The sequence below is a fragment of the Lates calcarifer genome, linkage group LG19 (genome assembly GCF_001640805.2).
Source record: "Lates calcarifer isolate ASB-BC8 linkage group LG19, TLL_Latcal_v3, whole genome shotgun sequence".
Taxonomy (NCBI): domain Eukaryota; kingdom Metazoa; phylum Chordata; class Actinopteri; family Centropomidae; genus Lates; species Lates calcarifer.
In genome coordinates, this window is record NC_066851.1 from 7,185,198 (window position 1) to 7,257,286 (window position 72,089).

The 72,089-nt window shown below is 42.2% G+C and overlaps 2 protein-coding genes, 1 long non-coding RNA gene, 1 other non-coding gene and 1 pseudogene across 10 annotated transcripts; 1 reads left to right on the plus strand and 4 right to left on the minus strand.

Annotated features, from left to right (window-relative positions):
- Positions 1–2,344: 2,344 nt before the first annotated feature.
- On the minus strand, positions 2,345–8,552 carry LOC108898018 (protein tyrosine phosphatase type IVA 2). 7 transcript variants are annotated; one of them, XM_018697853.2, is made up of 8 exons: positions 8,449–8,552; positions 7,469–7,604; positions 7,251–7,378; positions 6,163–6,879; positions 5,969–6,061; positions 5,236–5,366; positions 4,179–4,253; positions 2,345–4,017 (listed from the first exon to the last, which is right to left on the minus strand). In XM_018697853.2, exons 4-8 carry the CDS (start codon positions 6,256–6,258, stop codon positions 3,906–3,908), a joined length of 507 nt encoding a protein of 168 aa, XP_018553369.1. In that variant the 5' UTR covers positions 6,259–6,879; positions 7,251–7,378; positions 7,469–7,604; positions 8,449–8,552; the 3' UTR covers positions 2,345–3,905. The 7 variants fall into 7 exon arrangements, with proteins under 7 accessions (XP_018553369.1, XP_018553377.1, XP_018553371.1 ...); XM_018697861.2 differs by having other exon boundaries at positions 7,159–7,378; XM_018697855.2 differs by having other exon boundaries at positions 7,469–7,607.
- Positions 8,553–10,145: 1,593 nt separating this feature from the next.
- Positions 10,146–17,551, plus strand: LOC108898027 (gap junction beta-4 protein-like; annotated as a pseudogene).
- A 775-nt stretch (positions 17,552–18,326) lies between these two features.
- Positions 18,327–18,408, minus strand: trnas-gcu (transfer RNA serine (anticodon GCU)). Its single transcript has one exon. It is a non-coding gene; the product is annotated as a tRNA-Ser (tRNA).
- Positions 18,409–19,500: 1,092 nt separating this feature from the next.
- marcksl1a (MARCKS-like 1a) lies at positions 19,501–22,453 on the minus strand. Its single transcript, XM_018697849.2, has 2 exons — positions 22,133–22,453; positions 19,501–20,880 (listed from the first exon to the last, which is right to left on the minus strand). The coding sequence occupies exons 1-2, from the start codon at positions 22,214–22,216 to the stop codon at positions 20,338–20,340; spliced, it is 627 nt and encodes a 208-aa protein (XP_018553365.1). The 5' UTR covers positions 22,217–22,453; the 3' UTR covers positions 19,501–20,337.
- A 14,474-nt stretch (positions 22,454–36,927) lies between these two features.
- LOC108897950 (uncharacterized) lies at positions 36,928–43,170 on the minus strand. The gene is made up of 3 exons (XR_001963369.2): positions 40,289–43,170; positions 39,885–39,997; positions 36,928–37,030 (listed from the first exon to the last, which is right to left on the minus strand). It is a non-coding gene; the product is annotated as an uncharacterized LOC108897950 (long non-coding RNA).
- Positions 43,171–72,089: the final 28,919 nt, after the last annotated feature.

Here is a 72,089-nt window from a genome sequence, read left to right on the forward strand (position 1 = left end):
ATGCAGCACTGTAGCTGAAAGGTTTGCAATGATATTTACATAATGTTGGAAAATGTATTATGAAATTACTGTCATGCTTTACATAACAGAATAGCTGTCTAACAAGATGTCAGATGCATGTATGCTCATTCATTTTTTGGGGGGTTACATCCTCCATCTGTACAAGTGTAAAGAAGGAAATAGATAGCACTGATTTTTGACTCCTATAGGACACTGAAAAAAAAAAAAAACACACACACACACACACACACACACACACACACACACATACACACACACACAGAGGTCAGCAAGCTTAGAGATGTTCAGCTGTCATAAATTCAGCAGATTATCACAGAGCTGTCCTCAGCTGCCAAGGACGCTGTAGGCCTGTGTGTGTGTATGTGTGTGTGTCCTCAATGTTGTGATCACTTATTTTAGTCACATTAAACAAACCATAAAAATCAGAAAACATTACAGTACAGGAGTAACTTTGCAGTCATTTGCTTAATATTTGTGTGATTCTCTGTCCTGGAGGACTCTATGAGGTAAGACGTATTACTGTTATGTGCTGAGCCCTGTAAAATTAAACAGACTGAGTCACCAGAAAAAAATAATGATAAAGTTGTTTTTACATTTTAATTGTTGGGCAAATTACTTGAAAAATAAGTGCTCAGTCTGACAGGAGAGCAATGCCCTCTGCTGTCCACAGGGGCAAACAACACACTGGATGAGAGTAGAGACTTCTGTACTGACTCTTTATACTCACAGTTTAATTCTATAAATATGCAGATCTTTATAGTGTAAAGTTGTTGTTTTGTTTTGTTTTGTTTTGTTTTTTTTTTTACCTTAATTTGAAGTCTGGCATTACAGTTAGTGATGTGATAACTATGAAGTGTTGCTAATAATTTTATTTCTTCTTAAGTGATTTAATGTTGTCTTGAAAACATGCATCAAGATGTAATGTAGTTAGTTAATTGCCAATACTTTGTGAGTGCATGTAAGCATGAAATGGTGATGAAAAACGTGTTAAATGAAATTCCTCAGTGTTCCAACTAACAGTTCATTATTGATTAATCTATCAACTTGTTTTGTTTATTAGAGGTGCTACATGTAAGGGTTTTTTTGCTATCACTTCACAGCAGACGTTAGCATTAACAGCTGTTTACTTACCAAAACCTTCGGCCATTGTTAGGTTTACAAGACGAGGTTAGAGTATGTCTTCTGGGCAGTGCTTCTTCTTCATCCTCTCATGCAGGGCTGAGGGCAGACTGGATGCTACAGTGACTCACTATCACAAAGTGGTACTGCAAGATAGGATGGAGCTAGCTGGTTAGCATGCTAACCTCAGTGGAAGAAAAGAAGTGATACAAATAGAAACAAAACAAGTGCTAACATTGGCATTGCTTTCCATTACTGGAGACAGTTCTTGGCAAGTAGAGGAGTGAAGTTTGATACTGAACTTGGCAACATTTCCTCTAGACTGGTGAAGAGAGGCAGGACATGGGGAGAGAGAGTAGGGGAGTGACATTCAGTGAAGGTCCAGCCAGATCGGGAGTTGAACTGGAGACTTACTGCTTGGCATACTAAGCCCACGTGGCATGCACCCTAACCATCTGGCCATCGTTCTTATTCTAACCAACCAACAGAACCCTAAATTACTCTGTTTACAACGATAGAACCCAAAGAAGGGCAGTAAATCCTCTCATAAATAAAGCTGCAACCAGAAAATAATTTCTGGAAACTGGCTATCCGATTAATCAACTAATAGTTGTAGCTCGACAACTCTGAGATGCATTACAAATTGGGTCTAAAACCTAGTTCAGGGACATTTATTGTATTTAGTCACGGTGGCTCTTTTGTTCAAGGTTAGTTCCTGTGCGTGTGTGTTGTCAGGTCAGTCAATAAAACCAATCAACCTTCAATCATCCTTTGGTGATGCTGTGATTCCACTCTGACAGCCACATTCACACAGCATTACCACAGCCAGAGGCAATCTCTCACTGTCCTTCACACACTTCACTGAGGTCGGGGTCAGGCTCAGCCTCACGTTGGGCAGCTGCCATGTTAGAGCTACAGCCCTACATACTGTCCAATCACTGTGAGCTGGGAACATGTAACATGGTTTCCACTGATATAAAGGCCCCAGCTTTTCATTATTAGCAGTTTGATTATGTATTTGGTATAGAACTGATCAGTATTAACAGTGGTTATCTTACTGAAACAATCCTGGGAATTAGATGGATTTCATGCACATGAAGATGAAACTGTGAAGTATGACAACTCCTTGTTTTCTAAACTCACAATACAAACACAGAAAACTAGAGTGTGAACGATTTTAAAAACAGATCCAAAAAAGCAAATGTTACAGTACTAAACACTTTAATTTTCCAAGTGGACTAATAGATTTTTTTCCCAGCAGACGGACATTTCACAAAGAAACACAGTGGAATCAATCAATAAATAACAAGTACAAATAGATCAGAGGTACAAGGGAAAAGAAAAGAAAACCTATAGAAAAATAATAACATCACAAAGACCAACAGCATCTTACAAACACAGCAGCTGACCAGACAGCTAGGTAGGTACAGAACGGCCATTAAGTGTTCAGTGGCGGACATGTTTGCTCCACAGTCGTGTTCCGTGGATATTGTAATAAGAATAAGGAAAAGTATTTGGAAGATTGTCCTGTTTGTGTTACTACCTCCTACCATCTTTAACAGTACGTGCTCATGTGTTTGCATGGAGCTTACTATCATTCACAGTAAGTTCTGGACTGTTATCACGCAGATTACCACTCAATATAATCTAGCAGGACGACTAATACCACATGGTGCGTGCTACTACTCCATCGTACACTATGTTGCACATCATCCAACACTGTGTATTACTGAATTGGAAGCATGAAGCATTGCAGCCTACTATTAAGGATAGATGACTTATTTTGTTCTTAAAGTCTAACAACTGATAGGACAATCTACCAAAACCTTTAAATGTTCCTTTATAAATACATTCACCAACTGATCTTTAACATGTCGGCCCTGTTGCCCAGGTGACATTATGAATAACAGTGTAAAACACTTACAGCCAACATGAGTTTGTTCCAGAGAAGCAGACTGTGCACCTATGACTCGGACTCGGGACATACACTGAGTAGGTAGATTGTAGTGTTGATTAATACAGCATATCTCACATTTGCATCAAACTGAGGACACTTTTTTTATCTTTTAATCTTCTCAGTCACATTTCTTAATGTTTTTTAACCTGTCTGAGTTGTTTATTATCTGCACTGCATTCTGGCTGCAGGATGTTGATTTGGTCAGGGAATAAAGAGGAATAAATAAATCAGTCTGGACCTACTGTGCAGACTGAAGTGCAATAAACCAGCAAGCCTCCCAGAGCACATACTGCTAACTATTTATTCAGCATTTGCAGTGTTGTTGCTTACCAAGCTTTTGTTTTAATAATGCCTGAACAAATCTGTTAACATCAGCAGCACTTCCTGTAGCTGCACCTGTGATAGTGAATTGAGCCAGTGACCTTTGTGATAAATGCTTTTAATTTCTAAAGTCAAACAAGCTTGAATTAACAGTGACAGTTAAATGTGAATTCTGTTTCACTGTGGGGTTTGTGTAGTTTTGCTACATATTAAGGTGAGGTTACAGACCAAAGAACAGAAATAAAAACCTTTAACTTTTTTAGGCTCATTTTTGATGTAAAATCAGAAGCTGCCTGACTTTGCTGACTTTACTTTTTAGAATTTGCAGTGAGGTCCTTGAATTACTGGAATTATACAAATTGCTTTGAATCAAATTCATGGATTAATGTTATATTAATTTACCAAGACACGTCAACTTTCAATTTAACATCAAAAGATGAAAGTCTCCTGTGAAGTTGCAGTGAGGATGTGTGGGGGTTATAGATTCCTACTGTATACAGCAGCTCTGTCCATTGGCATCTTTGGAGCGCAGACACAGTTTAGGTTTGTAGCTTTCAAGGTAAAGCAGTTGCTTGGAGTTGAACGCTCCACGACGCTTCCTGTCAGCATGAAAGAGAATAATGAACAGGGTTTATAAAAAGAGTGACAGCTGTGTGAGCAATTACAGGGACGGTACTGAATATGATGCATGAAAAGACAGAGCAGTGGTTAACACAGTCGAGTAAAATGGAGCACAGTGAAATCAGAGCTTAGTACTTACAGTCTTATGAAGTGCACCGCATCCTCATATTCCATCCCACACTCAATTAGAGCCAGGGCCACCAACACAGGAGCTCTGAGGACACACAAAGGCAAAACTGTATAACCATCTGTTTGGGTACAGAAAAACAGTCCTATGGGCCTGTAGCTCTGTATAAATCACACACTAACACAGTATATCCACTCAGTTTGTGCTCCATCTTTTGCCTCTAGCGTTCCTCTTTATACCCTTTTATATTCATAGCTACCCCTGTAGCTACGGATCAAAGTGACATGACTGACTGTATATTATTACTACAACTGACAATACAGCAACTTAAACTACAGCCCAGTAAACAACTACAGTGCTACACTTTATATTTACTGTGAAAGTCAGTAAGACAGTTCTAGTGAGTAAATAAACAATGTCCCTGTTGTTCCCTCCCTCATCACTGTAGTTCTCACCACTCCTAGAAAACATACGCATGCAGTCTATCTATTGCTAGTTTGCCACAAAGCTAACTAATGCCATGGCCTGTTGGTGAAAGACAGCTGATAAGCAGTTAACATATAGCAACATATTAATTCCACCTAGATGACGTAATGGTAAATATAATTGCATGTGATTTTCACCAAAGATATCATACCACTAGTTTGTCTACAGAGTTTAAAGATGAGACACTGCTGTTAACACTAACCCTGTAAGCTAATGACTGACCATCACATTTCATAACAGGTGGCTGGAAGTGGTAATATCAGAGGGATTATTAGACCAACGAAAAAAGCACTAGAAACTGACAGAAAAGGCTGATTCAGACACTCCCCGTGTCCCACTCAATAACAACACATGTGGCATCCTTATCAAGAATATCTGCATTTAATATCAGCAAATATACAGTTATCAGATATTTTAAACCCTCCAATATCCACGTCAAAGTCCACATCAGCTTTAAAAATCCTGTATCATTCAAGCTCTAGAACGTAAAGCAAAAACTGACTTGGGTTGACGTTGGTTAATCTTGTTTATCTTCCCTTCAATGAGTATCATTTAATAAATTCTGTGTTTGGTGCATACTAACCGTCCTAGTCCAGCAACACAGTGCACAGCCACACAACAGCCAGGCTCATCTCTAAACTTTGTCTGCAGCAGGTTCAGCCAATCATCAACCACCTGGTCAGGGGGGGCCGATCCATCATCAAATGGCCAATCCTGGAAGGAAAACAGAGTCTGTATTTATCTTCCTCTTTTTGTTGCAAACGCCTCACCCTTTGTGGTTTTATGGTATGGAAATTTAATGTCCATAGAGCACCTTAAAGATGTTTTTGTATCTCAGGACAGTTAAGGCACTCCATATATGGAGAATGGTGTAGAGGTGTTTGCACTGTTTCCACTTGGTCTTTGTTCAGTTACTATGGCTTAAAATTCTTGTGCCAATAACCTTGAAAAAACATCAGCTGATGGCCCGCTGTGCCTACTGCTGCTAGTTTTTATTAGAAATGCAATGGATGGTAGAATTTTTAATGTGCTCTGTAAATCTAATTTACAAAAGACTAAAATTTATAAAGACATTTGGTTATCCTCAATGTCATTCATATTTGACTGACCCACGGATAAGGACACTATTATATTGCTGGATTTAGGTCCTGCTTTTATTTAGACATTTGTGTTGTAAGTAGGCTTAATCCTTTAATGACAGAGATTCCATCCAAGGTCTTAGTTGTGTGAGTCACTCACATATCCTAATTTTCATTACTTAAATCAGAAAAAATCTGATGTTCCAGTGGAAGTCAGGTACACATGTCGTCACTTACCAGAACTTGTATGCCCTCTTGTTCCACCGGTGCCTTGTCATATGTAGCAGCACACACTCTCACCAGGGTGTTAACTCCATACGCCTTCAGATCCTATCAAAACACAGAATGGTTAAGTCATGCTGTCACTATTGTTTCACCTGTAAACATATGAAAATAAATAAAGGAAAAAAATGTGATTAAAAATGCGTTACCTCTATAAACCTTCCCAGTTGTGCGTTAGTGGGGTTGTGCGTGATGAGGAATCTCAGACAGTCATAGGAGATCTCTACTGGAGCCGGTCGGTTCATTTTTAGACCCACAAAGGTTTGTCAATGAAGAGTTTTAGACCAGAAAAGTACTGTGCTTTAGAAAAATGGACTAACAGAGAAGTCTTCAAGGGGAAAAAAGTAAAACTCCTTTTGACTATTAAAAAAGCAAAAATTAAAAAGAAGTTATCTAAACTAAAATGTGACTTATGGGCAATGAATGTAAATATCCTACTCCTTTGGCGACAAAAAGTAGTCTGAATATAAAACAACAACAAAAAAAATACAAATTACTCAGGAAAGAAATGAGGATGAAAATAATCCTTAACTCTTATTGGCAATGAAGGAAAAACTAAAATTGGCTTAAAACATAAATTTAAATCTGGCAGGTTGGGATTAAGAAGACTGGAGAGAAGACACCCAAAGTCCAGGAGGGAAAAAAATGAAGACAGATAAAGATCTATCCTTCCTTCCTTTCAAATCTTTTAGCCCATTCAGAGAAGGCTTGTATGAGTCAGAGCAGAGGAGGAAAGGAAAAACAGGAAAGGAGAAGAGCAGAGAGGAAGCTCCCGGGCTAAAACCAAAGCCTCCCCTACTCCCCAGGACAGGTGACAGACTGGTTGGCTTGTCTTCATATGGGTTGAACAGGATGGCAGGAAGGACCTGTGAGAGAGACACACAGACAGCCAATGATTTTTACAAGGCTTTAAGTCAAACTAAAGTATCCTTCCATACCAGTTTTTGCTTATTATTTTAATGTGGATGTGATATTTTTGTCTACCGATCTCAATAACATGTTTTACCTGTGATTCTAATGTGAATAAAATGTATCACCTAATAACTCAACTCCTTTTCTTTTACAGGGAAACACTGGTTGACATAAATGACTAACTATATATGGATACTTTAATCAGCATTTATATCACCACTGATTCACTGTACCTCTACTCTCTGCTGTCCATGGACTGTAAGGTGATAAACAGAGAACTTTCCCATACACCACCAGAGACACCACCAGCCTTTGTGCTACACACCTGTGTGTGTGTGAATGGCAGTGCTTGCGCCTAGCTGGTGTCTCCTGTTCACTTGTCCACAATAAGCAGCAGGTGCTGGGCTTGGCAAAACTCCCCTCCAAGCCTCGCAAACGCCATACATGTGCAGCCTGAGAGAGACAGAGTTGTAAATTCCGACTGTGACGTTTAGTTGCTAATTGTATCAACAGGTGGGACAGAGTCTGCTGATCGATACTCACTGTGATGAGAGCTGAGGAGATAGTTCATTGAGCGGACACAGGAAAATGTGACGGCTCCGGGATGTAGACACACCATTGATGATGATGCTGCTTTTCTGGGTCCTGGCTGACAACGGCCCGCTAGCTTGCTGCTAACCTGCTGCGTAGAAGAAAACATGTTAACACTGATCAGCCACCTGAGATTAGTAGCTCCCTACATCACCTGTTAGTGAGAAAATTATGAGAAATTTTCCTAACATCACCCTCACAGTATAAACGTGAGCAACTAATGTGTTGCCATCCCGTGTAAATAATCTATCTCTGAATACCGGCGCTCTACCTGATGTTTTTCATGGGGTTAGGTGTGACCTGTGACATTGTGAAAATAATACACCGTTCCAAAGCTACGGTGTCCAGTTAGCTTAAATGTACTACTGACCATAGACCTGAATTTGCACCTGCGATTTGCCGACAGTGATTAATTCACACTTAACGGTACAGCACAACGTAGCCACAAATTGTTAGAAGCTCAGTATTTAGCTAGCCACCCATTTAAAACCTGTACAGCCGTAACTGTGTTCACAAACAATCCGCTTGACTGTTAACGTTAGCCAGAGCGATGTTCTAACGTTAAATGACCGAGCAGCTAGCTTAACGTTACTGGTAGCTGATTTTCAAAGGCACATACTGTAAATAAAAAATACGACATTCCCAGTTAAAGACAAAATGCTGGCGCAGAATTTAAAAACTAGCTACCTCACCAAGAGAAATCAGCATCGCCTTCTGTCATAAGAGGCTCCGCCAGCCAGGTCATGAAAAACCAGGTCAACAACCATGTTCCCAGAATAAACCCGAGCTAACACTTCCAGGCTACAGCGCTCGCCGATTTTCAACAACAGCAGAATGACAGCGAGCACGGCGGGCTGTTCAACAATGGTGGCATTAGTTACACAACTGGACTACGTCGTTGTCAAACATACATAATCAACACAGTTACTCACAAAACGTAGTAGTTTCACGAAAGATCCAGACGCTTCTAATGAAAGAAAAGAGTCTGCAGAGACATGTTGAACAGAAATATCATGGTACCCACAATAAACATCGCAGCTTCCGGCGGCAAGCCTTTCAAAAATAAAACACGAATATACACCATAATACCTCATCGCTGTTGTTTTTTTTTATGACCCTTTTAATTTGTAGACCAATACTGCATACTTCCGGTATAATTCAGTCTTCTTCTTGCAAGTTTGACAAAATATTTTTTAAAACTATATATTCAAGCATGCAGGTGAAACTTGAATTGAAAAAATATAACTTTGCAAGCAATATTGATTTAATGTACGATATTATAACGCTGTAGGCAGGCAGACTGTGGCTGATGTTCAAGTCACTGCTGCCATCTACTGTTTCTCACAACAAAGTATATCAGTTTGGTGATGCTGTGTTATGGATGTTTTTTGTTTGTTTGTTTGTTTGTTTTTAGTTTATTTGTGGCATTCCATGAAAAAACAAACAATACAAAACAGATTGAATTGAACATTTTCTACCATGTTTTAAAGCCATAAATGTAGCTTCACCTGTACACATTGATGTAAAGTTACACTTTCTCAAATGTTCTTATTTATTACACATGTATATAATCTTAAATTTATTCTATGCTCATACTCATACAATTTCTGAGCATTTTTGTGCTGTGGCCTCCCTCAGCAGGACAGTGCTGGGGCATCTCAAATGTCTCAAGGAACATAATAAAGAGCCCAAGGTGTTGACCTGGCCTCCAAACTCCCCAGATCTCAATGTGATCCAGCATCTGTGGGATGCACCAGAACAAGCCAGACCCGTGGAGGCCTCATCCTGCAACCTACAGCACCCTAAGGATACACTTGTCAATGTCCCTGTGCCACAGGATGCCCTCATAGCACTCATGTCCATGCTTCAATTAGTCAGAGCAATTTTGGCAGCAGGAGGAGGACCTACACAATATTAGGAAGGACCCACAGATGCTGGATCAGATCAGTCGTTAGGGTGGGGGGGTGGGGTGTGGGGAGGGGGCACAACAGTGTTTAGGTGGGTGGCATCTAGATCAATGCCAGGACACAAGGTTTTCCAGCAGAACATTGTATTGTTATTCACTTCACCTGTCAGTGGTTTAATGTTGTGGCTGATTGGTGTTTACAGCTTGTGAATACTTTTAATGAATTTTGTCTAAATTATGAGGCATTCACTCTGCATGGTCTTGTATATATTTTGACTTAATACATATTACAGCATTTATTGATTATTATTATTCTATGCAGCTATTCTATTCCAGATTTTTAAAAAAGATACTGAAACTGCTTAATATATTTCATGTATTCAAATTGGATTAAATTCAGGTAAATCCAATCTGAATCAGTCTGCCATGTGATTTTTGTCTACAGTGTCTTATATGTATTTTATCTCACTTTTTACATTTTTACATTTTACTAAAGCTGTTCTTTGTTGTTTTGTTTTGTTCAGCCCTGTGAAATCAGGCTGTAATAACCTTTGACTTGAACTCACTGCTCACTGTAAAAACACATTTACATTACTCCCCAACACAAAGGGTGTGGCATTTCTCTCTTTCCTCTTTTACTCTCTCTCTCTCTCTCTCTCTCTCTCTCTCTCTCACACACACACACACACACACACACACAGGCATGCTGGTTGGCAAGGATGGATGTCTTGTCTCCTTGCTCAATAAAGCGATATGTGGCTTTTTCTTTACCTATTTATAAGGTGTTAGGTGACATGGCTCGCAGGGAGTGGAGCCTCCATTTCCTGCAAACTGACAGGACAGGACATGTAAAGTGTGTTCATGTGTGCGTGTGTGCCTGTGATGACGTAGCAGCTGCTGAATCTGGTTTGGCAGGATTTCTGAGGAAAGGGGGCGAGAGAGCAGAGACAGACACAGAGAAAGAGGAAGGAGCGGAATTCTTCAAACTTCTCTTTCCCCTCACTACTTTTAACTTCACTGTTGACCACTTCTCTACTCCTGTTGGTGTCTACTTACTTTGTATTGGTGTTTGAACAAAGTTTCAGCACAGGGTAAGTTTCTTCTTCTTTGATTGTCATACATTTTACTGTATCACATGTTTAAAGCCAGGACTGAGGGGTAAACAAAAGACTGTAGCCAGTGGTGTGTTTAAATGGTACACAAACTTAGTTACAGTGTTTTTTTTTTCTTATTTAACTCTAAAACAAGATGGATACAAGTCGTTATCCACCAACAAAGAGGGAAACCATTAAGTTAATTACAGCCTTAAAAAAAGACAAAATGGGAGTGGGAGTAACTTTTCCTTTTCCTTTTGACTAAGACACAAACAAAAAGAAAAAAAGAGAGTGGAAAGATATTGAGCAATCGCTATAAAGAGACAATTCCAGAAAAATGTGGCGATTGTATAAACTATAGATTGCGCACACAGGCTGAGGCGTGGTGGAGTGAAGCATACTAACACTCAAATTTTCCACATTGCTCTCGATTGTACATGGAGTATCCTATTGGTTCCTTAAATTTAACTGATTGTAGTTCAGATTGGTGGCAGTTGACTCTATGATTAATACATATAGTTTAATGCCCATTCACAGGTAACTGTCACCAGTATTTTGAAACACTTACTGGATTAAAAAAAAAAAAATTACAAATATTACTGTTGAATATGACAAGATCTTATTACAATCAACCCAGGGTAGTGTGTGGTCAAAGCAGCCATTACATGACAGAACAAGCCTCATAGGAGCTAAAAACCTGTTTTATTCTGCCTTTATCAAAGAGAAAAAATTAATCAGCATTGGAGTTTCAAGTGTTAACACAGAAAAGTCCTCAGTGCTGAACCATTCTGAAATCTAAATATTTTACTCTTTTCTAAACAGTGAGTGATCCTCCACTGCACCAGAAACCATAGGCTACAGGCCTGAGGATGGTATTACACATCCCATATGGATTTAATTTTATTTGTTTTCCAGGAACATAGAAGGAAACCAGAGTAGTTATAACTTCTGCTATATACATATGTTACAAAAAAAGAAATTCCTTCTTTTTTTCCCTCAGAAACCCCACCCTCACATAACTTCCATCGCTTAATTACTGCTTGCTGTTGAGCTTGCACTGTGTACATTCTTGTATTAGAGGTTTCTGTCAACATACAGAGAAGTTAAACTTGGTTAAAGCTTTACTGGCTGACATTTTCTGCTCATACTGTGAGTACAGCTTTGACATTTGACAACAGCAAAAGGGAACATACACTCTGTGTGGTGAAATACTGTATTAGATACACAGAGTTTTCATGATTTTGTGTTTTACGCCAACTGAGGTGAAAATTTGTTTTTACTGTCAGTCACATGTTGCTATGGAAACCATGATAGTTCAACAGAAAACTGTACACATTTGTGTACTTTGGATTTTGTTTGCAAGGAAAGATACATTTGTTTAACACACATAAACACACAACCCAGTATCTAGGCAACATAAACTCTGAAACCACACACATGCCATGTTTGTGATTAAAGTTGTATTTATACTGGATTGCTGATATTAGGCTTTTTCATTCATGAACCTCATTACCTTTGCACACGTAAGTCCACTAGTGTCTCCACTGTGTTCATTCAGCAGACAAGCAGAGCGACAAAAAACACAGCACTGGTTACTGATGATACAGCCATGCAGCTGTGTGTACAGAACTAACAGCGTGCGTGCTGGTGCATAACAACAAATAAAGTCTGATTGATTATAACAGTTCACAGGTGTAGCTAAGCTAAGCTTTAACGGTCGGCGTGTGTAATCAGTGCTTGATCCTAACTATCCACCCTCATTACAATAAACTGCACATTCACAATGATGAAGTGTAAACATCAAAGATGTGTGCATGTGTACACATTCAAGAGCCAGCTACAATAAAGATTTGTATTTATTGATACAATTATATGGCCATTATCATCAGCAGTTATTTTATGTAATTGCTAATGATTCCTCAAGCTGAACATGAAAACTCATTACCAGCTTAATTCTGAGACAAGGTCTTGGGGACTTTGCTGAGGCACACACATGGTAGGGTCGGAATTAGGAGTCAACAGCATGAACCCATGAACCCAACCTGTCAAGAGTCATGAATCCAGCCTGGTGATGGTGGTGTAATGGTGTGGGGAATGTTTCCTTGGCACATTTTGTGTCCATTAATACCAGTCAGTCATTGTTTGAATGCCACAGCCTATCTGAGTATTGTTGCAGACCACGTGCATTCCTTTACAGGCACAATCCACACATCATCTGATGGCTATTTCCCACATGATAATGCACCATGTCACAAAGCAAAAGTCGTCTCAAACTGGTTTCATGAACATGATAATGGTTCTTCAGTGGAACACCTTTGGGAGGTGGTAGAACAGGAGATTAGCAGCTTTAATGTGCAGCAGACAAATCTGCAGAAATGTAAACATGGACTGGGATCTCAAAGAATCTCTTGTGCAGTCCATACCACAAAGAACTGATGTTTTGAAAGCAAAGGCTGGTGTTCCTATTAAGGTGCTCAATGAGTGCACCACTACCACGTTGAGGGGTAATAAACTAATGATGAATAAACTAAAAATGTTAAAGAAACTTACACACTGTAGTTTAAAAGAAGTAGTTCAGTTCCCTGGAAAATACACTTATCGGCTTTCTTACAAAGATTGATACTACTCTTTTTTCTGTACAAAGAAAATACATCCAGCAGCCTGTTAGCTCAGCTTAGCTTAAAGACTGGGAATGTGGAAGCTGTTTCTGTTCTTTCTGTTTCTGCCTAAAACTTCAGTGTAAGAATGACAGTTTGCTGATAGAAACAAAACAGCTAAATATGTAGCTGCTAGCACCAGCTACATATTTAGCTAAAGCGCTTGGCAAGAAAGAGAATAAACATGTAGCCAAAAATGTTGCACTATTCTTTCATTTTCCTTCATGGGTAAAAACTGAATCTAAATTTACCAGTTACATAAACGTAAAAATGCTGGTTGGTTGAGATAATTTCTTAGTAGCACTACCTCGTCTATATTTTCATATGTCAGTATCAAATAGACAGATGGTACATTTTGATTTATCCATTAGTTCCAGCAGCCAGCTGATAAATACATTCATTTTCCATCCTGAGCATAACATGGCTTCATCTTCTCTGGCCTGTGTACATCTTGTTAAGGCTACTGAAACATGGTCTTTCATTAGTGGGGAGCCTGATAATATTAATAATCCTGAAAAGCAGTCAGCAAAAGTCAGCAGGCTTTCAATTCAATTTATTGTGTTTACTGCATAAATACAACCAAGAAACAACCTCAGATATGACACGAAACAATGTTCTTAAATGTCAACTTTCCCTCCTGGGAGATTTGTAATTTAGTTGGTATGAACAATTTCATACAAGCCCATACAGGCTCTGCGTCAAACTCACCAGTTTAGGGTGCAGCTGGTGTCTCTGGCATAACTATTCATACTGATATGTGTTGGATTTGACCAGGTGTGGCTAATCCTTAACCGTAGAAAGTCTAAATCTGACCTTCTTCTAATGAAGAGCAAAGAAGTTTAAAAGCAATGTCTAAGGAAATAACACCTAGAATTCAGCTAAGATCTATTTGTGTCTTGTCATAAGGACGTGGAAACAAGTTTCAACAAGCGTCTTTCTTCCTCTCTTTTACAGGGTGCACTTGTGTGTATCACCTGGGCCAGTGCAGCAGCAGAGATGAACTGGTCAGGGCTGGAGAGTCTGTTGAGTGGAGTCAATAAATACTCCACTGCATTTGGGAGGATCTGGCTGTCTATGGTGTTTGTGTTCCGTGTGCTGGTGTTTGTGGTCGCAGCGCAGAGAGTTTGGGGCGATGAGAGCAAAGACTTTGTGTGTAATACCCGGCAGGTAAGACGGAGAACAATACTTTATTTTCTGTGCTAGAACATCTATTCTTTTGCTGTCTTTCAGTGCACTGGATGGATGAGTTTCCCTCTGAAAGGCAACTCATGAACATCATACTAATTTGAATGATGAAGTCAGATACAACTGAGCTACAAATCTCTGGAGACTGAAGGATGTTGCTATTAACTAGACAGAAAGGGTCTAATGAAAGGTGCTATTGAGATGCATTATGGGAAGTGTAGTGTTTTTCAAGCCTGACCCACACTAGAGACTACAAGTAAGGCTCTCTGGGGCTCTGCTGAACCAATTTTGACCTTTCTATTGTAACTCGATCTCTTGCGAGTTCCTAAACTTAATGAAGGTAGTGCTAAATCACTAGAGTGGGTTGGTTTTAAGTAGCATAAGTATTTTTTTCTTATTCTGTTAGCTGCAGATTCAGACTAACACAACACAGATCTTCATCCACTGTCAAGTCCTCCAGCTGTCTGGCTAAACTGGTTCACTTTTGCACAGTCTTGTGTGGAAAGAAATGTGTCATTGAATTTACCTATTTTTTATTAAGATTGATCCCCTCAAATTGGCTGCAGGTAAAGTAGGTGTATTATTACTTTCTACTACAATATAGAGGTATTTAAGTTATAATTCATAATTTTGACCTCATATCTCACTCTGACAGCATAGTGGTACTTTTGTTTCGTGTTGATCATCTCATGGCAGGTATATTACCTATAGTATAAAATAAATGTATTGTCAAAGTCAAGTCAAGTCAAATTTTATTTATATAGTGCCAATTCACAACAGAAGTTATCTTGAGGCACTGTACGTATAGAGCCTTTATCTTATAAAATTTACAGAGAGAGACTCAACAGATCCCACCATGAGCAAGCACTAGGCGACTGTGGCAAGGAAAAACTTCCTTTTAAGAGGCAGAAACCTCGAGCAGAACCGGACTCAGGGTGGGCGGCCATCTGCCTCGACCGGTTGGGTTTAGACAGAAAGAGAGGGGGGTGGGGGAATGGGGTAGGAGAAAGACAACCTTGCAAATACACAGACTAAGTCAAAATGTAAATAGTAGTAGTAGTAGTAATAATAATGATAATAATAATAATAATTATTATTATTATTACAGCTAAAGGAATAATAATGACAAACAATGGTATTAATAGCACTAACACTATCAATAACACTAGTAAATGTTTAATTATTGTCGCATCATGGGTTGAGCTGGATCATGGGAGCAGCAGGAGACTCTCCAGCTCTGGAGGCAGACACCTGCAGTAAGAGACAGTAGCAGAGAGAGAGAGAGAAGCACAGCCTGGGCAGTAATGTGCTTGAGGGAAGAACACACAGTTAAAGTGATGCAACGATATTAAGACAGTTAATAGTAATCTCGTCGGCAGGACATCATGGACAACATTTACTAACTATTAATCTTAACTGATGCATTGAGACTGACCCAACCCGCCGAGGGAAAAATGGTATCCTGAAATAGGAACCAGAATAATGTGCTAGTTAAAAGTTAAGGCATAAAGATGAGTTTTTAGTTTGGATTTAAAGGCCTCAACTGAGTCTAGTATTGCCTCTTTTTTGTCATGACATTACAGTCATAATAGAAAAAGTAATTGCAGTATGTTAACAATATTTTCCTCTATTTTACTTTGTTTCCAGCCTGGTTGTACCAATGTCTGCTATGACCACATCTTCCCCATCTCCCATATCCGTCTGTGGGCACTGCAGCTCATCTTCGTCACCTGTCCGTCTCTGATGGTGATGGCTCATGTTAAACTCCGTGAGGGAAAGGACAAGAAATACGTGGAGCTGCATAACGGCTCTCACCTGTACGCCAACCCAGGGAAAAAGAGAGGAGGCCTGTGGTGGACTTATCTCCTGAGTCTGGTCTTCAAAGCCGGATTCGACACATCATTTCTCTATATTTTGTACAGGATATACCATGGATATGACCTGCCCAGGTGATGCTTTTATCTTGTTAGTTTTCAAATGAAAACATGGTGTTCTATGCTGGCTATGACTTACTTTACTCTTTTCTTTTAGGTTGTCCAAGTGTTCACTGGACCCATGCCCCAACACCGTCGACTGCTTCATCAGTCGCCCGACTGAGAAAAAGATCTTCATGTTGTTCATGGTCAGTATCCAGTGCACTGTGCATCTTCATGTGTATCTGCGAGATGATTTATCTCATTGGCAAGCGCATCAGCAAGTTGTTCAGGGTCCGACACGAGAACCAGAGACTCATGTTTGCCGAGCAACATGAGCTCACCAACATAGCCCCACCGAGGTCCCAGTATCGGAGGACTGATCCGAACGCTGGGGAGTCAGCTGAGTTTAAATAGGAGCGAGAAGGTCAGAGAGGGCGCTGCCACTACAACACTGTAGGACACAGTGGTCCCTAAGCCATGGATCTGCTTCTGATGGGTGACCACTGGTTACCCAATAAAACTATTAAACCAAAAGACTGACATAAGGGTCAATCCTGTGCACCGTGCTCCTGTGATCCAGCTGAACATGAAACATTTGTGATTCTCCATTAGAAGAATTGCTAACAGGGGCTGGTCGCTGGTAGGACACAGTTAAAGAAGAGGTTTCATCTTCAGATCATCTTCTGGCTGACTATACAAAGAGAGACATCCAGGAGCTGGCTGGATGTTGATGATTGATGAGCCGGATGTTGTGTTTTTAGGACACTGTTGATTGACTCATCAATATGTCATGTATTGTAAATTACAGCACTTCAACACTGTTAATAGCTGACTGCAAAAATGATAGCCTCCAGTGCTGTGTACATTCATATTTCTCCAACTACAAAGACCATGATGCCACCAGGAATTTGATGAGCTGAACTGCTGAATTATCCACCAAGGTTGAACTCTTTCTGCCAAGAAAGCTGGTCAAACTCTACACTTGGAGCTTTGTAGGCTGCAGATTCTTGTGACTAAAGAATGGACTTCATAGCAGCAGAGATATGTTGAGTGGATTACTGATTCTCACAACTGCTGTATCTGATAGCCAGCTGACTCCTCAGTGTGTGTGTGTGTGTGTGTGTGTGTGTGTGTGTCCTGTTAAGGGTGCTCAATTATCAGAATTTAAAATGTACATTGCAGTGAAATTATTGCATTTATGAATGACTAAGAATCAACTGGAATGCCATAATGTGGTTCAATTGTGTCTTGATATGATAAAATGCTGATTAAGCTGAGTGTCTAGACTGTCTTTTGTTATGTTTTCCCCACAGATATGCAGAATTAGCATTGGCATTAAGATATATCATGGATGAACTCACTAATGAAAGGGAAGGCTTAAAAAATTGAGCAAAAATGAACAAATTCAAGTTAGATTTAATGGTGAAAACATCAGGAAACAAAGTCCCCATTCAGATAAGACTTAAAAACAGTTGCTCATGCTCAAAATGCTGAAAATAGTTTCATTATACTACCACTAGGTAGCAGCATTGTTTAGATTAAACAAACCAAATTCTAATGTATCTGTGTAGGACATTCTTCTAAGATAAATTTGAAATAGAGCAAGGAGCTAATGGGTACAGTGGAAGCTGCCTAGGTTAACACTTACTGATTTTAGAGAAACCCACTTTCCCTCCATTCGTCACCTGTCTACCCCGCACAGCTGCTCAAATGAACAACACAGGTGTGTCAATCATGTGGTCATTAGCACAGGTTCGAGAGGTGCGTGTTGCCTCCAAGTGTTTTTTAAAAACTCCTGAGTGTGACTTTTCATCTTTCATCTGCTTCATCTGTATTTGAATACTAACGAACTGGAATATTTGAATACTAACGAACTGGAATATTTGAATACTAACGAACTGGAATATTTAGCGTACTGAAAGGCAGAAGTGCTCTAAGCCAACAGTTAATGACTTCGTGTTTATCATCTCAAGTACACTAACTTTTATTTCACGTTATGCAGACTTCATTAAAGAGCCCATCTGTTTATCTTCCAACCGAAAAGGTGTGTTGCGACGAGGATGGGATTCGAACCCACGCGTGCAGAGCACAATGGATTAGCAGTCCATCGCCTTAACCACTCGGCCACCTCGTCTTATTATAAAACCCTAGCAGGCTGTAATATCCGGATACAGTAAAGCTCTCGTGAGAATGCTGACAAGTACTGATTATATTTTGGTTTGCCTCACACATTTAACATTTCTGTCGCCTTACTTCAGTGAGTGACACCAACACGTCCATTTCCAGGCCTCATTAAAACGCAGTGGAAACTTGGATTAGGAAAGCACGAAAACTAGCTAAAACTCGGATTAATCACCAACCACAAACACCGTGTACACGAGGCGTTAGTATGTTTACTGTAAACTTAAAGCAACATGGTGCGGACTCACGTGCCGTCCACATTTCTGTCCACCAGAGAGAGCCAGAGACAAGCAGATTAAAACCGAGGCAACGTTAACAACATACAGTCTATGGTGAACCATCTGACAAAGAATGTCTAAATGGGTTTCTGCCATCTGATGACTACATTATTAAATATGTTACCCTAATTCATTTATACTGACGTAAGGGAGTCTGCTATGAAACTTGCGTTGAGCTGTCCCTGGCCCACCTCAAATCCTCTCATCCCGTTAGAGACGCGGTTCCAGCTCTATGTCCATTATTTCGATTCAAAGATTTATTTGTCACGCACGAAAATATGTATATTGAAATGCAACATGGCTGCTCCTAATGTTGGGCAAAAAAACTAATAATAAAGATAAAGTATGCATATTCATATAAAACTAATTGTATATAAATAATTGATGAATATGTTATATATAGAAATAAATATTTCCTGCAGAATAATGGTATAGGTGTGACCTAAGTATGACTCAGACCTTTTTGGTTCATGTTCTCCTTAATTTAGCTAAACTACTACTTATTTGTTCCTGTCTAGAGTCACAAGCAACAAATATTTTAATAAATCTATGTGACAACTTGTATATACCTGTTAATTAATCTAAATCATAGTTGACTTCAATACTTTGAATTTGAGGTTTTATCCAGTTTCTTATATATATTATATAACTTGATTGTTTTTGTGTACGTGTGACGTAATACTTGACTCAACCTCCTCATTAAGTCGAACTCTCCAGTCTATTTCCAATGTGTTTTATGGTGTGAATCACAAGGCAAAACACAGACAGAGGGGATCAAACATTTATTTACCCTTATTAAAAGTTACAATAAAACCATTAACATCTTCAAACGATAGCAAAATAAAGAGAACCAAAAATATTGGCCAAAACATATTTACAGAGACAGTTTGCAGATAAAAAGCTCACATTTTTGTACACAATCCCAACCCCTGCGTCATAAACTCTGAAATGTGAACACTGCACTCAAGAAGCTTGAATGTGGTTTTAGCCAGAAAAAGAATGAAAATGCACAAACAAAGACATAGCTCTTTTTCCACCTCCCCTCCTCGATTTTTCACTTTTCTATACATGACAAAATACTTGAAATTTGGGGGTAAAACATAGGAATGTAGAATTCTAAAAATTAATAAGATCATTTGAAAGGTTTATGTGTCCGTTATAACAGTCATTTCGAGTGAAGGAGATGGTCTACCCCGCTCCGCAACGGTGACAATTTTTAAATCCCAAAAAGATGAGAAAGAAAAATAAAATGTTATAGGGCTGCCACGCTGTTAAAAAGGATGCTTCTCCATGAATTGGGAAAATAAGTCAGTATTCCTGATTCGCTCCACATCCAATCCATTACCTTCGCCGCACGCCTGTCCCTGTGTGTACCATGAGGGGGCGACACAAGCCGACACTTTCATCATGAGAGGGCCCGGTGAGATTCCGTCTGTCGAAGAACTAATAAAAGGCAGTGAACTGGTGGTTGAATCAGCAAACGTGATATATCCTTTGTCTTCTTTTGTAGTTTTGTTTATAACTTTAAGAACGTGGCACAAGTCTCTCATATATATATTTATATATTTTAATCTTGGAAAATCAGTTCAGGTGGCGGGGTGCAGTCACTCTGCGTTGGCCTCGCCCTCAGAGGCTGCAGGTGTCGTGTCCTCAGCGGGGGCAGCGGCAGCGGCCTCCTCGGCGGGAGCGGCCTCTGTGGCTGGGGCCTCCTCGGCCGCCTTGGTCTCACCCTCGGGTGCGGCATCAGCAGCGGCGGCGGCAGCTTCACCCTCGGCGGCCTCTGCAGCCGGCGTCTCCTCTTTGGTTTCCTTGGCCGCATGGCCGTTCTCCTCTGGCTTGTCCTCGGTTGTGGGGGAGGTGGCCTCCTCCTTGCCCTCCTCGCTGCCCTTCTTGCTCTTCTTCAGCGAGATGCCCTTGAACTTGAAGGAGTTCTTCAGGGAGAACTTCTTCTTCTTCTTGCCATCCTTGGCGGCCTCGCCCTCGGCTTTGGCAGCCTCGCCCTCGGCTGCGGGAGCGGGCTCAATGGCATCTCCAGCACTGGTCTCGCCCTCCTTGGCTGGCTCGGCTGTTCCATTTCCATCTGCGGCAGCCACTTCCCCGTCGGGCTTGGCCGACACATCACCATTGGTTTTGACATGGCCGTTCTCCTGCAGAGAAGAAGAGTCTCATTAGTCATGCATTGAAATATTCAAACTGGGCCAAAACAAACACACTGCCTCTGGAAAAGGGAATCACTCCAAATAAACAGATGGATCAAGTGTAGCTGAAATGTTTTTCAATATACCAAACAAATCTGAAGAGATCTGGCATGTGCCAGAATAGCATTAGCCCATTTAAATAGTTAATCTATGTTATACTTGAGGAAAGCTGCTTGCCCTGACAGTGGTTCAGAGGGGGATTCAACAGCTGTTTGCATAACTCTGGCCGGACGCACGGGGGCAGTAGTGCTGCATCTAGACGTCAACATATCCAGCAAGTTGGGGAACAAAGGAATCCCCGTGAAACCTGGTTTCTGCTCTCATCCAAGAGCTGCAGCTCCCGTCTACCACAGCTCTCTGTGTGAGCGCGGTGTGGCCAGAGAAGAGCCAGCACATCAGTCATGGCACAGACAAAGCCATGGTCAATTTAAGACTCACATTTAACCAATCTACCGCGCTCAATCAGAAAAGTCAATCAACTAAAAATGATCATCAGCATGTCTGAAAGGGCATCACATTGTGGCACACATTGCATCTTCTGATCTGGGGTCAGACTCAGTTTAACTCTCCCAACAATCAGCAATTAACAATCACATCTCAGTCATCAAAGCTCAAACTTCAATTTCAGCCTAAGTAAAAGACGCTTGGGTGTAGAGGAGTTGTGGTAAAGGGGATCTGAACTGGCGCCTGTCGACGTTTTGTCTGTAACTCCGCAAAATGCGCTTCCAGCAGAGCGCATTTGCATCCTTTGCACCCGTTTACCCCACATCTTTTGTTCGACGTCGAGAGCGACTTTCCGCCCGACCACCGCCAACTCATGAGAGAAAACACGCTGCAAACACACATTTCAACCAGAATCTGCCGCTCCTGTGTAAACTGTGCGGGTAAACGGCCCCTGTGGGCGCAGCAGACGGAATTAACAAAGGCAGGTCTGGTGCGCGCTGAGCGGGGACGAGCGCGGCCACTCGACGGCTGCTCTGCTGGAGGTCCCCTTCTACTCAAACAACCTGTTTTCAGTTGATTCAGTTTCATTTTTATTTCCTACAGCCGTGTGTTTAACAGAAGGACGGGTGTGCTCTCAGGTCAGAGTGTGAAAGCTAAACTCCCCATCGCAGCCCTGAGCCCCGCCGTGGCACCCATGCTGCCAGTGGGCGTTGGGTGCCATGTGGCTCCCCGCTGATGCTCGGCCCGTTTTACTCACCTGGCCGTTGGCTTTGGCAGCAGCAGGGTCGGCGGCGGCTTTCCCCTCAACAGCTACTCCACCCTTGGACAACTGGGCTCCCATTTTTTTCCTTTTAGGTGTTCGGAACAAAAAATAAAATCGAAAAAGAAAAACCTCGAGGACTTTTTGAGATTTTAAAAATCCAGATCTGGGATGGGTAAGATCTTTCCCAAAGAGGTGAAAAATCCGACCGGATCTCCTTCTCCCTATAGCTATGGGTTTTGGACACGAGAAGATCCCCCTTCTGTGAGTGCGGACCCCACGGCGGCTGAGCTCAAATTAAAGGATGTCAGGGATACGACTGTGAGTATTTCAACCGCGCCTCAAAATCGACCAGAGTCTCCTCCCACGGGCGTGACAGCCGGGCTCTGTCCAATCTGCAGCCGGGGGATGGGCCTCCTTCACCCCCCGGTCTCTGCAACAGTCTGCTGCTCCACTGGACTATCAGCGGGACTTTTTCCACTGTTTCAGATGTCTGGAAGATTTTTGGAAGATTTTTTGGACGTTTTTGACTTTTTAAACTTTGATTCATTGACTTCCTCAGCACTTGTTGAGCATGTGTTGCAAGAAACTGACTAATAATAATACTAATAATAAAGAGGTCACTTTTCTTTTCAATAAAAAATAATAAACTGGCTTTCAGTTTATTAATTTATAAAGTTGGTTTGGAATGTTGAATTGGTAAAAGAAAAGAAAAGGAAAAAAAGGACCAACAATCCCATAAATGTTGCTATAAATTCACAGGTGGACAACAGACACACCACAGATGGCTTCATCAGATCACTGGTTCCCAATCCAAGGTTTGAGACCCCACAAATAGTTGTAAGGTCAGCATGAAATGAAGACAAAACAATATTTATTCTGCACATAATTCACACCTCCAAAATATGAGGTTGTGAGTGGGCTTTTTTTTTTTGGCTATATAAGGGGCAAAAAGGCTGGGGACCTGGGCAGTAAATAATTCCAAGCTCATGTTTACCACTGTTACACCCGTGTCTACACTTCTTTTCAAGTTAACCAGCGTGTGTCAGAGTTTCAGTGACTTCCTTTCAACTATAGAATAAATCCTCAGATGATCCTTGATGGTCCGATTCTTTTGGATTTAAATGAGAGACCAGGAATTTTAATGGCCCCCGCTGGATTTTGAGTGACAGGCCCAGCTTTCCAAGAGTAAACTCGTTACATAACACGCAGGCACAGCTTCACGCTCGGCGGAGACCTTGCGATGGCACTGGGGCTGCTTTGTCACCGACGCAGACAGGGAGACAGTGAATCAGCCTGTCAGCCAGTAATGAGGTCTCTTGGCCAGACGACTGAATCCCACGATCGCAGCGGTGACACTGCATTTTGTTTTTTTGTTTTTTTTGTTTGTTTTTGGGGGGAGCCTGAAACTGATGGGTTTCTCTTGTGATCCAGCGGGGTCAGGGGTCATATGTTTTAAGCTGAGTTATGACGAGCCAGTGGACAGCTTCCACAGCCCAGCCAGTCAAGGGACAGGGTCACACATGCATTTATATATGCCAGCTGCTGCATTTACAAGCCGTAACTCTTAATTCTGGCAACCTCTAACTAAATTATCCTTTCTTTCCCATTAACAAGGCCTTCATTTATCCCACAGATGAGCCCGTGTTAGCAAAATGGCGCTCTATCTGCTTGTCATCATTACAGGACTTCATTAGGTGGAATTTATGATTTCCTCTTCATGTGAGGGATCCCTTTATGGGTCCATATGTCTCTCTCTCTCTCTCTCCTTCGCCTTGCTGTCATTGTTTTTACCAATCTGAAGGCGCACAGAACATCCCCCTCCACACATGCACACACTCACACAAACATGTCACAACCATGGTATGCAAGGCATGCATACGCCACCAAGAGAATGAGCTCCATCCATTCAGTGGGCTGAGCTTCCCAGAGTGGAATACACCCTCAGGGGCACAAAATCTGCACCCCTTCCCCCCAGCTCCCACCCCCCCTTAACCAACCACCACCACTCCATACATTCTCCCACACTGAGTCAAGAACATGTTGGGAAGATGTTTTTAACCCCCCCCCCCCCACTTCCCCAGCATACTTTGCTCAATCGTGGTTTTTGGAATTCAGCATTGCGCTCTGATGTGGGACACTCGGGTCAGGTCCGCGTTCTGATGAGGCCTATACATTAAGATTGTCAGAGTTCAAAGGGATGTTCCTGGTTTGATCAGCACAAGAAAGAGATGTTTTCACAGCAGGGCATCCAAGCCTCTGCAGAGAGACTTCTGACGAGGCTGACACTCATGGGCTACTGTTTTAGGTGATATCTTCATAGATGTGGATCATTGGGAAAACATAAGAGTTTTTTTTTTTTCATTCACAATAAGTTCTCTGCTTTGACCACTGAAAGAGATTGTAAGATGGTTTTGGTTGCACAGAAAATACAGAAACAGATTCATCAAAAATTCAGCTACAACCAGTTAGCTTAGCATAAAGACTGGAAGCTGGAAGTGGAAGTTAGCTCTGTCCAGAAGGAAAATGAGACTCTAGGAAGTCACTGCACCTGGCCACAAAATAGTTTGAAGGAATAGTTTGAAACGTTTGACACGTATTCACGTTCTTGTTGAGAATCAGAAAAGATTGAGAGCACTCTAGTATCTGTACAGTAAGTATTTAGCTGGACCCAGCAGCTAGTTAGCTTAGCATATAGACTAAAGATAGGGGGGGAACCATTAGCCCTTGCTTTTATGCTTCATATTATACATATTTAGCAAACAGACAAGTAACATTGTTATTTCACTTTAATCAAGAAGATGAATAAATATACTCTACACACATATTCTTCATTAGTGTGGAATTATTTTGCCCTAACCAGCTCAGTGTTTCAAAACTTGCCAGAGAAAAGCTGATGTAGTTAATGTAGTGAATACTGACTATGAAAGCTTTACCATTTATTTTCTGCACAAGCGCACACACAGTTGCACTACACACATTGAGATGATGACAAGGCCTGATTTCCTTGAGAAAAATGAGATTATTTCTGGAGGACTTCCTCTGGCCTCAACCTGCCTACTTATTTTATGTCGTGCTTAACACCATGCTTCTTCTCCTCACACACTTTTTTTCCCCCTCTGAGCTAGTCAATGCCCCTGTTTGTGTGGTTGCCCATTTTTCATGCCCTGACACAGGATGAGCTCTCAAATCCTGCTAAAAGCCGTCCATTGTCTCTCTCTCTCTGTCTCTTTCTCTCTTGGCGAGCCAAACTGATGAGCATCACAAGTAGAAAAAGAGGAAAAAAAGAGAGCAAGAGAAAAGGAAAGAAGAGATGGAGGAGGGCTGGAGCGCAGGAAGAAGAATCAGAAACATGTCTCTGGGTTTCCTTTTGCTTCAGGGAGGGAAAAAGTTATCTTTACGACAGTCACCTTGAGAAGATTACTTGGGCATATCAGTGTGATGAATATGTAATTTCCCCGGGTTCCTCTGTTTGTCAGCAATTCATGCATACCCAATCACAAAAACAAGAATGCAGGCTGTTTCCTGTGTACTTTCCTATGCTTTTGTGACACACTGGTGGTTATGAGTTTTGCAGAGCTAATAGTCTAAATACATCAGTACAGAATACAATGTCATCCTATGAGACACATTGATAAAAAAGGATTAGAATATCAAATAATGTGAGGAAAAAGGTTAGCCATAAAGTGGATTATATATGGCGACAACACAATTTCAAATAAAAACATTTCATTTTTATGTCTAACAAATGCAAATGCAGACTGAATGAATTTTACTTAAAGGTGATATCTAAGCAGCTTAGTTTGTATGCTGAGATGTAAATTTGATTTTATATGTCTGATTTAGTCTGGTATAAACAGAGCATTTGCATTGCCAAGCACCAAATTACAAGGAGAATCAGGTGCACAGCCCTCTTCACTGGCATGAATAGGGGTGCGTAGACTTAAAAGAAAGCCCTTTGTGATGCTAATTAATTCAATCAACTGGCTTATTGACTGCAAAAAGGCCCTCACCAGCAGGCAACCAACAAAGCTGCACATGGCAGCCATCTTGGCCGGGGCTTGTGCAGACGTATCTGTCTGCCGGGCTCTGGCTCTGGCTCAGGCGGGGGGGGCTAGCTGGGATGTCCAATGCTCAGCCAGGCTTGCATGTTTGATTCGCCTCGTTGATGAAATAGTTGTTCACATCACAGGGGACCTTGGAAAATGCAACCTCTAAAAAAAAAAAAAAAAAAAAAAAAAAAAATGGAGGGAAACTCAACAGTGATCACGCTGATGTGTGAAGATTTTCTTCAACCTCCCCACTGCACCACCCCCACCCCCCACCCCACTCGCCATCTCGGTCGCTCTATGCCTAAGGTGGCAGACATTTCTGCGTGCGTGCAGACATGCCACAGAGCCGGTTACCATGGCAACTGCTGCTTCTATCGACGTCTGCGGCTGATGTTACAGAGGGACGTGGTTTGGTGGGAACCCAGTCAAGGGGGTGGGGTGGTGGAAGAGGATATAGCTTTGGCGTTGTTTTTGTTTGCATTATCATCTCTGGCTTGTTTATTTTAGATGACTCTGACTCCCACAATTTACGCAGCTGAGACTCTCAGCCTCTGTGTAACCACAGGGAAATGAAGCGTGGTTTCCTTTTAACCTTTACCCTCACCACCTCTTTGTCAGGCTCTCTTTTTTTCAACTTCGTCAGAAATTCTTTCTCTCGGTTTCATGTACTGTACGTCTCCTTTCTTTCTCTCTGTGTTTGCCTCTGCTATGGCTTGAGTCATTATAGGCAAATTCACCCAGTTGTGCCTTGTTTCCATCTGTTGTCATAACATGCAGGCCAGGTAAGAGGGCAGTAAGAGAAAAAACAGATGGCGAGACAAAAGGAGAGGGTGAGGGGTTAAGAAGTGCAGAAAGTGTTAAATGTGTGAAGCAGAGGGTAGGGGCTAGGCAGAGTCAATGTGTGTGTGTGCATGTGCAGACAGGGGCGTACAGTAGTAGGGCAGCTCATCCTCACTGGCAACGGCACTGCGGCATTACTAGGTCAGTGTGCCATCATCTCATTCATCATTATCACAGTCTGCTCTTCCTCCTCCGCTCTCCCTCTTCATCCCTCCCACGCTTTCTTGCAGTGGTTCTCTTCTTCCCTCACACACACACACACACACACACCAATGGGAGCGACACCACGACTTACGGACAGAATGGAAAGTAAACCCAAACAGACTCAGACAGAGCAGGTCTGTAATGATTCCAAGTTCACATGTAACACAATAGCTAACGTCATCTTTGGCTAGATAGAAAGGTTTCCGTTAATAAATGGATTATTAATGGTTAATATAGCAATTGTAAAGGCTTTATAGATGACGTTTGGGCTGCCATGTTGCAAAAATACCCTTTGGCCGGTGTTTGTCCTCCTCCTAAAAAATGTACATACTTAGCCGGCTAACTTTTAGCCGTGCTAGTGGTGTACGTGGTTCTATGGTTGACAATGTCAGTCCATCTGTTGGTCCATCAACCACTTTGGTCCAGACTGAAATATCTCAACAACTATTTTATGGATGGCCATGAAATTCTGTACATGACAAAATACCTGTGAAACTAATGGTATTTCCATCAAACTCTTTTGTACTTTGTGTTAACGAGTATGCTAACATACTAAACTAACAATGAACATGGTAAACATTATAGCTACGAAATGTCAGCATGTTAGCATTGTCCTTGTGAGTATGTTAGCATACTGATGTTAGCATTTACCACAGTTTAGCATAAAGACTGGAAGCAGAGAGAAACCGCTAGCTGGACTTCATACTTTTAAAACATTTGCATATGAGCATCTTTAAAGCTGACTAATAAAAATGTATGTTTGTTGAACTATTCCAAAACTTTTTGAACAGTATTTTGTTTTACAGAGAGTTATGTACTATTATGAATATTTCTTGGCCAGTATTATCTGGTTGTAACAGCAGTACAAGTACAAGCAGGCAGATATGATGGTGTGGGGCAGCGAGAGTGGATGAGAGTGTTCAGCTAGTTTTTCTGAGTGGCTTGTAGCATAGCTTGCTTTGGTAAAAGTGTAGTGTTGTTGTAGCTTAACTGCATCCAATGAAAAGTTGCTTGCTGTCTGCTTTATCAGTAGCATTACTGATATTATTTACTACAGAATTAATGTCTTATTAGAAAAGTGGCCTATTACCCTTTATTATTGACTTAGTAATACTAAAAAATAAAACATGCTTTATTAGAAAGTGTTGCGTAAAAGAGTAGGAGTACCCTTGAAGCACTTGTCAGTATCAACAGAGGAAATAAGTCATTATGACAGCTGTTTATCAAATTCATGTCTTTCTGTCAAAAATCACAAAGAGAAATCAGTCACCCCTTGTAGAATCAGTTTAATGGTCTGGAAGGAGAGGGCAGATAGCCTGACACACTCCACACTGTTAAAAGCCGACCAATAAAACATAATGGGCTATATTTCATGACAGCTTTGCGTTCCTGCACATTATAAAAAGGCCTGTGTGATGTAAGACCACACAGACATCTCCCCTGCTGCTTAGAAATAGCTGGCAGCATTAAGTGTTGTTTGTTTAGTATACACACAGATATATATATATGACAACAACCACTTGCGTGCAACCACATGCAAATGAATTTTACCCCCCACCACCGCTCGACACACACACGCACACACAGACAGACTCATTAGCTCAGTTCTGGGCTATCTGCTAGCTTTTTTTTTTTTTTTTTTTGGGGGGGGGGGCAATCTGTGAGATCCTCACTCTCTCTGAGCCCCCGTCAGTTTTTTCCTCTCCCTTGGCTCCTTAAACCCCCTGCCCCCTCTCCTTGTCCTCCACCACCACCTCCTCCTCCTCTACCATCTTCATTGTAATGCAGATTTAAGGAGCGAGTGGGGGGATGGGTCAGGGTGGGGGTGGGGGATGGGGAGAGAGGAGGTTTGTGGAGAGGCTGTGGTTGGTGTTAAGTATGACCTGGCAGCCCTGCTGTGCCTCAGCGGGCGGTCCAGCGTGGGCTGGGGGGAGGGGAGCCCAAGAGAGAGAGAGAGAGAAAGAGAGAGAGCTTTGAGGGTTATCCCCCAGCCTGTATACATGACTCAGACATCAGATATCAACATCCCGGCTTCATCTTGAAATAAAAGATGGCAGACACGCCCCTCGTATCTTCATTCAACAGTAATCTCATCCAGGAGTGGAACAGGGAAGAATAGGATATTTGATGGTGTTTTGTTCTGTCTAGACATAATGAGCTTAATGTCACCGAGGTCATGTTGTTGTTCCCTCTGTTACAGACTAATACCATGTAAAACTAACTGGAAAATGAATAGTGATCATAATTTGCAAATGGCAGTGTATTAATCTTTGTATTAGTCTGTGTGGAAGCAGTAAAGCCATTACTGAAATCTCACTAATTTTGCCCACACAAACTGTTTGGCTGTTGTGCATTGTAGTAAATTTGGGTTTTCTCTGGAAGTGTGTCATGGTGTGTATTAGTATGTGTATATTCACAGCATGTGTGTGTGTGTGCATGTGTTGTCTGTCTAGTTCTTATGTCTGCAGCTTAAACTACGTCCGTGCTCCTCGCAGCTGTCGGGAGTGTAATCCAGTCCCTCTCCGAGCACAGCGGCAAGAAGTCAGACCTCGACTGTTTACCAAGTGGCTGCCTTCCCTGCACAATGCGGCCCACCCCTCCTACCAAACACAGCAGCATGCAGGGGGGGGGGTTGGCAGAGATAGTAGAGAGCAGAAAAAGGCCTGCAGCGAAAATAAATAAATGTCTAGAGTCGATACTCGGCCATTGTGTTTTAATGAGCCGTGTGTGGGATGGATTCATTGACTCTGCACCTCTTATTGCGCTGAAAAAAACACAGACAGCCATCTCACTTCTGTTGTTGACTCCTCACTCCCTGTTTGATTACACTGAATTGCTCTCTAAACGCACAAGAACAAAGCAGCATACACTTACATGCATGGTTCAATTAGGATTAGAGCACTTTAACTTGTTTACCCAGACATTTGTAATAATAATAATTATCTGATCATTTGTTATTCTGATTTCCTGGCCCTCCTCTGCAAGGATTTGAGAGCAGGTTCATTTTCAGAGCAAGCAGCAGTTCGGCGACAAAGAGACGCAGCAGAGGGACGGCTTTCCTACTCACAAGGTGATACAACTCCAGTCACAGTTTTTGTCTGTTCACTCCGCTTTGGCGTGATTCATTATTTGGTTGTCATTTTGCTCCACTTTTCCATTTTCTCCATCTGCCATTGCAGCTGGGTTGTCATGGAGCATCATTGCAGTGTGTTGCGCTTGTTTGTGAGTGACCTATTTATAACCCACCCCTTCTATCTCCTGCCCCCAATTCCCTCTCTTGTCCTCCTCCAGTTTATCAAAACACGGTTACATAAAAACAGCTCCCTTTGAACCAGCGCTGGGCCGTCACTGTGGCATGAAAATCTTTGTGAGTTATTAAATCATTCAGGAGATGGAGGGAGGTGTTAAGTCTGGGTTATTTAAATTTCACTCTTGAGAGATATTCTGAGCTCAAAAGTGGCATAAAGGACACACACAACCTCAACATCACGTGTCTATTATACAAACAAATGCAAAGACAGCTAGTGAGGGCAAATTTACTAACACTGTCCTGTTGTCTGCACATGTGAGAACTGTGTTAAAGTCACTGTGATAGGAAAACTGGAGCATTTTTTTATCTTCGACTTGGAAAAACTGGTCAGCTTAGTGTCCAACTTGTAATTCCGAGCTTTTGACATGAGCAATATCTCTGGTGAAAAGAACTACAAACACGTCAACAAACTGTCGTCTGAAATGCATCAAAATAAAATCCAATATTAACACTAATACATTGCTACAAATATGTAACACACACATACACAAAAAAATGAATTTAGGATATTTACCTTGTGTGACGACAAGGTTAGCGCTGAAGCTAACCATCTTAGAATAATACCTGAACACTCCACAGTTGGAATAAGGTGTTTTTCCTATTTTTTCCAACATTGTATAAATGCAGCGTTAGATCAGAAAGAGGAAGTTTCTGTTAACTGAGAGTCGAACACACACCTACGGCAATCATATTGCTCTGCTAGCTACTGCAGTCAATTGTGATATTATATGATGAGCCAGGTTAACTAATTAGGATAAATATTATGTATAAACTTCCAAGTTCAATATGAGTCACCAAATATGTTGTAACATTTAACAGGAAGAGAAATGAGAGGCATTTTGGCTCAAAAATGCTCAAAAAGTATTATTTTTTAGCACCTGCCAAGAAATAGCCTAACTATTAGCGCAGGGACCCTGCATAGGAACTTTTTGTTTTACTGTGTCTTTAAATGTCTACTGTATCTGTGTGTTCGGGTGATCGCCTGAAGACCTCAGATGTCAGTCATGCAAATGAGGTTAGGAGTCCCCAGCCTGGAGGGTGTAATGGTGTACAGCTCCCTCTCCTTATTAAATTAGATTAACGACTACAGGGCTGCAAAGACAATGGCCGCAGCGTGTCAAAATCTCACCCAGCCTGTTGGCTTTGACCTCAAGCCAGGCTTCACAACTTTATCATCACACTGTCAGTACTATTGCACTTACTGAGACTTCTGGCAGTCCAGCTTGCCTTTTCTTCCCACTGTGGCAGCATGCTTACTACCATCTTAGCAGTGCTTTAATTGATCCAGAACTGCCCAACTGCGTTTGCTGTGCAGCACTGACCTCATCTCCACTGGTCTGCTGAGACAGCTAGCATTGATCTACTCTAGCTTGACCAACCTGCCCAGTTGAGTCTGCATTAACCTCCCGCAATCCTAGGTCTGGCTAGCCCGTAACAATGTGGCTACTGCCTGACAGTGATTGCAAGTGATTGATTGGGGATTGATTGGTTGAAACGGGGGATAGGGAAGGAGGTGGAGTGAGGTGAGGGCATGGGTACAGCAGGCCGTTATTTACGTTTGTGTCTCATCAGGAAATGAGTGCAGTCAGGTTGGGCAAAGATTTACTGTTACTGCCCGTATTATTCTCTCGTACATTCACTCCTTGTCAGAGCCTGAGATACCGCCCTGAGAGAGAGATACATTAAAAACAAAACAGGATGAATATATCTCCCGCTGACAGGTACAATATGAAAGACACCTGCTTCGACAACTGCTGGGGCAAGTATAAGCCATTTGTCAGTCCCGAAGGGAGACGCTTCCTTTGTGTGTCTTCCCCTCTGGGCTTACTAACAAGGTTATCATAGGTCAGTGATGAGCTGGGACTGGAGATCAATTGGAAAGCAGTTAGAAGACTTTCAGTGTCTATCCACAATGGAGCTCTCACTGTCAGGAGGGATAGGGGTGACAGCAGGCACGGTATTGGGGCCAAGGGCATCGGTCGGTGCAGGTCTCAGGAGGTTAGGCGCCATATGATCAGGTGCTCCTGGCAGGACCTCCATAACATCCTCAAACATGTAAGCCGATCAGACCCAATTCAGGACAGTGTGGGAGATAATCTGCTTGAACCCAGTGACAATGGTTTTGATATATATATAGAAGGCCATAATTTGATGGGATTGTCAGTTCTTTATTGATGTCAGTGGTGGATTTAAGCCTATAGATGTGTAACATAAGCACAGAACCTGTGTCACAGGGAGATGACCAGACTGACGCACAGCAGCAGAAATTTGATCACTGTCCATTGTGGCCTGATTTCTGGTGCAGAGTGCCCTCAGGGAGAGTGGCGGTTTCATTCTGGTAAGCAAAGACTGTTGAACTATCAAGGCTATTTGGTGTCATGATTTGTCCCCACAGAGTATGATGGATGTCGATGTGGCTAGTTATGAGGCAGCTCCTTTTTCATTTTCTTAAGAATTTTCCCAAAGGGGGCTCATTCCTGAAACATTCCAGGGTGTCCAATTTTCTCCACAAATCTGCAAGTGTGGAGGCATCCAAAACCATCATATTCTTGTGTTCCAGCTGTCTGTGAATGGACAGAGAATGGAAAAAAGTTCCCAGAATTCCCAGAATCTTTTATCCCATGCTGGCATTCCTCGGAATTTGGAAGATGGGCTGGTAATAAACTGCTTAAAAGAACTTTGTGTCTCATTAAACTGCTGTCTGGTTTTATGCTCTCTGCAGAACACTCAGAGAATTCTTTGAGGGAGATTTATGAGGGTGTCATGGGAAAGGTGCCTAGGTGGAGGCAAGTTGTCTCTCCTAATGGGCTGAGTGAACCCCAGCTCCTCAAGGTCAGGTTGATCTGGAGTAATTAATGAGCAGTGGCGGAGCGCTTTGACCGGCTTTATCTCGGCTCCTGTGCTATCATCAAACACCTCAACCCTTCAGAGGGTCCTGCTCGGCTTTGAGTTTACACAACAATCCACTACACACCTGTGTATACGCTGCTCACACATCTCAGCGCTAACACAGATGCATTCAAGGTTGCTCAAGGACACAGTCTTCAGTTTGATCAATAGCGTGTCACATGTGTGAGTGTTCCCAAAGTGCTGTGTCACACTCTAACAAGAGGTTGTTTCAGGGCAACAATAGCTCAGCAATAGGCAGGAATAAAGCTTAATGAGCTGAATGCCTCGGCATTCAGGGCTGGGTATAAACACAACACAGAAAAGCAGCCAACTGTCACTGCTGGGTGAGTTTCTAATATCCCAACCTATAGACCCATCTCCTGCTTCTCTTGTCCAACCACAGACTGGATCGCCTTATAAGGGCTGAGCGAGTTTGGAGCCTCAAGCAGTTTGGCAGCAAGCTAGTGACTGTTGGACCTGATGTATGGCCTTGTTATTCCAAATAGAGAAGAGGGAAACGACTGATTATTGATATCTGCTAAGTGTCCGGGATGAGTAATGTGGCTGTCCAACCAAGCAGCTGTTCACCAAGCTTTTGGCAGGTGGAGGAAATCAATAGGAAGACGCACCTTTCAGATGAGGATAACGGATGAGAGGGGGGCCACTGTAATGGAAAGATACTCATCTTTGCTTTGGCCCGGGCCTCTTCAGCAATTGCACCAACTGTAATGACACGATGGTGATGAAAGCCAGTCCGGGAGTTGTCGGAGTTCAAACAGACTTCGTGTTTGACCGACGGTGTTTGTAATATTGTTGAGGTTTGCAAACAGACACAACGGTTTTCCATATCCACTTTAACAATCCACTGTCAGAGGAAGTAGCTTAATCATCTTCCTCAGAATGAAATCAACCAGCAAACCTCTATCTCTCATTGTTTTCCCAACCCCCATAGGCTCAGATACATCTTCATATAGATTAAGACAACTCTCATCAGCCTTGACATTATGCTCTCTGCAAACGTGAAGCACATCCCACATCTTGCTGAGCCCCTTTTCACTTTTTCATCAGCTTGCATCATTATATGTCACATATCATCTGAGAGTAGCAGCCTTTCAAGTTTCTGCACATACAAACAAAGTCACAATATCTTGTTTTCAGACGGTGCTAACATTGTTCACCAGGTGGAGTGTGTTAATAATTACATTTTTTATAAGACGTTTGTGGTTAAGTGAGATGTACATTGACACCCAAGGGTCCCTGACTCCTTTGTCTTTGACTGTCACTGTCTAAATGTAAAAGATACAGTAGCCCCTCTGTCAAATTACAGCTAGCAGCTTGTGACTCTTTCTCAAACCTCTTCCCCTTCTCTTTCTCTCTGTGTTGGTCCCTCTGGTCCCTCCTCTCTCCCTTCGGCCGCTGTGCAAATGGATTAATCTTGTACCTCCCAGTCTGAGGGGAGGGTAGAGTGTTGCACTTGTGTCAGAGCAGAGTGAAATATACATGTGTGTGTGTGTAGTAGAGTGAAACAAAAAACGAGACAGAGAGAGGAAAACAGATGGAGGAAGAAGCAGTCAGTGTGTGTTTGATTGTGCGACTGTATGACTAAGGAAGGGGCCCAAGAGTGATGAAACTCAACATGTGGTCACGTGATGATGACATCTGCATATATTCTGCATATTTTCGTTTCTATGTAGTAACACAGTTGAATAGGAGAAAAACAGCCTATATGCCCTTGATTATGTAAATATCAAGTATGTATTCTGTGCATTTTTTGCCCTCTCAGGCAACTCTTCCTCACATGGAGTCCCAAAATAGAGTCAGACCCATTAATAAACCATGTACCTGCTGTGCATCCCAGCTCTTTTCCAGTATCCCTGCAGGAGAGAGGAGGGGACAGTCATAGTCGATGTGCCTGTTAACAGAATTGGATCTGTGTAAAGCCCACAGTCACTAGTAGCACTCATTTCAGCCAGTGCTCGCAGCCTCTCTGCTTTGTGAAAAATGTTTTAATGGCCAGATCGCATGAAAAATTTACTCTCATCATCTTGTCATTCACTGTAAATCTCCCCCTTCATTTCTGACTCCACATCTTCTCCTTTTGACCTCCTCCTGCTCTCATATTGCTTTCCTCTCACTCGCTTGCTTTACTCTCTGTCTGGCTCTCGCGTTCCCTGTTGACTGAGCAGTAGCATCAATGACAGGGGTCTAAGTGGTTGCCATGACAATGCCATGACGACAGTGATGGAATTCATTTGGCATGGGGATCTCATGAATGAAGGAGTTTCAACCTGATGAACCTCGCGCCTGGTGTCTGTCTGTAGAGGGTGAGAATGCAGACAGCCCTCACCCCACCCTGCAAACACATAAAATGGACTCAGGCACGATACACATTTCACCTCCATCACTAAACCTCCAAGAGCCACAAAGCTGACACTGAAGTTGGTGTGACTGTCTGAACACTTGGTCAGATGTATTGGTGCTGGAAGACAAAGTCAGCATGTTCCTATTTTAACTTGCTGTGCTCTGGAGCATACTAATAGGAGGACCGGCTCAAACCAACCCTATGACCATACACGTATTGGACAATCTCATGAAACCCCAGAATAACTTCAATGCTAGTACTTTTGTGTGTTCCTTTTTATATGTACAATACCTATATTGTGATTAAGGTTAGGGAAAGATCATGGTTAGGCCAAATAAATTATAATTAACCACTTCGTTAAAAGATTACTCCACTGTTTTACCATTGCACACTTCTATAACTGTAGGACTCATGTTTACCCAACTCCCTGGCTGCCACATGCTTAGTTTTCACCCAGGTGACTTATAGGGTACACCACTTCCTGCATTGTGAGGTGTTGAATAGTTCAATGTGGGTGTAGTTCCTGGGGATACAAGGATGGTTTCAAAAGAGACAGTGGAAGCTGAGGAGGCAGGACCAAGGCTTAAATATATACAGTATAGGATAGACATGATTAAAGGATGGCTCTGGTATTTTTGAACCTGGACCTTATTTTTTGGGAGGAAATGATTGATGAACAATGTACCCAGTCAATGGGCAATTGTCCATGTTAAAGTATGTCCACTAAAGTGCTTGTTTTTGCCCCTGACAGGCTCAGATTGTTATTCTGTCTGACATTATGGAAAGGATTCCTACAGGACTAAAGAGTAAGATCCTTTTCGTGGAACCAGAAACATAACTATATATTCCTACCAGACTCCACTGACAAAAACAGTCATTTTACTTCACAGAACACAGGAGTTGCTGGAATACCACTGCCTCGATCTGTTAGTTAGTTTGTGTTATTGTGTAACTTTAAGTGGTGGAGGAAGTATTCAGATCCTTTACATAAGTAAAACTACCACACAATAACACAAGCCAACTAACCACTGCATCTTCTCTGGGAAAAAAGAAAGCACATTTTGAAGGGATAAGTTCTGGACAATCTGCATACCACAAGCACTCACCACTCATTCCACCACACTCACCACTCTCCTGGAGCCTGCAGCAGACGAGGAATCATGGGAGGTCAGGGTGGGCGGGAGTTGCGACGTGACATCACATCCATCATGGCTGCCACAGGCCTCAGCTGCCACCAGCTGTTGTACATTAAGCAAAGTGCAGCAGGCGGATTTGGCTGAGCCAGTTATGGGATAACTCAATAACATTACTCTGTTAGGGGCTGCCTTGAGCTCTTTATTTCATAATGCATCGTGGTTTTGCCACGCGGCGTGCCATCTAGCTCTCAGGAGCTGTCGTGAACTTCTAAGCTGATTACTGTGACCTTTGTGAAGTTTATGGGTCATTACAGTTGGCTTTTGCTCCTCAGTCAAGTCTTACCACACCTTGTCCTCTCTATTAATGAAAACACTATCAACATTATGTTATTGTATAGATGGAAGTGCTGAATCTCACCAAGCAAGGTCATCAAATCAAACAATTGATGTTTCCCTGGCCCCTGGCTTACACTCTTAACATGACTGGGTCTTAATGCTTTCATGGAAGTAGGTTAAGTGCCTTGTGCCAACACAGAGTGCCACACAGCATGCCTGCATTAATCTGACCCACCACAAGTGCCACACAAGTGTCCCTTGATGCATTCTGGGAGCTCACAAAACTCTCCTAGATTACCAAGGAAGAGACGTCTGCAGCTGAATGTGTGGGGATTTCGAAGAAACATCTTACAACTCCCTGCTGGTTTGCTGTTGGTCTGGGTGTGCGTTTGATGTGTGTGTGACTGAGAAAGCAAGAGTGTGTGTGGTATGTAGCGGGGGCTTTTTGACAGTAATTGTTTGAGATGGAGGTGGCAGCTGTGGGAGAACTACGGGGCAGAAAGGTGATAGTTTGACCCTCTGGGCTCCACTCAATCCATGTCCACGCTAAGGGTAATACATTTGAAACAGCATCTTTTTCTTTCTTTCTCTCCATTTTGGCCCCCATCCATGCTAAAGCAGCCTTTGCCATTATCATAAACAGGGCTTCTCAGAACACATTTAAAAAGCTCTGTAGACAGGGAAAAGGATAGAATGTTGACTTCTTTACTTTTCTTGTTGCTACGTTGACATACTAAACCATGTCCACAAAGTTTGTGTATGTCAGCACTGCAACAAGCAACAAAGTAAAGAAGTCAACTTGCTGTCCTCAATGTGATCACTCATTTTACGTCACTGAGGCAGCATCCTCCAGTGTCTGGGCAGATATATTTTGGTATTTGTTTTAACTTGTGTATTTATTTGGCCAAAATTGCATTAATCAAAGGAAGGAATTTATGTTTTCTGTAATTTTCTTTTCTAGTGACACCACCCTCTGCAACAACACCAGGGAGAGACAGCTAACGTTAGTTATCCCTCCCTAGATCTCTCTGTAATGTGGGGTGAACACAGCATTGAGATGAAGTCTGACTATGGCACGTGTAAAATAAGATGTAGTGTACAGTGGCCAGACTTCCAGGTTTGTCTATGACCTAAATGAATATAAAAATAGAAATACCACACAGTGCATCTAAATTCAACTCTAATTGGTCTGTATGTTTTAAACAATTTGTGTGTTGTCATCAAGGCTGTTGCTAGTCTATGAGTCATACACTTTGACTCCAGTGGCTCTTTCTTATAGAACCTTTCGGTATGCTAACAGTTAGTTGTCACACTGAACAGGCAGTCTTTTCTAAAAATCTTTTCAGCCCCACATGATGAAAATGTCTATGGTGTATGTATAAGCACATATATGAGCATGTGCACGAACATGTGGCACACTTTTGGGTTTGAAAATATGGTCACCTCAATGTAGCGAGAATTTTAAAAATTTCCTTGTTGTGGGACTAATAAAGGATTATCTTATCAGCGCTTACCGTAGCTAGCTAGACTAACTAGCTCCTACTTTGAGAAAGCTGTTTAGCCAATCTTACTATTGTCAACTCTCCAAATGGAATATGTACATAATGCTGCAGTTCATGCAATGAACAGGAAAAACACCCACCTCACAACTTGGGAGTGCACATGCAATATTCCAAGGAGGTTAGGCTAACCATCTTGCTAACCTTGTAGTCACACCAGATAAACAGTCAATGCTACTTTTCTTATGTTTCATATTTGTGGTATTTGTTACCAAGCAAAGCCAAATATGAACAACCAGTGTACTGTATAGCTCCTATAAAATTAGCTAAATCAATTATGTCAAAATCTGGTTTATCCCAGTTTTCCCCACTTGGCTTCTTGGAAATTGCAATTTCAATAATATGATATAAACAAAGAAGAACAGCATGATGGGTGTTCAGCGTTATGAAAGGCTGACAACCAACTCACACAAAAAGTAATTGAGAAGGTTTTTGATACATTTTGTGTCATTCAGGTTATTCAAGAACAACATTTTCCTACTCACTCTGTTCTCTTAAGAAAACATATTTGCTAAATTTTGCTGCCAACCCACAGCAAGACGCTAGTCAGTAATTACAGGTTTTAGTCAGTATTTGGTCCATAAAGCATTAATTCCATCAGTAATAGTTCAGGCTTGTCCTCAAGCAGAGATTACACAGAGTAGTTTTACAGCCACAATAAAATGTACCAGTGTGTTATAATACCAATGAAATGTATGATAAAGATTTGAAAGTAGGGAGTCATTTTATAGGGCTCGTGGTGTGTGTGTTGATCGCACCTCTCCTACTCAAAATAACAGCTCTCTTGTGTTAACTGTCACCTCTCTCCAGTCTGTATTAATAAGCCTTTACCTGCCCTTTGCTGCTAACATCTGCTACATGGTGTCTGGCTTTGGTCCAGATCACAAAGGCTTCTTAAGCTATCTAAAAATTTCACCCTTGGATTTTCCATCTTCACTTTTGATTGCATACTGTCTGGTTCAGCCACCTGGCTTTATTCCTCTGCCTCTATATTGGCTGTATACTTGTTAGTCTGCCTCCCCGTCTGTCCTTTAGTCAACTGAATAGGAGGGTATAAATACCTTTTACAGGCTTCCCTTCAGTATCTTTCTTCACCTCATCCTGTCCTTCACATCCTTCCTTCGGCTTGATTCTTCTTTCGTCTGCCTCTCTTCCTTTCAAGTCTTGTTGTTTTCTGTCTTAAGAAAAACATGTTACACAAAGGATAATAAACATGCTATATATATATATATATAATACATACTATATTTTTGCCTTTAGAATACGAAAACATACAGCACAAGACAAAAACAGACAGCAATGGTTAACATTTAACGTGACGTAGCGAGCACAGCATACTGTAGCAGCATGTGTGGATGTCATCAGTGGTTAAGGCTGCTTGTAGACTGTGGAGTAGTTTACAGTGGCAGCTTCACAATGATAAACCCAAAAGGCACGAGTAAGGAGAGAGGAGTGTGTGGCTCACATGCAAGCCTGGGGGCCACGCTCTGTCCATGGGGGGTAGGGTGGGAGTTGGGGGTGGTTGGACCAGAATCTGCTTTGGCCGTTACAGCAATCTGGGTCAGTCGAGGCTGGGAGAGAGAGAGAGAGAGAGAGAGAGAGACTGACCTCATTGCTCCTACATTATCATTATTTTCCCAGTTAGTCACTCTGAGGGAGACTCTACACCAGGAAATATGTCCGACCCCCCCCCCCCTTGTGACAGCACGTATGCACACACATGCACACATACACACACTTACCCAAGGGAGAGGAAACGTAGTTACGACAGCCCTGAACTGGGAGGTCAAAGGTTACCATTACAAATGGCTAACTCTCACGTTCAGCCGTTCACCAACAGGCACAATAATCACACTCGCACGCACGCACACACACACACACACACACACACACACACACACACACTGTGACCCTGAACCCCTCTCTCCTTCCATGCTACACGATCATACATCTCATGGGTTGGGATTTCATTTTCAACTATGAAGTGGGCCCCATTTTCTCACCATCTAAGTGTTTCCTCTCTAATCTCTGCAGCTACGTGCATGAGCAAAACATCAGTGAGAGAAAAAAAGAATCTCCCACCTCTTTAACACCACGTCTGCGACACAAACCCTCAAACTTTTCCTCTTTCCCTGCCTCGCTGGTGCTCCCTCCCTTTTCTTTTTTGCTCCATTTCTCCCAAGTTCCTATCTCCCTCTCCTGAGCCCTAAACTCCTGTCAGTGACTGTTAGAGGAATCTGATTTGCATTGATTACATTAACATTCTCCAGATGTTCATAGTCAGAGATCTGACACCTCTGTCCCACAACTGTCTCATCTCGGAGAGCCAAAGGATGCGAGGCTATGTCTTGTCAGAGCTGTGAGGGAATGTGGTATCTCAGCAGAGCGTGAGCAGACGTAGGAGATGAACTTGGAGTGGGTTCAAAGGAAATGAGGTGTGAGCTTTAAAGAAAAATATAGCTGAGGTGGACAGGAGGAGAAGAAGGAAAAAACAGAGTGAGTGATGCATAAAATAAATGAGCCTCACGAAACGAGGAGGAAAAGCCACACAGATATTTGTGTAAGAATAAAGAAGTGAAACCAGAGAAAGTAATCTTGATAGCGGACGGAGAAGAGGAGCAGAACAGCTTCAGTTTCAGAGGAAATACTCAATTCCCTGAGGTCAGATGGGTCCATCTGTTTGGTCTTGTCTTTACAGGGCTTGGAGCTTGCCACATGGCCACAGGAAGTAGCCAGCCCCCTGGGCCTTCAGAGGAGAACGTGATCCTTTTAATAAGCGCTGACATGGTCCTCCACTGTCACCCGGCTCCTCGAACCTCCCTTCAGGCTCTGTTGTGAGCCTCATTTTGCCCTTGGAGAAGAAGTGATACTCAGAACCACACAGGAATCAACCTGAAGGTCAAGCATAGCCTTGTAAACATAACTAACATTTTGGGAAGCAGAGTTAAGAGCTGCAAAACATGTCTGATTATTGGTTGCTATGGGGTCATACGTTTTGTAGACTGTGGAGAAACCTGTGCAAGATTCATGGATGCATCGAAAGTCACACAGAGATAGTGGTCTAACTCAGCTGTTGATCATGTTTCCACCATATTTTCCTCTCAGCACAGATTGTCTTCCATGTGTTGTGCATGTATGCATGTCATGACAGTCCTAAAGATTCAGCAAGAAACAGTGCGGATGATCAAATTTGATCAATGTGATCCAAACACTGTGTATTCTGATACATTCAGCACCAACAAACAATGATTTTCCTTCGTATCCACCCTTTCCTCGTTATTTTCTCCACTCTAGTCCCTGGGATCCAGACCAACATATCAAATACTGAGAAGACAGTGTTTGGTAGTTTGAAGTTCCTGTATATCTTGGACTGTGCATGGCTCGCTGTGGAATTCTTTTTTGTTTTGAGTGTTTTATCTGAGTCCCGTGAGCTCCAGCTCAAATACTATCGTCCTCCCATGTGGACCGAGGGAGAATCAGAGAGAAGGAGCTACAAACAAAGTTGAAAAGAGGCGGAAGACGCAGAAATGGGGACAAGAAGAATGTGCTTCAGAAGCACTTGAGGTCTCACTTCAACTGGGCCAAACACCTGGAGAGAAATGTTAGTTGTTCGGTGTCCATGAAAACAACTCACTGGCGTCAACTTCTGGGTAAATCACTTCACTATCTAAACCCCAACATTCCTTCAGCTTCATCTCAAGATGGGGGAAGACAAGCTAAAGGAGAATCTCTATCTGCTATTTGTAAACATGGACGACCAGAGGAATCTGAGCTATGAAAGCTTTGGGTTAGGTACTGTTTACACATGCATGAAAACGCACACAAACACACCACACCGCATACACACACTGATAACAATGTAGTGCAAACAATCCTCCAGTTTTAGGATGCCAATTTTCACAGCGGGCATGTGTGCGCCTGACCGCATTCTTTTTCATGTTTGTGTCAGAATAAGTGTCATTTTTGTGGCACTTCCTCGCCGAGAATGGAAATCTGTAATCTTGACTCGTCTGCTGGATTTTTTTCTTTCGCAGTGAAGGAGAGAGGATGCTTGTCGACTGTGTAGTAATTATACTGCACTGTTGTAAGTGCATTCTTTCTTTCTTTCTTTCTTTCTTTGTTTTGGATTTGCAGTAGACAGGGCCTGAATGAAAAGACAGAGACAGCACTCACAGCTAGTAAAAGGTGTGAAGTCAGCTGCTCTGCAAAGGGAAATTCTCAGTTGCTAGATGATGGGATGTTATCATGTTGTTAGTAACCATATTTCACTTCATTATGAGTCATTGTATTAGTGATTAATGTATGATTATATCTTCAAATCAAACAACAGCTGATGCTGCCAAGTCATATCATCACACTGTGATGGAGTTATTGACTTAAATATCTCTAGATGATCAAATAAAAATATTAGGTTCAAAGAATATTCCATTTTTAATACCATTATCTGTCCTTAAGGGTTGCAGAGATCTGAACTCATCTTCAGTTCGAGAGAGTAGAAACTGAGTCTGACCTGAACCCTGCAGGCATTTTGTTTTTAATGTCCAAGCTGTATGCAGTCAGTGTGAGCTGAGGCACTGAGTTTGTGTTACCCTGTGACACACTTGCTGTTACCATGGTCACAGCTTGCCTGTTTACCCTTAATAACACATGTGCGCGCACCTAGTGACCATCAAGAGACATTATTTTATGCGTAAGCTATAGGTAGATTGTTTTAACACACACACATTATGCATTGTTATCAGCAGTTCTTCACACATTATATGCATGAGGTTGGCCAGTGTGATCGAACCCTACTGCAACATGAACATCATTTTGTCCAATCCCAGATGGGTTCCAGGTCTCGGGTATCCACCCTCCAGTGTGCAGTGGGTGGACAGGTAATTCTGGCTTTAGTACAAAATGTCCTGAATTTGCTTCCTCACCTTACTCGTACCCTCTTTTAAAATCACATCTCCTTGTCACTTAAACCAGTTGAGAACCAAAGACATGATTCTAAATATCTCCTCAGTCTCAGTAGGTAACTTAATGGATCATGTATAAACCCAGTGTTTCATTTTTTCATTCACTAAATCCTGTGCTAATGGAAGCTCTGCCGGTTTGAGCCCTAGCATGAACAAATGCAGCTTCGTGAAAAGAAAAATTGCAAGCCAAAATTCCTTATGGATTACTTTGTAATGTGAAGACTGTATTTCTATAGTTTACCCTACAAACATCCTGACAAGAGATAAACGACTGCTGTGATAACTGTCACAAACCTAGGGCAGGGCTCTGATGTCTGACGATCCTTTAAAAACGTGAATCTGTTGGTCCGATTGGCCTTTCTGGATCCTACTCGATTGCCTCATCAGTAACCTGTAACAACACACCCCTCATGCTGTTGGGCTGTTTTCAGTCTGAATCCCAACTAAAGCCTATAATGATGGCAGCCCTGTCTCTAATAAACAAGTTGGGTGTGGATTCCTGAGTCCAAGCAAAGCTTCACCATGTAGACAGATATCAATAGGAAGACACCGTAAGGCTAAACTTACACCCATAACAAATAGTAGCAGCGAATGTAGCTTCAAATTGAGGACATCGTAATTAGTCTGTTAGTCTATTTATGTGTTGACTTTCTCCTCAACATGTAGTTTCAGTGAGGTCAGGGCGCCTCCATCAGAAATGGATGATAGTCACTCAACTGTGAAAGATTTCACTGGGGATCTTTGTCAGAGCAAATAATTAGACTCTTTTTTAGACTTCAAGATGATCAGATCATTTCATCAGCATTAAAACATGAAGCCATTCTAGGAAACCACATTGTTGTTTAAACATCATCATGCCTACAAATAGCACAAAGATGACATCGGAAAAAGGAAACCTTATGACACACCTATTGTGAATGTAACAAATGGTGGCTCCTATAAGAAGAGTTTTTTTTAAAAGGTTTTTCAGAGAGACATTAGATTTCATTTTGACAGGTTATTAGGAATGTAGTCTATTATTAGTTGCTACAAGCTGTGTATTTTCTTCAGCTGGAACCATTTTCTTTCAGTTTTAAAATAGCCTAAATGGCAGCTACTAAGTGGGACAAAAGCTGGTCCTGAATGAAAATGAACTTAGTAATGAGTTGCATGTATGTGAATGTGAAGCTGCCGCACACTCATTAATTACAGCCTCTGCCTCTCTGGGGCTTTCTAAATGATCCCTTCATCGCATCATAATGAAGATCTATATTCAGGCTGGCGCAGCACCTGGAATCATATGATGGTTTTTCAGTTCCCTCTTTCAACCCCCAACCCCCCAACTGCCCCCTCTGCCCCCAGGTCATATAGGAAGTGACAGTACCCCCGCTGGGCAGCAGAGCATACGCAGGATGCCGGGCCACTCATCCCACAGGAACAGGAAGTGCCCCTACATGTTTTCCCCAGAGATATGAAGGGATGACACATGTGAAAAATTGTCAGAAAGAGACAGAGAGAGATTTGATTGTCAGGCTGATAAATGTTCAAGGAATTTACAAGAAATTACAACATCTGCAGGAGCCGGGGACTGGGGGATATTGGGTAATAGTGGCTGTGCTGAAGTTGAGTCACCAACTAATGAGACTCTGTAGACCTAACACTGATAGCAGGGCTATTCATTCTCCATGACAAAAGCAATGAACCACCCAGATAAGTGGAGTCAATGAAGTAGCAGATATGAAAGATGAGGATGTGCAGTAAAGGTTGGACATAGTGCTTCCGGCCACTGCTCCTGGGAGGAAAAAGGAAATCCTTTCATAACCAATGAGACTCCACTTGAGACTAACAATACAGTCTAATACCTGGTTAATCAGCTCTCTCCATCAGACCCTGACTTTGCTGTTGTGCTGAGCTTCCCGAAATACCTTTAAGGAGCATGAGTTCTCAATTTAGCTGCCTTTTTAAAATGTATTTTTCCTTTTTACAGTTCACAAAATGTGTTGTCCCTTCAGGTTTGACACCTCATATAAAGTGGGCCATTTTTGCTAAAGTGTTAATGGCCCTGCGACACACTCGTCCTGGGGGCTAACTCCCTGACCGGTCAGTCTGATTGCCTGATCCTGCCCCATTAACCCACCCCCAGGAGAGATCAGAGGAGTGAGTTTTTTGAATGTGGCCCCATCCCGACTACCTCCTGAAGGCAGCCCTCCACCAATTAGGACCTCATAAATAAGGAGACAGGGTATGTTTAAAATGATAGGAGATGGGAGGGGTCAGATAGTGAAGTGGACTGTCAAACTGAATGATCTGTACAAACTGTTTTTTTTTTTTGTTGTTGTTGTTGGTTTATTTTTTTTCCCTCAGTGTCCCAGCTACAATCTACAATCTTTAAATGACAGGACTGCATTCTTTCACAATAAAAATAATGTGACTATCGCTGTGGTCATCTTACCACACACAAATACACACACGCTGCTCAGTTGAGATGAATGTTTAGATATTATTTATCTGATTTCTCTGGAGCGAACTGTACCTTTTCCGTAGGACAGAACTCTGATGCAAGAGTTGACGGGTCAGTTGACTGTTTACATTAATGCACGACTGAGTTACACCAATGATCCAGAACAAAATGTTTCTTCATCCAGCAACAATCCAACTGAGTTCTTGAAGAATTGATTTTGGCACAAGAGAGAGATAACAAAGCTTTTGTTCTTTCATTAAGCTCAGAATTGAACTGTTTTAAAAACTGATTCATTTGAACCACCTCCATCCCTCATCTTCAGTCTCTCACCTTCAGTCTCTCTTTACATTCCTGACATGCTTGAGTAGACGGATGACACGCGCTCATAAGAATGCTGGCTGAGAGAGTTTAAAAGACTCCTGTGTGTCTCATTCCTCATGAAATTCCAGGGCCTTTAATCAACACAAGGAAAACCACAGGGGTCTAAACATTTGCTAAAGGGGAACTTTTTATTCCCATAAAACTTGCTGGATGAGGTCCATTTCTATCCATTTCCCAGTAATTGTCTCAAAACATGAATGTAAAACTTCAAATTCAGTAATATTCTATTGTATGTGTGGGATATTTAGTTCACAGCGTTTCTCTAAGCCATTCCCTGTAGCTAAGGGTGTTTTCCCAGAGCGCCCTAGCAGCCCAGCTGTGTGAGCACGGGAAATCACACATCTTTCAGCAGGAAGTTCCATCGACACACACATGCCAGCAAGTCAGGAAGCTCTGCCAGGCTTGGCCCGCCGGTTCATTCATAAATCTTTGACACACAAACACACACAAGCGCAAAGCATAACCAGTGCGCCAAGCAGATGAAACTCCGTGTGTCGGTCAGAGACGCTGCAACATCTGACAGGAAATGAAAAGGTCAGAGGTCAGTTGAAAACTGGGTTTAAGTTGGGATCTGTGTGGGTGGTTTTAGGGGTTTATGAAAATAGGAATTGGATCATCCTTTGACTTCAGATGTATCCTCTTCATCTTCAGATGGAGCTGAGATAGGTCGTTAAATGTGGAGGAATTTCCTGGAAAGATGCAGATCACATGTCTTGATAACTCAGCTCTTCACATTCCTTTTTCACTCTTACAGACAGAGAAAGTAAATGTTTAAGGTGACCCCTAAGAGGAATCCAATTTTACTGTGCACACAGGGCAGTTGATCATAACAATAAAAAGCAAGGACCTTTCCAAAGTTATAGCACATTCGGGAGCTCCTCAGTAATTTTATTTTGACTAGAGTCTGACCAGCTATTAAAGGACCGATATTAAAAAATAACCTTCTTCGGTAGTAAAGAAATATCCTCCTAAAACTTGTGAAGCTGCATCCTTCAACACTCACATACAGACTCTCTTTAAAGGGTGATGTCACAAAATGTTTTCCACAAGAGCCCAGTTTTTCCCAGAAGGGGAGAATAGTAAGACAGACAGTGAGAGGAATAGCGGAAATGTCAGAGGAGAGACTTATCTGCCTGTGCTTGCCCTTCACATGGCCTGTGGTCCTAGTTAATGAATGGGCTGTATGTGTCAGAGTGTACAGTATGTGTAACTACCTGTGAGTGTACGTGAATAACATCTGTCTTACGCTGTCTGTTTCTGTGGGTAGGAAAGGAAATTTCTTGTCATTTAGAGGAAATATGACAGAGTTAAAGACTGGAAACAACCAGGAGCGTTTGCTACATCGTCATCATGACTTTTGACCTTTACCCATTGTGGCAAGGTTAAAACCTTTCTGTGGGCTGTTGTGCCAAAGAATGACATTAAAAAGTATTCCACCAGTTAAGCATTGCTCTTTTTAAGCAGTGTCAGAGTCATGATGGACAGTTTTTTTTGCCTGTAAAAATCTGGTGCCTACATTACCCACAGTGCAACTCAACCACCAACAGTTAGAAGTTGGTGGTTGAGTTGGTGGTTGGCAGTCAGAGATTCAGTGTGTTATGATACTAGCAGCTAATGTAGCCACACACAGGCCTCTAATCTCAAGCAGAAATGAGGAGTAGGCTACAGATTTTTACCTCTGGACAGAGTCAGGCTGGCTGTTTCCTTTTATTTCCAGTGTTTATGCTAAGCTAAGCAAACTGGTTACTGGCTGTAGGTTTATATTTAATAGACAGTAAGCATTTTTTGCAAATGCCAAACGCACCATTTCATTTACCTTTTCTATGCTGATGACTCCCAGATCTATTTCTCTTTTGATTCTAAGGGAAAATAGAATTGAGCAAAGTACAATCTTGCATCTTACAGAAGTTAAAGGCTGACTAACACAAAGCCTTCTTCAGTTTAACTCAAATAAACTAGAAGTTATTGTCATCATGTCCAGATTCTTCTATTGATTACATTTTCCCCTCACTTAGGTCCTTTGTCCTCCTGCATTAAATCCCATTATAGAAATCAACAATAAGCTTAATTCTGACTACCATGTGACATCTGTTGTCCAATCTTGCTTCCTGCGTCTTTGTAACATTTCAATAATTCAGCTTCTTTTGTCTGCAAAGAACACAGAAACTGTTATCCATGCCTCTCTTACATTCTGGTTACATTACTGCAACTTCCAAACACAAATACAACCTATCCAAGCACCATGAAGACTTATCATCTCTGTACTGGTTACCTGCATGTTTAAGAATAGACTATAAGATTTTAACAATTTCTGTTATGGCACATATGGGGTTGGCCCCAAATATATCTCTGACCTGTTAATCCCATATAGGCCTAGCCTGAGGTAGGGTCTGTTATTAGTGCCTAGGTCAATGTTAAAAACCAGAGGAGTCTTTGGTGTCAAGGTCCCTTAAGATCAGACGGACCAGCTGTTTCTCCATTTAAATCTCTTTTCTTTTAAAGTATTCTTGTTCTGTGATTCAGTGCTATTACATTTTAATCAAATTTGTTGCTGTATAACTTTTAATCTTATCTAGTTATTTCATTACACTTTTATCTAGTGTTTCTGAGTTTTATATCTTTGCAAAACAAATTGTAACTTATTTCTAAAAAGTGCTGGCTAAATGAAGTTAGAATTGATGTAATTATTATCAGATATAGGGCTGTCATCCTGTTTTGTGACCTTCATATTAAGGTAGATATTAGATTCAAGATAACTGTGAACCTCAGACAAACCATTCTGGGATTTCCCGCAAACTCCCCTCTGAAAATACAAATGACTGCCTGTTCTGTGTGTCTAATTTTGAGTCTAATATTAAAAAAGACTCTCTATCTTCTCACAAACACATCCTGATATGGTGCATCCGTGTACCCATGGTCCTCTCCCCTATTTCCAGGGTCATCACCCCCTGCTTCCACCTCTCCCAGCCCTCTATGACCCCTCCCGCCCGGGATGCTCATCCTGTTTCCTATAGTTTTCTCTTCCCTACGGACAGGAAGTGGCCGGAGCCCATGGATACACACACACTTGGGGGGAAGGAGCCGGCAGGAAGTGATCTCACTGCAGCACCTGCAACCAGGAAATAGAACAGCCCCAGCAGGGAGATAGAAGAACAGGCCATGTATGTTCACACACACACACACACACACACACAGACACATATATATATATATACACGCACAAACAAGCACCTAACCCACAAACACCCTCTGACTTCCCCTACAGCTGTTGGCACTGGAACCACAACACAGGAAGCAGAGTGTGAGCAAAGTTCTGCATAAGCACAGCTCCTCATTGCTCAGACATGATCACTGTTTGTTTAACTTAAACAGAAACTTAAATCTTAAATATCAACTGCTGCATGTATGTTGAAGATAAGGAAATGTGGTGAATCTTGATTGCCGTTACACCAGGGTTGTCTGTGCTGTCTTGCTCAGAGTTACACAGGCTGAGGTAAATAACTTCTTCATTAAAACTCTAATTTGATTTGGGGCATAAGTGGTGCTTGGCGGGGGGGGCACATATACTTGTTGTGCCAGGGGGATATTCCCAAGCGCTGTTGATAATCTAAAAAGTTTGAAATCCCATTACCTACTTAGGAAATACATTCCAAGGTCTTATTGATCGTGCAGACGGTTGCCTAATTTGAGCTAATGAGGAGCGGTGTCCCACAGCTAACGTTGAATGAGGTGGGGGTGAATGTACCCTCTGACTCCAGTGTCAGGGAACAACAGGATATCTAATTATTTCTTTTTTTTAAATATATCCTTTTGATGGAATCATTCAACATTTGATGTGTTAATTTCTGTTCTTATCTGTAGTTGTGCTAACCTAAGCTAACTGGCTATTGGCTGTAGCTTCATTTAGATGTGAGAGTGGTGTCAATCTTCTCATTCAACTCTCAGCAAGAAAGCAAATAACATATTTCTCAAAGTGTTGAGCCATTCCTTTAAATGTTCAAGTACATATTCTTCATTCACTTAATTTCCATGTTTAATATTTGAGTGTATGAAATATATGGCCAAACGTATGCACACATACGCACAGGTGTGCATGTGCTTTTGTGTCTGCACTTACGGTTTGAACTGGGTCCCTTATATTCTAAATAAGGGAAATCGTAATACAACAGCACACAATGATATTTTAGACAATAGTGTACTTCCAACTTTGTGACAACAGGGGAAGGCCCTTTTCCTGTTCAACATAACAATGCCCCTGTGTACAAGCAAACGTCCACAGAGAAATGTCTTTTTGAGTTTTGGTGGGAGAGAACACAGCTATCTTGTACAGAGTCCTGACTTCAAGCCCATCCAACAAGTTTGGGATGATTTGGAACATGAGATCTTAAAGCTTAACTTTAATGCAGGAACTCAGTAATGTTACCGTGGCTGAATGAGAACACATCCCTGCATCCAGGTTACAATGTCTTGACAAAACTAGATGAGGAAAGGCTGCCATAGCAACCTGCTAATATCCATAAATTCAGAATAAGATAATCAACGATCTCATATGAGTATAATGTTTAAATGTCCACATACTTTTGGCCATGTAGTGTAAATGTTTTTGTGAACAGACACGATCCACTTAACATGACAACATATGTTATTCATTAGGTAATTCCCTTATAGTGTATGAGTATACATATAAGTATATGAAAAAGATGAGTATGTGCTGCCCAGATAGATCCCTTCAATTCGTCCATTAGCCAGTGAATGGGAGTGTGTAGTCTGTGCTGTGCGAGAGTGCAGAGTACGCACTCTGAATATGAATTGGCCACATTGGCAACAGACTACTGTACTTTATTGCACCGAATCAGTGCCACTCACAAAGGCTGAGAAAGTGAGAGAGAGAGAGAGAGAGAGATGTGGGCCAGGCAGATAGTGCAGCCCACTGACATACATTCTCCAGATGGAGAATGAAGATTTACTCCTTTTCTCTCTCCCTCTCTCTCCCTCTGCCTACCTCCCCCACCATTTAATCAGACTTACTACGACCAGCTCATTCCTAAGTGTGAATGAACCATTTTGTATTCTGCGCAGGAAAAGCTTCATTTCTCTTGAGTGTTATTGCTTGTCGTGGATTTTGGAGGACCGCAGTAGAAACAAATCTGGACTTTTCTCTTTTTCTTTACTTCTCCTCCTCTCAACCTGCTGCTTATCTTTTCAATAAATCTCTTCCAGTCTCTCCCGCAGCACATTTATTTTCATTGTAACACATTCTGTCGTCACACAGTGTAAAATGTGCAACAACAAGCTGTCTTCAGTGCTGGAATGCTGCATTTTTTGTTTCATCCCACCCCCTCCTCACCAAATCCCCTCTGCAGTCCTCTTCTCTGTTGTCAGAGTGAGGACCCTTGTGATTCCTGAGATTCCAGACTGTGAAATACAGAAATATTTTCCCACTACAGCTCTCATATATCGGAACGTACTGTATATACCATAAACATGCCACTGTAGTTTTCACACTTCAGCCAGAGGAGTGAGAGAATAGTGTTGTGCTGCCAAATAAACACACTGCAGATATTTATAAGATGGGTCGCCCAGAGTGTTCCCTTGACGTCGCACACAGGATTAAATACAAACACAAGACTGATGCTGCATCAGGAGAGTGGGCGACTTACTAATTTGTTGCCTTTGAAGGCTTGGCACGCTGGGCCCCTGATTTATGACACTGCAAGTTTGCACGAAGTGTTCACATGGTTGTTAAAATTTAATACCAACTTTGTCTTTGCAATGTTAGCCAGTGTAAACATATTATAGCTCAGCGTCACCAAAGCTTTGCTACTTTAAAACTGTGTCTAAGCTGATAATTTGGTTCAGACCACCCCAAAGTCTTGTGAGCCCACAGCTGGCTTGCTGCAATCTGTCTTTCAGCAGAACGTTGAAAGAAGCATTGAATCCTGGGACCTCTGTTGGTCACATGTGTCTGTCAGACTTACTCTATCTGCCCCTCTGCCACCCCATAAACCCCTTCTTTTAGTGAAAAGAAATGTGACAACTGGCTTAATGTAGCATATGGGATGGATGGTAGAGACGGGAAAGATTCCACATTATCTGACACCTCAAAAGGATTGCATGATTAGAATCTGTACACTGACAAAAATGACAGTATAGCCATTCAATTTGGATTTAAATCTAATTAATGATGGACTGTGGGTAAGGTAACATTTGCCTGATTTCCAGGCACTTCCATATTTAAGCTCCAAGTCAGAAAGTCGGACTTGTCCGGAAAGTCAAACTGTCCAAGTCGTTATTACAATTTGGACGTTGACATGACCATCAGTCAGAAACTCATTATTTCAGTAACAATGAGTTGAAGTGCACTGTATCAGACAAGAGTACGGTTCATTGATCATTATAATTTCATTTTTTCATTTGTTAATGGAAGATTGTACCATTTTCTTCTTTCAAAGTAATTTCACTTTAACCACAGCAGTGTCAGATTACATGGCTGGTAATAAAGGATGTATTTTGTTGTTTAATTTGAAGGACTTGTTCATGTGATGATGAGCTAAATGTCAGCATTAAGGCTTGTTCTGCAGTCCCTCAGCCAGACACAAAATCCATCCGCTGATTATTTATTTCCTCCTGTAAACAAACAAAGGTCAATAAAATAGAGCAGTGGACTCTCCCTGAGTGAACTGCCCATAATGAAACATGGCTGCCTGCCAACAACAAGAGCAGAAACAGGGGACCCTAAAACTTCTTCAAGACACTTCCAATATGACCAGAGGCAAAAGGAAACAAATAGCCTGAAAGAGGTAAAGTAAGAGAAGTATAAGTGATCTCTCCAAAGTTAAAAGACAAAAGGTGCCCTTTTCTTTTATGTCACTCCTTTATGTTGTTTATCTGTCACACGATCATTGATTTCCTTTGCTACTTCTGCAGTGGCGTGTGCAGAAAGGTGATATTGGAATTTTTGATTTGTGCTGATATTTATCAACCTCTCCTCCCCCCTTCACCCTCCCCTTTCTCTTTGCCCTCTCTCCCCCACCGTTTATTTTTCTCTCTCTTTCTCTCTGCCAGCTGTCAGCGTTGGCAGCGTGCCACACAGGCGCTTGCCGCTCGGCTAGTGACAGATGCAGCAGCAAGCCAGGCAAAGAGGAGAAAAGGAACAAGAGGTAAAAACAGTGCGCGATCGAAAAAGAAAAGAGAGAATGAACAAGAGAAACAATGAAGGAAAGAGAGACACGGAAGAAAAAGGAGAGAGAGAAAGAAGGATGAGTGAGACAACAGAGAGTTGGCCCTCCCCATTGTGTCAAAAGGGACACGGCGTTGGATTAGACCACGTCCAATAATCACAGCCAGATGGGCTGTGGAGGGGCGTGGACAGAGGGAGATTGAAAAACAAGATAGCCTGGGACATTTTCAGAGTTAGGTTACAGCACAACTTTATTCTGACATTTCAATTCACACCCTCGAGTACAGTCAATACATAAATTTAACAACCTCCAACACAATAATGCATCTAAGAGCACTACAACTCATTTCCTTGCAAGATTGCGTCACTGATAGGCCACATCTGTGTGGCATTTAAGTCGTGTTGCCCTTTTTTCCCCCTTATTAACATTCCAGAGCCCATTCCTAAACCACTGACACTGTGAGATTACCTTGACCAAAACATGGCTGTTTCCCTCCAACTCCGACACAAATTGCAGCAGTCATTTCTGTTTTCGAAAGAGCAATTTGTCACCCGTATAATATGTACGTATCAAGTGTCGGGTTCGCTCTGAGTCTAAAGAAACCTCATAGGACAAGAAAGTTACTAGAAGAGAAAAGAACCAAAAAAAAGAGAAAAACATTAGAAACAGGTCGAGGTATAAACATTGAATTTTATTTTTTGAAAACAAGCTTCATTTTCTTACTCTCTTCCTCTCAGCACTTGAGGCACCCTCTCCCTGAGTTTTTGCCAGCGATAGCGCCACCTTTTCAACCAGAGAACAAAACACAGTTTAGCATGTTTGACCAGCTTTGCCTTGCACAACACGTGTAAAATTATCATCAAAATGAGAGGTGTTACACATGAGATCTGGACTGTTAATGAGTCAGTGAATGGATACAATCACAGTCGTCAGGCCCATGAACTTGGCCAAGGCGTGCATTGGGCCAACAAAGACACAAACACACGCAAGCAAACAAACAAATGAGCCCATACAAAGCTACACTCCCTGCACCCCGTTACCCCACCACCACCACCTTGGCCGTTCTGCCTTTATGTCATTGTTTTTCTCCCCCAGTTTCTTTGTCTCTCCTGCTACCCCCATCTGGTGTGTGTGGACACGGCCTCTCGGAGCTAATTCACTTCCTTGGACACCATCTGCTGTGTGACTTTCTACAGTAAACTGAGCCTGGCTGGTCGTCTCAGGGAGGGACGGAGCTGTGTTGTCACCTGTTCAGCACGCCGCCTTCTGCCACCCGGCATCAGCTTTCACTGGACGCTCCACGCATCGATGGAGAGGGTGTGACAAAAAGGGTGTTTGTCAAGCATTGGCACTTCACTTATCTGATTTTCAGTCCTTAATGACTAACTCGGGGCTCAGGGCAGCCAGGCAGAATCTTTTGTTCAATGTAAAGTTGTATTTATTGTACTCCATGAGGAAAAGTGTTAAAATGTTCCTGCATGGGATTTGATGATACAAAAGCACGTCTGTTTTAAGAGACAATCTGTAGACATAATCACCCCCAAGGCAAATGAAAGCTACATCATATTTGGTGAGTCTGTAATTTCTGACATCTTATCTTGACTGTCAGTTCCATTGTCCATTACTGGCAGTAAAACATGCTACAGTAATGTGATTACTTTTTGTAGTAGTATGTAGTCTGAGGGATTACAACTTGAAACATTGTCATTACATGACAGTTACTAATCACAATAACATTACTTAGGTAATTTGGGTGTTTAGGCGGTTAGCTCCCTGTGGCACCAGGGGTTTAATATATATATATTTACATATTTACATTTACTCATTTGGCACATGCTTTTATCCAAAGCAACTTACAAATTACAGAGCATTTTAGCTTGGTGCAGGATGGGGTTTTGGTCGACTAGTCTTTAGTAAAAAATACACCTCCACGCAAGTCCATGGATATCATATTGATATGTCTCCCTAGCTAGTTTGCTAATGTTAGCTTCTCCTCAGTTTACATGGACAAATCACCAGGTCTTGTTCAGTTTTCACTCTGAGGCTGCAGACTAGCTCAAAATATTAAGTGGTGCTTACAGACAGCTAGCTGTTTGTGGACACCGTCTGTTTTTTAACGTATGTGAAAGACAGATATTGCAACATACCAATGTGGAGTTGTGTTGAGTAGTAAAAAGTAATGAAACAAATAATGTAATTCAGTTCTTCTGCTGTTGAGCAATTACTAAATAATCGAACTTTTCAATTATTTATATGTAATACATAATTGATTACACTTTTCATATCACTTGCCAAACACTGAGGGCCACAAATACAGATTTTTCATATCCTCTAAGATTAAAAAGGTAACAGCGAAACAGAGACAATCCTCACGACTATTCCCCATGAATTTAATTATATATCAGGTCCCTAATCAGCTAACTTAATTACCAAAGACTTCATTATTGAGCATGTCAGCCTCTCTGAGGTGAACTGGGATAATAATAGCAGAACTGCGCCGTTCAATTACCAAGCTCAGCAGGTGATTTTCTCACAGCATCAAGAGGCCAGACTTTACTTTTCAAATTGTCAATGGATTAGAAGCTTCTGTTCTCAAAGGTGCTATTCATTGCTAAGAAAGACATATAGGGAGCGCTTGTGATCTTAACATACATGACTGCAAAGTCAGCACTGCTAAAACGTAACCCCCGGAAATTATGAATAGGTATGAAAATGAATAGGCTTTGAAGGAATACCTCATGATCTGTAAAGCAGTACACATTCTGGCCTAATCCTAATGGATGTGTTCCAGTGTGTGTGCTGAATTGTGGAAACACACGGCCTGTCTCTGCTCAGTTTCCTCCCTCATTTCCAGCCAGATCCATTTCTTTTTCCCCTCTCTCTGGCTTTTCGACCTTCTAGCTCTCCACCCCTGAGCAGAGTTGGATTTCTCCAAAGCTCAGCCTGGGTTCTGCCATCTGTGGCTTGTGCTTTGACCCTTTTCCATGGCTCAGGAAGTGAAGGATCTAAGCCCTAGCGGGGTCTAGGGGAAGAATTGCGTTGCCGCCTGACTAAATGTCTTACCGACTGACTGAATGACTGTTGACATGACAGCTGGGCGAGGAAATCAGAGCCGCTCCCTAGTGAGACGACTGGCAGGGGACAGAAAAGACAACGCGCTGGATTGTATGAGGCTGTGATTTAGTGCACACAAAGAAAAACCTGAGTGACACATGCATGTGTGCACAGATCAACGGACATGCAGAGGCAAACAAGCCCACAGTAGCAACTGGAGTCGTGCAGCTGTTGATATTGCAGTGTAAGAGGCTTGCATGCCTGCGAGCATGACCCAGTGGCAGCATCCCTGCTGATACTGTGAGCAGAGAGCGACTGTCTGCTGAATATCTATCAGTGGGCACCATAGCGCTGTCCTCCTCCACCTCCTCCCTTCCCTCCTGCTGTCCTTTAGGAGCTGATAGCAGCCCTCCATCCAAACCCTGTCCAAGCAGCCTGTCACTGGATTGCACTTTCTTCCCTTTAATCTTTTTTAACAGGGCCAGCAGAGTGCAATTTATGACACTGCTTTCTTGTTTGGCCCTGCTTTGGACCCTGGCTTGGTTTCAGTACAAGACTGTAAACAACCTCTAATGTCGACACTATAGCTGTGATGCTGTGGGTGAGGTAGAAATATTACTTTGTTAATTGTGTCGTGAACCGCTGTGTTTCTACAAGGTGACTATGGTTAGATGTCTGCTTCATCACGGGTTACGTCATATTAAAAACTAGTTTAAAGCATCATTGAAAAGTATTATTTAACTTCCAGCATCCCTGTGTATTTAAAAAGAACCACACCATCTTGAGCCTCTTTAAATAGCATCTATTTTCCCTTTTTTTCCATTCATTATCCTCCTGTCCATTTCTGTCCACATGCTGAGGGTTTGCACAGCTTGTGGAAAATGTGTGTCTTTCTTGCTGCGGTGGCACTTCACTGATTTATACAGTAATCTTGTATAAATGGAACAGTTTCCCCTTTTTCTACTCGCTGAGAACAAGTGTACAAAAGTACCACGTGGTTCGCTGAGTAGTAACTCATTCACCATCCACCCCTCCTATCTCCAGCTATCGATCCCAGCGCTCATTTAGTCCAATCAATCCTTATGGAGAATCAATCTACAACTGATGCTGCACTCATTCAAACTCATCCACGTCAGGAATAACAGTATGGACTCTCCTGATATGGCTGTGTCTCTTGTGATAAATGGATCGGTTGATCTGGCAGAGTGTGTCTCTGTGTGTGTGTTGCATGTGCGTGATTTCAGATGCTGTGGGATGGGGGCTAGGGTAGGTGCTGATGTGCTCCGGTATAGTGAGTTAGGAGTCAGGGGAGAGCTAAAGCAGAGGGATGGTCTCCATCTGTCAGCCCGGCCCACTCTAAAGTGGCCATCACTCAGGATTGATTAGCCACGAGCCCATTAGCCCCCTGGCTTTTTTCTCTCTTTCCACTTCTTTCCTTTTTTTTCACTCCCTCTTTTTCCCCCTGACCATCAATCTTTCTCCCTTTCACTCAAAACCCATCTCTTTCCATTTTAAGTGTCTCTCTTTATCTTTCTCCTTTACTTCCTGGACTCTCCTGGGCCTCACATCACGTTTCTCTCTCTCCTAACGTCCTAACTTTCTCTCCCTTCTTTACTCTCTCAGTCTTTTCCTCATTCTTTCTGTCTGAATGAAATTGCTCTCTGTGATAGGGTGGTCCCTTCACTTATTTCATCTCAGCTCCCTTAAACCAAGTAGTACATCACACCTCTCCTCCTCTCTCTCTTGCTCTTATACCGACCGCCTCAGTCGACAGAGCGGTACAAATCAGATCAGTGCGAGGGAACACTGGGACGGTCACAACCATTCTGCTGTCATGACAACAAGATGCTCTGGGCCTTTACTCTGTCCATCCATTTAGGTCAGTGTCGTCTGGGTCCTGGAGGGAAGTGGGGTGTGATGAGAAGTAGCTATGGGTGTGTGTGTGTGTATATACATATATATATATATATATATATATATATATATATACTACTACCAGTGGCACAGAGGGTGGATGACTGTATGAGGTACTCAGTATAAAAGCATGCTGTTACTATGCTCCCCTCTACTTTCCTTCCACATCATTTGATTCCTGTTTGGCAGATATTATAGGTCAGTGACGACCACAGTATTGACAGGATGTGGACAAAGTGTTCTCAGACGAGGAGGTGACCCTGTAGGTGAACATGCTTTCTGACGGGCCCAATGGCTCCTGTGTGAAGATGTGGCCATGGTGACATACAAGCAGGGCGACAGCGTGAGGAGAGCTCCTGACTGTGGCTCTGCGCCTGGCCTCTGATAAGCCGGCCGAGTGCTGATTGAGTGCTCACCAGTCTGTCGTCTGCCTCTCGCAGAGTGCTGACAACAAACTTCTACTTAAGAAGAGGTTCATCTAAAGCAGGCCTCTCAAGAATGACAACACATACACACTCACACACACATACATGCAGGGAGGTATGCTTGTAAACCCCAAAAGCCTATATGTAGTGGGCACTCACACAAGGGTGGGGTGGAGGTGGCAATAGCCTGCGCTCAGGCTTGAGGGCACGTCAGAGAAGCCGGTGTTTCCAGGGAAGACCACGCGGCGGCGGCGTGTGTCCCTCCACGTGGATCCCACCTCCTGGTACCTCTGGGGGCTCCACCAGTAACCCCCCTTCCCCTGATGCGGGGTGGAGAAGTTGGGCAGCTCCGGCCTCCAGTAGCGCCTCATGTACAGGGGCTCATACAGGCTCAGGCGAGGCTTCCTTGGAGCGAACGGGGGGGTGGTGTGTGGAGGAGAGAAAAGAGAGGGAGACAGAGACAGAAAATCAATACATCCACAGGATTACTCAGTGTACTCATTTCCTAGCTGTGTGGCCCTATTTAATCACAGACATAGAAGCAAGGGCACGCACAATGAAAGCTCTTTACATATTTCCATCAGTTTTAGATGATAGAAGGATGTTGATGCCTGTGTTCTTGAACAAGAGCGTAACTACAGGAAGCAACAAGGCTTCCCAGTATGACTCATATGCCAACAAAAGAATATTAACATCCCTTCTTCTCCTTCTCTGCCCTTTTCCTTTGCTACTGAATTTCTCTTGAAGTAAATTATCCAGCACATACACAGGCCAGCATCAGCAATGTTGTCACAGTGCCAGCTTGAGCTAGTGATTTACCTTGTTGGCACTTCACATCTGTCATTAACTGCGCTGGATCTGTAATAAACAGGCCAATACTGAATACTGAGGATTAGAGGCAGTGAAAGGAGCTGAAGGAGAAGAGGTGGGAAGGATACACGACGAGGAAGAACGTCTCCGCGCATGTGAACCACTGCATATAATGACCAAAATATGAGGGCGATGTGGATCCACTTAGGGCTATCTGGTTACCATGGGCCTTTAATAAATGTAGTGATGTGAGACCCAGTGGCCGCAGCCACAAACAGTGGGTAACTTTAGAGGGACGCCTGGGGTTACAATGGCATGGAAGGGGCCCTCAGACCTCCACTCACTCAACCCCCTACACCTCCCTCCTCCAACTCGATCCATCCGTATCCACCCGAGGCGAAGCAGAAAGCCATTATAAAACTACCAGCAAAAAATAAATAAATAAATATATACATATATCTCAAGTCGCACGGCATAGAATATGCAAGCATGTGAAAGTGGAGTGTGTTTCAACTTGGATAGTCCCATGAGACACTGAATACATTACGTCAAAACATTATTGTTTGGAAAGCACAGATATACACACGTCAGCACGTCTCCAGATGCTTTTCAGAGCGCCTCTGTGGATGTCTGAGCACATTCTGTATGACCATGTCCCAGCTACGATGGTGATGTAGGTCCAGCTATCTGATTTCAGCAGGCCCCTAATGAACTCATTCGTGTGTGTGTGTGTGTGTGTGTGTGTGTGTGTGTGTGTGTGTGTGCGCGCGTTTTTGCGAGACAGAGTCTGAGCCCATCCCACCAGGAGCAGCTGTAATCAGACAGCAATCATAAGTACTCTGAACAGCATCCATCTTTCATTCTCCTCCCTCTGCCTCACTACCTGCGTCCTCCTCCCCCCTTCACTTCCTCCAGCTCACCCTGGGTGAAAATGACAGACACTTTTAAAAGTCAACGTGATGAGATGCATTTTTCTCTGTGGCAGGGGGGAAAACACACACACACATACATATTGACAGGACCTTTTTTTGACATACTGATGGAAAAAGAAACACTGGGCTTTTACGCAACAGCACTAGTTTGTGGCTATGATTACATTTTAAGCAGAAGTAGTAAAACAATCATAAAGCTTGAGGCAGATGATGAGAAATGTTGAGATGATATTCATGGTGAAACATATTTTCTAACATGTCTGCCTTGAAAAATGTCAGTAAACTTTTTTTATTAAACTAATGTCACCCTGACCACAAACCACAATGTCACACTGTGATTCGCTGCAGTAAGAATGTGGACAAACAAATTGACAGCCACTCTGGAAAATTCTGCCTCACTGACACCTATTGAACAAACATCCAAGTTATGTCGCCACTTGCCGCACAGCAGGTCAGTAAAGCACGAAGACCTTGTTGAAAACAACCCCTGTCTTCAATTATAGATACAATGACTTGGTGTAAAATCCACAGTGAAAAAAGTAAACAAGGTCACAAACACCACCTACCTCAAGATGTAATTAGCCACATATTCAGCTGTCTCTGGATACATGACTACTTGTATTGTCTTCACTGGGGCCCAACACAGACTGCTTCTTAAGTATGTACACTTGCTGGTAAGTATTTACATTTGTGCCTATTTGCATGTGGGTGTGTTCTTTAGCCATTACCAAGGGGACGACGGTATGAGCGCGTGTCCCCGTTTTAGCAACCAGAATCCCCCCAGGTGAAATCAGCTTGAGCACATCTCTACTTAAAATAGAGTCCTTCAGAGCTCTGTGGCTGAACCAGAGAAGGCCATGTAGGGACTAGCGCCACAGATCCTTGGGCTGGTTCGTCCTCAGGCCTAATGATCATCTGAAAACTTCTTCTTTTGTTGTCACTTTTGAGCTTGTGCTACTTGTGGCAGTTAGATTCCCTCCTTGGTCAACCCAGTCCAGTTTCTTTAAACCCCCCCCCCCCCCCCAGTTCCAAATATGAGGAGAATTCTTGAGTTAATGATGTCTGAGTAATTGTCCTCCAACATTGCATTGTGACTCGGCCTAATACACATCGGAAATGAAAAGGGGGGGTTTGAGATTTAATGCACCGTAAGCCTACTCAACGGGATTACATTCTAAAAACGATCAAACGTGATTGCGGTGACATGCAGTAGATGGGACTCATGTCTCTCTGGACTCCCTCCCACTGTTAAGTATCCGCAAAAATCCACATTTTACAATTGAAAGGAATCGTATGGGATTGGCCTCAATAATGCTGAATTCTGTGGCTCTGTGTCAGAAGAGAATGGAGTCTGTCTTTTTGAAAAGAGTAGCTCTGCTTGAGGAGAAAACATAAGCTTGTCATACAGCGCTTTTTTGCCTCATTAAATCTGCAGACGTGTCCTACTTTCCCTCTGACTCCTCCATTGGACTCCTGTGCTAGTGAGCAGATTTGGTGGAGGATGAGAGTGGGGGTGTCTCATTAAATATCCATATACCCGGAGCCTTTTCTGCAGTGTTACTTGACATAATGTGAGCACGTGTGTGAGAGAGCAGGAGGTACAGTGCACATTATTTGTGTGTTTCCATGAAGCTCCTCAGTGTATCTCTTCTCCATTGGATTACTCCTCCATCCTGTTGTGGTTCAGACAGCCAGTCCGCTCCCCTCTATCTTCACAAACACTCTGATAAGCCTGTCCTTCTAACCTTCCCCCCATCCTTTTATTTCCCCCCCTGCAGTCCTCCCTAGTGTGACATTGAGCAGCCCAGGATTCCTTCTCGGCCACACCCCACCCCCCACTCCATTTTCCTCTCCCATCCCTCTCCCTTTTTTCCCCCCTCTCCATCTGAGGCTGAAAGCTGTCAAAACACTGCACTGCCTTCTCGATATCAAAGCCCACTGAAAAAAAAAAGTATTGCAGCTTAGATTGAATTCCAGCGTGATGCAGAAACATGCAGTTATGTTTTGACTCCGCCAACGAGTGTTAAGATAAAATATTAACAATATAACCGCTCAAAAAAAGCTGTCACTCTCCCACAGACGCAGAGCTTGTTCGTGGCCTCATGGCATCGACTACAGTGAAACTGTCTAAGACTCTCACAGAGAGTAGGAAAACAGAGTCAAATCCTCTGAGATTCTGTGTGAGGCCACAGAGACAGAGAGAAGAAACCTGACAGCTGGCTGGGTCAGATAAAGGCGAATGGAAAGCCCACACATCTTCCGCCCCTTTCTCTCAGGTGCAGAACCACTAAAATACCCAATTTCTGCTGCAACCATTGCCCCGGACTTTTTGAAGCGAGAGAGAGAGGAACAGAAAACTGTAGAGGAACTGCTGGGGTCAGTTTCATTATGTATTTCGAAAATGGGAGAAAACCACAAAAATGCTCAATATGTCTCAATGTATTAGAGAACTAAGTGTTGTACTACACTTTACTTTGTTGTATATCTGTCCCTTTTGTTATGTTTTTGCTCACACCAGCGGCATGGTTCTAGGGAAGGTAGTGTTAGTCAATTGGTCCACCTCTTTAGTTCAGACTGAAATATCTCAAAAGCTATTGGATGGGCTGCCATGAAATGTTGTACAGACATGCATGTTCCCCAGGAATCCCACTGACCTACTGATCCTCTGACCTTTCCTCTGGCACCACCATGAGGTTCACATTTGTGGTTTTTAGTCACATGTCTTGACAACTGTATTGCCATGAAATTTGGTACAAATATAAGTGGTGACCAAAAAATGAATCCTACTGATTTTGGTGATCCCCTGACCTTTTACTTAGCTCCACCTTGAGATTGACATTTGTGGTAATACAGACATTCATGTTTATTATACGTCCTCATGTTTTTAGCCTGTCAAAATGGTGAATATGGTAAACCCTGCACCTGCTAAACATGTTAGCGTTGTGACATTAGCATGTCAAAGCACTGCCGTGTCTTCGTACAGTTTCATACAGCCACTGTGCTGTAGCCCACGGGAAGCTAGTTGAAGAGATTTGATCCTGAGATTTGATTTTGGGATGTGACCCCAGGTCACTTGAGGCTTAGATATATACTCCAGAAAATGTCAGCATCAGGTCCAGACAGTCTCTGGTCTTGCCCTTTCACCCGTGCAGCACACAGTCAGAGAATGTCTGCGTGAGACATGTTTTTACCAACTGGAAATGTTCCATTTGGTTCAGGTGAGGAGTGGCATCTGCAGGTAGTGTGCAGGAGACTAGTGATGCAGGACCATCACCAACATGCCCGCTCTCTCACTGTGAAGCCTTTGGACAGTTATCTGCTCTATTCAAACATGGGCTCCCTTGGACATTACACAGACTTCATCCTAGAGAACTGGCAGGATCAAATCAGTTTAACATCTAATCCAACTGATTTGGACATTTGCGTTAAACATACAGCTCCACTGAGTAATGTCTGGAAAATTTCAGGTTTGCAGTGTATGTGTGAAAGCAGCTATAGTTTAAGAGTTGGGAAGCATTTTGTGAAAACACACAGGGACACTTGACAGGGACTATTTATCCATCCTATCATATAAGGATTCATGCCAACAGAAGTCCTGCAACACATTAAAACCTGCGGGAATTGCTCTAATGACTGCAAATATTATATTTACAGCTCTGACTTGACATACAGGGGAGAGATTTGTAAAGCCAACCTGGTCCCAGATCAGTTGCCACTGCCGACTGCAGAGCTGCAGGACTTTTCTCACTTAGTACCGGATAAAAACCAGCTCCCAGGGAAACATTCATCACTCTCATGACTTTAAGAACATTTGAGGTGAGCGATGACTGCAGTGTATTTTCATAAATATTTTACAGTGCAGCTCTAGCACGCAGTTAATCATGGGTGGGTGAAATCGTATTAAGGCAGAGATTTTTATCACCAAACAGATAAAAAGTTTATTGTATGTGGTGCCAAAAACATCAGGTGTACCGACCAGTTTATATCATAATGGCCATGGAGCTGCCTGGAGGTATTCTAACTGTGGAAAAAAACAGGTTTTGATAAATGTCACATCCCCAGAAAAGTTTCAAGTTTAGTTTTACACTGGAGCTCAGACGACTATCAATAAAGAATAAACCACAGAAAACCATCACATTCCAACTTCCAACTACCCAAGAAGGGAAGATTTTTTTCCTAAGCCTGCCATGTTTTTGTCAGAAAAAACTGTCTGGCATCCAGGATGTCAGGCTTATTGTAAAAAAAAAAAACAAAAAACATCCATTAAAAAAAGCTGACAGAGACATAGTGCTGTACTAACAGATGTCATCCATCATATTAAATGAGACAACCAGTAATTTCTCCTAACAGGACTTCACTAAGCTGTTAAATACCACATTTAATTCAACTAGTTTTCATTTTCAATTAGGGCCTACTGGTACATGTACTTTTGGTGGCAGTGAACAAGGTGAGACAGATATGACAGGAGATGTGCAGCAAACTCCTCTTATTCATTTCTGGCAGAATGAAACTGTTGACGGGATTATAACTGCAATCAATGTTGTCTTATAAAGTCAAGCTGGAAAAAAAATGTGAGGAACAAATTGAGTTGTCTCATTTACAGTGATGGATTATGTTCATCAGTGTAGCAGTATGACTCTGCAAGCTGTTTTAATTGATTTCTGAAAAGAATGGGAGCCTACGATTTCCAGGAGATGAGGTGAACTTTAATAGAATAGAAAAGACTGCATGAGCCTCTGAGCGAGCCAAACAGAGCAGTGGGGTTAGACGCTCATAATGCATGTTTCCATACATCTGTTTTTATGCGCATTTTCAATTATGCACATAAAAACCACAAAAGAAACAAGGGAACTTTGAATAACAGACAGAATATATCTAACATATAAAAAAGTTTGTACAGTCTGGTGGTTTGGAAATTATGCATGCTGAAAAAAACAAAATGTGAAAAGGTTGAATGGGCTTATGAAACAAACCTCACTATTGCAACCACCTCCTGCTCCTTCCTCTGTATAATAAGAATTTGTGTCATGCTGTCCCTCTGTTAAAGGCCTGAATATAAAGAGTGGAGGTGGACAGCTTTGGTTTGAATCCAGATGGGGATGAGGACACTTGCTGAATGTCACCCCTTTCTGTATCACTTTAGAGGCTTATAAAAACAACACAATTCAGAAGCAGACATAAAATGGTACAATTTATCATAATGTTGCTCATTAACAGATAATTTTGTCACCTCCTTCAGTATTTACATTATGGTAGTTTGTTGAAATGGACATATTAACATGCTATTTTGCCAAGTTTTCTGAAATTTGCTTAAAAATGGACAAACCTTTTGATGAAAATTTAATACTAAATGCACTGGTATTATCCTTATTATACTTAAGGGCAGGGGAAACCAGTTGTGAAGTTGACGTGTTACTTAAGATACGGCTAACTTGTTAGCAAACTGTTGCTTATTTACATACCCAGCAGAGACAGAGCAGCATTAGTAATTCATATGGACTCATGCTTCTGGCCACCTTGCAAATCCTGTAATCACAGTTATTTTTGCTCTGTTTTGGTGTCCCAACAACTCCTGAGAAAAACAGCTGGCTCTAAATGCTGCTTTTGCCAAAAAATGTTCATGAGTGGTGACAGGGAACCAAAACAGTCCATAAAACAAAACAATGAGCTGAAAGATGATAAGGTGTTCCTTAGAGCTGGGGAGACAATTCTGTGTGGGCTTGTCACGTTTAGCAATCCTCTTTCACATATGCATGGTCATTTGAGCTGTTGTTCATACAAACATATTGATAACTAACTTAGGCTAAAGCATTAACTTACTTAGCAGCTTCAAGTTCCATCCATCCATTATCTATACCGCTTATCCGTTAAGGGTCGCAGGGTACTGGAGCATATCCCAGCTGACATTGGGTGAGAGGCGGAGTACACCCTGTAGGGATCGCCAGTCCATCACAGGGCCAACACATATAGACAAACAACCAATCACACTCAAATTCACACCTACGTGCAATTTAGAGTTATCAATTAACCTAAGCTGCATGTCTTTGGACTGTGGGAGGAAGCTGGAGTACCAAGAGAAAACCCACGCAGACACAGGGAGAACATGCAAACTCCACACAGAAAAGCCCCAGGCAACCTTCTTGCTGTGAGGCGACAGTGCTAACTGCAGCATTGTGCCACCCAGCTTTAAGTTAAAACTCTTATTTAAATGTCTCAAGAATGCACGGGTTTTAGGTAAAACATTAAATTAAATATTATCCAGAATACACATATATAGTATATAAAGGTGTACTGAATAAATAAAAGGTGAAATTGTGTGATTTTGTTGGTTTTCAGGGGTGGGGCTGTGATTGAGCAATTTGGACTCATGACCTCAGTATTTATAAAATCCCAGCCTGTTTACAGTAACATATTAATGACCTATTCAAGCTAAAGCTATTCTTCAGTTACATGATGTGTAAGCCACACAAACCCCAACTAGCACATAACCACCACCCGTTGTTTCAGAGCTGTCACCATGTTATTGGTATTAATAGATGTCTGCTGCCTGTGAACTTTCACAGGAGCTCCCCTCCCTTCAGCAGCCACCACCAGGTTCAATGCCAAAAAGCTGAGTCAAAGCCTATTCGGTGAGCTGCATTGCAAGAGTGCATGCAGACTCCTCCCCCTAAGTGCCTGCCAAACAAACTATCTGTCACCAGGCAAACCAGTCTGTTAAGAGAGAAGGAGGGGGGGTGTTTAACTATGGCATGACTGTATTTACATATGACTGTGTTTATGACACATGAATGTACCGTCTGATGGGATTTCACACTCCTTTTTGTACAGTGCATTCAGTGCCAGACAGTCAGACGTGTTAACAGTAATGTACAATGACTAACAGAAGCCTACTCTTAAGCCCTGTCATTTGCCCATCACTGGACTTACCACACACTGTGCTTCCCTCAGCCCTCAACAATGGCCACACTTGTGAAATGAGAGCCTGAAATGTCTGTCACCACCTAATGACTAAAGTCTCGTTCTGCTTTAAGGTTTGCATTGCTCACTAGTTCACTGTTTTATGCCCCCACTAGATTCAAAACACTCGAAACCGAAAGCAAAAAGAGGAAGTGTGTCTTATCCATCTTTATGGTGGCATTTCAATGTTGGCACAGTAGTAAGTGCTGCAAAAGTCCCCTACTTTCCCATCCCTCACTGTGACAAAGACTTAGGTAAATATTCAGCTACAACTAAGAGTAAAAAGTCCCTAAAATAACAGAAGTTTACAGACAATTTAATCTTTCTTTGTTGTGTCAGAGGAATGGACAGACAGGGACAGAAAGCACACGCTGGCTTACCAAAATCCCCAAATCCCAAATGCCACTTTTGAAAAATGTGTTTTAACAGCAAAATGGTCTGTGTGCAAGAGGGACTTATGGATTTCATCACTTTCAGGTCAACGATGTCATGATTTTAAATTGGAAAGATTCTTAAGCATGAGAAAAATGATGATCCGCTCTTTGTATTTAGGTCTGAGCTTCATATAGCAGACAGTAGATTATAGAATTTAAAGAAGCTATGTCGCCCATTGTCAACTGTCAGTAAAACAGTATAGATGAGTAACATCTAGGCCCTTTGTTCCAGTCAAGTTTAGAGAAGGCTTAATCCCAAGAGTCTTTGTGGAGTCGTATGGGGTCCGCCGGGACCAGCTTTTATCCACATCGCTAGAGCAGTAAACGTGGCCTCCTGTTGTTCTCCCTGGGAGTTTTTGTGGGAAGCTCTCCGGGAGTCTGGTTAGTCAAAGTTTGTTAACCACCGTTTCAAAGACAAATGATTCATCAATGTCATGTTAAGGGGGTACTGAGTTTTTCTTCTCCTAATGAAAAATCAAACAGCATTGAATGGAAAACAGATCCACTTTGAGCTGATGAAAGGTTTTCTTCCAGGAACTGCCTTGTGATGCGCAAACTTATAAGGAGGGACGCCCATCAAGAGGTGACTCACTTATAATGTCTCTCTTGGTGGTTTAGACTTCTTTCACTCAGCTCAACCACAGTGGGGTAATATACACACAAGCACACACAAACACACATTCTCTCACACACATTGTATTCCCCCCACCCTCCAAGTATGTAGATTTCTGATTGAAAAGATAACCTGACCACAAATACTCCTCTAAAGAGTGTGTTAAAAGACTAGGTTGACATTAAAAAAAAAAAAAAAACGATTTGCCCCCACGTTAAGAACTAGATGAGGGTATTGGTACCATTCTCATGTTATGTATGCTAATTATGAAACTACCCCCACAGCCAGTTAGCTAGGCTTCACTTGCAGATCGGAAACCGGGGAAATAGCTAGCTTGTCTGTCTCTGTTGGTTGCCTCCAATAAGTCATGCCAGCCAATAAATAGTCTGACACATAACACTTTGTAAAACCAAATTTTTTAATTTTACACTTCGCTTATGTGTGAATTAAACAAGTAAGTGTTAATTAGTGAGCTTTAGAGGTACCAGTAAGCAGTTGTTAGCGAGCCAAGCTATCTATTTTACCCCATTTTCCAGTCTGTATTCTAAGCTAAGCTAACTAGCTTCAGGCTGTAGCTCCATATCTAGGGCTACTGTACAGACACAAGAGTGGTGTAAATGTTTTTATCTAACTCACAGCAAATCTTAAAGGTGTATTTCCCAAGATATCAAACTATTCCTAGGGTTAAAGTCACAAGACTACTACTTCAAAAGAGGAGACTTTTCAAACCTGAATGCTCTGTGAGAAAGTTATGTTAGAAACTGTGGGAAGAAAAAATGTAATCTCTCATTAATAGGGTCAGTTGATTGATTTTTATTTGAAATGTATCAGCATTAGAATTTCTGAAAATGTATAAAATCTGAATTAAAAACTATAAATCCTGTTTAACTTTCTTCAGATTCATCTCATTCTTAGATGTGTGAGAACATAAAATCCTGTTTGCATCTTTTAAAAATTCAGGGTTTTATGATTTAAGACATGGTAAAAATGAAAACAATGAACCACAACAAAGTGATTTGTGGGATATGATTTGCAAGTAAAAAATGCTGATGCTCATATGCTCATAAAACTCCACGAGTGTGTTGTATGTGGCCCATCTGTAGATGTGCACAGCTGAAGTTGATGTAAGATCCAAATCTGAAATAAATCTAAGTCCACAGTTCCTAAACTGTAGTGGGGTTTTGAGTTACCAGAGTAATACCACATGAGAACTCATTATCTTATCTTCTGTATATTTTCCAGCTTTAACATAATCACTCACAGCAACAACCAGGTTTTTATGTGCATAAAAGCAGTGATACATTACAGAGCATGCATGCTGGCACATACACACACAACAAACATGTGTTTTGGGGGTGAAAGCACGCCACTCTGTCATATTGTCAAGTCATCATAAATAGTGGAAATGAGAGTCAATAAGAAACAGAGACTCAAAGCTCAACCACAGCACATTTTTTATTTACGACACGACTTACTCTCAGCTGCTTCACATCCTCTTCAGTATATCAGCTGGATGGAGCGAAAGGCCACATCGCACGTTGCATTTGCTGAAAGCTGCTTTGCTTTGTGTGAGTGTGTGTGTGTGTGTGTGTGTGTGTGTGTGTGTGTAAATAGGATGTTGCTTTAGAGTCATCCAGGCATCTCTCGGCCATTAGCTAAGCTCCACACGCTGATGTCACCTCTTGGCACGACTTTGTGATCTTTGGACCTGATCAGCAATTCTGCCGTGGCCAACCAATGGCCTTTCAGGGTTTTGACCCCGAGTGGTGATGTCATGCGGCAGGGAATGCAAACAAGTGCACTGGTGGAGTGCGTGTGCATGTGCGTGGGTGTGTATATGTGAGGTGTGTGTGCATGTGTGTGGGTGTGTGTGGGTGTGTATATGTGAGTTGTGGGGCAGCGGCTGTACTGCAGCATTGTTTGTAGAGCTCGACTGTTGTCGGGGCAGAACAAACAGCCTGCCAGCTGTGACACTGTTGATTTTTCACTGGACAAGCTGTATATTTAGTGCACTCACTGGTAGCTGTGTGTGAAGTTACTATGCCAACATTTGTTCTGGTTACTACCCACTGTTAATTTTCAGACTCTCCTGTATTAAATTTAAAGATTGTTTTTTCTCGTTTAAATGGCTATGACATTTTATTAATATCTTTACATCCTGATTCAACATTTCCATTTGAAGCAGCAACAACTAATCTCCATAGTAACAATACTAATGAACTTCATTCCCCTCAAAGTCATTGCTGAGTGTGCCACTTCCTGTCTCGAGAGTGTTGCACAAATATGACTCACTTGCTCAGCAGCGATGCAAAGCAGCAATGTAATGACATAGTTTTGGGTTGAATGTGTGAAACTCCCCCAGTATCAGAGGGGGTGTAGGTGAAAGGTGTTAGAAGTGAAGTATGTTCAAAAACTGTTTGATATTGTGTTGCTGACATTGTGAACCTGGCACGGCAACATACTCAAGTCACACTGTTTATTTTATGGCTACTTTACACTTAACATTCTATGTGGCTTTTGGCTAAACAAACTGGTTTTGTGGTGCTAAGTCACTGATGTAACCAGAAAAAAGAAGAGGGCTTAGGGAAATACCTAAATAAAGAAGAAGAACCACGTGTTATTTGTGGCAAATACAAAACTCTACACACAAAACCACTACACTTTATTTCCCCTAGCTGCCTTGGGTTATTGAGGTTAACTTCAAACAATACATGAAAAATGCTTCCTGACAAAGCCTGCGGTCTCTCCCCACACTTCTCAAAAAGAATAATTAGCTCTCTGACTAATCACTCTTGTTATGCATCATAAAATACAAGCTATTCATCACTGTGTACACCAATTGGTCTAACTGTGGAGAGGATTTGCAACTTCCTGGAGATGGGAGACGAGCAGGGTGGGGTTGGGCAAGAGAAGGACCCTGCTGCTCCTGGATGTTGGGCCCATGAGCACCAAGGAGACAGGGGAGAACCACAGTCTTTGGGTTTGAACACTGAGACTGTCTGTACCCTGTCCTTATTTGTGGCTATTCCATATTAGTGGTGCTCTGCTTTGGAAAGTCCTGCCTCCTACAGTTTTTTGATTCTTGGAAGGATTAGTAAACCAGAATCATGTGACCTCGAGTTTGTGTTTGTTGGCAGTTGCAGCATGCTTTCTGTGGTGTTAAA

Bases quoted from the DNA above. Each gene is read 5' to 3' on its own strand.
- LOC108898018 (XM_018697853.2), bottom strand. From the start codon at position 6,258: ATGAACCGACCGGCTCCAGTAGAGATCTCCTATGACTGTCTGAGATTC. The intron at 5,367-5,968 runs GTAAGTGACGAC...TTTTCCTTCCAG, and splicing joins AAGAGGGCATACAAGTTCTG to GATTGGCCATTTGATGATGG. The intron at 4,018-4,178 runs GTAAGTACTAAG...TCATGCTGACAG, and splicing joins GCGGTGCACTTCATAAGACT to GAAGCGTCGTGGAGCGTTCA.
- marcksl1a (XM_018697849.2), bottom strand. From the start codon at position 22,216: ATGGGAGCCCAGTTGTCCAAGGGTGGAGTAGCTGTTGAGGGGAAAGCC. The intron at 20,881-22,132 runs GTGAGTAAAACG...TCTTCTCTGCAG, and splicing joins CTGCCAAAGCCAACGGCCAG to GAGAACGGCCATGTCAAAAC.